The sequence below is a fragment of the Lissotriton vulgaris genome, chromosome 6 (assembly GCF_964263255.1).
Source record: "Lissotriton vulgaris chromosome 6, aLisVul1.2, whole genome shotgun sequence".
In the NCBI taxonomy this organism is placed as follows: Eukaryota; Metazoa; Chordata; class Amphibia; order Caudata; family Salamandridae; genus Lissotriton; species Lissotriton vulgaris.
The window spans coordinates 234,959,044-235,031,132 of NC_141694.1; positions in this window are offsets into that span (position 1 = coordinate 234,959,044).

Below are 72,089 nucleotides of genomic sequence, written 5' to 3' on the forward strand. Positions count from 1 at the left end.
TGAATTAAGGAGAAAATAATGAAGAAAGCAGTGTTTTTAAACTGTGGCTTTGTCTGTAGTGATATAGAAATAGATTTTGTTACTTAGAGAAATTGTAATTGCATATTCGGTGTAGCATTCTGGAATGCAGTTATACAAGTTATTGTTGTATATGAAGCCCAGTCCATGGTCTCTTATTTTTTTTTTTTTTTTAATATATTTTTATTGCAGGAATCAGTAAAACAATACAGTAGCGACCAGCATTGTATTATGAACAACATATACAAAATAAAGCCCACCGACCCCCCTCCATAACGTTTGTATACAGCCAATTAGCCCATATCCCTGGGGTTGGGCGGCAAATGCAGCCGGGGTCAGTAGGATGCTGGAGCTGGTCCGGATAACACACTGTCCGTCATCTGCTTTTCTAAACAAACCCAAAACCCCCAAAATAAACCCCCCCCTCGAAATTCCAATTAACTGTGAAACCCCCCCCTCCCCCCCCCCCCACCATCAGCGCCAGGGAGCTCATCAACATAGGATCCACTGCTTGACCCACGGGGAAGGTAATCGTGCTGTCAATGCTAACGTTTAACGGGACTCGGGGCGAGTTGCTTCTTCACTTTCGGAGTCTCTGGGGGTACAATAATCCCTGAGGGCCTGCACCAGCGTTTCCCACTCCAACGCGGCCTCCTGCGCCTTCTCATTACCCTGCCTCCAAGCCAGTTGGTATCTTAGCGCGCTCTCACCCGCCGCCCATTTCAAAAGCTCACTGTGCCATCTGCTGCCTGCAGGACCAGTTCGTGCCTTCCAGTTCCTGGTCACCTCTCGCTTAGCAATTAGGAGCCCCAGGTCGATAAATTTACTGGAGATTTTATTCCGGGGGGTATGGGGGAACCAGTGCAAGAGCCCTACCGCCACATCGAATGACAAGTGCCTCCCCGTCACCTCCTCCAAAGTCGTCGCTACCTCCTGCCAGTAGGACGTCAGTCCTGGACAGGCCCATAGCATGTGCAGGAGGTCCGCCTCCTGAGCCGGGCACCTAGGGCATTCCGCTGAAGCCGTGGCAAAATAACGCCTGATCTTTACCGGGGTCAGGTACGCTCTATGGAGAACATAATAGTGGACCAGTTGGAAACGGGCGCTACGCGTACCCTTCCAGGCACGCCTCACCAACTGGGACCAGGTCGTCTCCGGGATCTCCCTACCAATGTCCTCTTCCCAGCGGGACTTCAATGTGGTGAGAGGAACCAACCCCTCGGTAATCAACCTGCCGTAGAGGCAAGTGACCGCCTTCACCGTACCCGCCGACATCATTACGTACTGGCACACCTGAGACAATTGGGGTTCCTCTAGCCCGTTCTGCCAGTGCGCCTGGATCGCTCGCACAATGGCCGAGTGCAGCAAAAAGTCGCCCCGGGGGATCCCAAAGCGGTCAATGAGATCCTGAAAGGACAGGAGCGCTCCGTCCTCGTACAGGTCCCCGACGAGCTGTAAACCGGAATCCTCCCAGTCCGCCAATCGTGACCAATCCCCTCCGTGGGGGAGGGCCGTCAGCATCCCCAACGGTATTTCAGGCGCATATGGCGTCCGTAGGTGGCCTCTGGTGTGAGCCCGATTCCAACATAGTCGGATAGTCCGCTCCTCCATCGACAAGTCCCGTAGGACCAAGCGTTGTCGCAGCGCGATAAAGGAGAGGACGTGCCTGGCCATACCCGTCCCTCTGCCGTCTTCCGGGCCTCTGAATTCCCTGGCTATCTCCTGGGTGTAGGTCTGGAGCTGCGCCGCCAGATAGTACTTCTCAAAGTCCGGCACAGCGAGCCCCCCCTCGTCCCTCGGCCTCATCAGGGTATTGAGGGCCACCCGCCGCCGGCCCGTTCCCCAAAGGAACCCGACCACCATAGAACGCAGGCGACGAAACGTGGCCGGTGGGACCCATATCGGCAAAGTTCGGAAGTAATACAATAGCCGGGGGAGCGCCACCATTTTGAGCAGGGCGATGCGTCCCGCCACTGAGAGCGGCAGCGTGGCCCAAAAATCCATGCAACCTCGGAGTGCTCGTATGCAACGGGCAATGTTCCCATCCAGGAGGTCGGGTTGGTCGTGGTACACAAATACCCCAAGGTATTTAAAGCAGTCGGGCTCCCATCTGACCTCCTTACTTAGCGCAGGAGTGGGGGTACCCCTACGCATCGGGAAGAGGCAGGTCTTAGACCAATTCACTTGGAGGCCTGAGACCGCTCTGAACTCCGTTAGCGCTAATTCCGCTCCCCGCAAAGCATCGACCGGATCCTCCAGGAAGAGCAACAGGTCGTCCGCATAGAGCGAGACATAATGCGGGCCCGCCGCCGTCCATAAGCCCGTATAGTGGGCTCCCGAGCGAAGATGCATCGCCAGTGGCTCCACCGCTAGTGCAAAAAGAAGCGGGGATAAGGAGCACCCCTGCCGCGTGCCACGTTCCACCGGATATCGCGATGAAATCAAGGGGCCCGATCTAACCCTGGCCGAAGCGGAAGCGTAGAGGACTGCAGTCCATTTGACAAATCCCTCCCCGAGGCCGAATCTCCGTAATACCGTGCATAGGTAGTCCCACTCTAGGCTATCAAAAGCCTTCTCCAGATCCACCGACAAGACCACCGGGGACGGGGCATCCACGAATGGTTCCCCAAGCAAGCGGAACAACCTTCGGATGTTCATGGTCGTATTCCGCCGTGGGATGAAACCGGCTTGGTCCTCATGCACTAGGGAACTCATATGTCCCAACAGCCTCGAGGCCAAGATGCTGCTCAATATTTTGTAGTCCACCGTCAACATTGAAAGGGGACGGTAGGACCCCGGGTCAGATGAGTCTCGGCCTGGTTTGAGGAGTGGAACCACCAACGCCTCACACATCGAGCCAGGGAGACGACCCAACCTCTTCGCCTCCCTGTAGACCACCAGTAACCGAGGGGCCAAAAGGTCGGCGTAAGCTGCATAGAACTCCACCGGAAGGCCATCTAGGCCCGGGGTCTTGTTCCTCGCCATCCGTTTGATGGCCCCGCGGATCTCCCCCAAGCCGATATCAGAACCCAGGGCTTCCGCCACTTCCTGTCCTACTGTGCGGAGTTCCAGTGGGCTAAGATAGTTGTCAAGCCGGTCTGGGTCACGTGCGGAGCGACTGCGGTATAAACTTTCGTAGTAATGCCGGAAGCAACTAAGAATCTCCGGTTGGGTGCACACCTCGGTCCCATCTGCCCTACGCATATTTGTCGTCGTTTGGGACTGGCGCGTAGGGTTGGCCAACCACGCCAGCAACGCACTCGACCTGTCTCCCTCCGCAATAGACCGGACCGTATAGGCCTTATAATCGAAACAGCGGAGCCGTTCGACCTCCACCGCTACTTTCTCCCTCGCCTCTACCGTTTGTGTTTGCAATTCCGGGTGTCCGGGGCGGCTAACTTCAAGCTCGCGGAGTGCCCGGTCCGCTGCGTCTAAATCAGCCAGGATAACACGCCGCATGCCCACCTTCTTAGAGATACAGTAGCCCCTCACCACCACCTTAAAAGCGTCCCATTCGAACGCTCTAGTACTCGCGGAGCCGCCGTTGGACGCAAAATAATCCGTGATTCTCTCCCCTAGGTCCGCCTTGAAGACACTGTCCTCGAGGATCTCGGGGCGCATCTTCCAGGTGGGTACTGCCGGCGTCCCGGGGAACCAGCGAATGTCCAGCAGGAGGGGGTTATGGTCCGAGATGGTCCGCGATAAGTACTCTGATCGGACCGCAGCCGAAACTAGCTCGGGCGAACCAAGAAAGCCATCTAGCCTGACATGCAGCTCATGAAGGCTCGAGAAGTATGAATAATCTCTAGACGCGGGGTGGTGCGCCCTCCAAATGTCCGTCAAACCCCAGCGGGTCTGCCAATCTTGACGACCCTTAGCCGTCCGCCGGACTGGAGAATCGGGGAGCGGGGGATGCGAGCGGTCTATGTCCACATCCACTACGGAGTTAAAGTCTCCCCCCAGCAGGAGGGGCCCGGCGAAAAAGTGGGCCAGCGAGCCCGATAACCTGGAAAGGAAGGCAGTCTGGTCTACATTAGGAGCATACACACAGCAAACGTTCAGGTCCCTCCCTCCTAGAGTGCCTGAGATGGCCACGAAACGCCCCTCTGGGTCCAACACTGTCCTCGTGACCTGGAAGGGGACTCCTGCCCTAATCCATATTAGCGCCCCCCTGGCATAAGCAGAGTACGCCGTGGAGAAGACCTGCCCTCGCCACCTACGCTGAAGCGCCGCCCCTTCCGCCTTGTTCAGATGCGTTTCCTGCAGCAGCGCCATTTGCACTCCTCTACGCACTAAATAAGCGTGGACCTTGTGACGCCTGGACATAGTGTGAAGCCCCCTCACGTTCCAAGTAACACATTTCAAGTTAGCAACATCAGCCATTGTCCCAGAGTGTTCTTGCACAGTCTCCCCGTTCGGGTCCCCACAAAGAAAAAGCATCAATCCTCCCAGCGCTGATGGCGGCCATTTTCCCCAACCAGAACCAAACCACCCAAGAACCAACAAGGCCCCCCCCCAACCACCCCAGAACAGGACCCAAACTGCACCATCTAGATCCCATCCAAACCTCGACGTATAGCAACCCCAAAACCCCCACTAGTCCTACGGTCGCCACCGTAGGAAGGCCTTATGGGCCAGGTGCGGGCTGGGCGGAGGCAGTGGGCCCTCGTCGCCCAGGCTACCAGGACTATAGCAAGCCCCCCCCGGTGTCAAAACCTTCCGGGGCAAGAGCAGAAGCCCCCCAACCCTCTCTCCTTCGTTGTCAGCAATAAAGAACGGCAACCGCCTCCCCCCTGCCGGGCCCCCACCCAAAACAAGGCAGCATACCCCGTTACCCTTGTCCGTCTAGAAGGTCCTCCACCGATTTCGGTGTGATCACCGGTGTATGGGTACTGTCTGCCACTGAATCCTCCGAGTCCGATGGTGCCCCCTGAGCACCCGGGTTTTCTTCCTCCTCCTCGATGGCTTCGCCTCTTGCTCCCGACAGTTCCGACAGAACTTCCAACACTCCCCTCCGCTCCGATGATGTCTCCGCAGTCGAGGGCCCTCCCGTGCGGCCGCGGCGATTCCTGACCCTCTTGGATCGCCTCCTTTGTTCCGGCTCATCCGCCTGATGGGTCGAGGCGCCAAAACCATCTTTCCCTGTCCGATACAATTCGAGCCAGTCACAGACCTCCTCCGGGGTGTCGAAGAACTGGGTTTTGTCGTCGACAATGACGCGGAGCCTTGTGGGAAATAGGAGTGAATATTGGATGCCCTCACTCCTGAGTTCACGCTTAACCGCCAGGAAGGAGAACCGCTTGCGCTGCGTCTCGTAGGTGTAGTCAGGGAAGATGTTCACCTGACTGTTCGCAACCTGGAACGGGCCATTGTGCCTGGCGGCATTTAGGATCAGGTCTCTGTCCCGAAAATGTAGCAACCGCGCCACCACCGGCCTTGGGGTACGTCCCTGCTGTGGGGGCCGTGCTGGAACTCTGTGGGCCCGTTCTAGAGTGTAAAAGGAGGACAGACCCTCCGGGACCACCGGGTCTCGGAGCCAGGTCTCCAAATATCGCACCATATCGCCATCCTCGATGTTTTCCGGCAGGCCCACCACTCGAATGTTATTCCTCCTGTTGCGGCCTTCCGCATCCTCCGCCCTCCGTTCGAGGGTCTCAATTCGGGATAAGGCATCCCTTATCGTCGCAGCCAGGGTTCTCTGCGCCGGTTCTAAAGTTTTCACCGTGCCCTCCACCTCCTTGACCCGGTCTGAGAGTTTACCATGGTCTGCCCTAAGGAGGCCCAGGCCCGTCGCCACCTGAGCAATGTCCTGTTGGAGGGCCGACCGAGTTGCCTCTATCGCCTCCAGTACACGGTCGAACTGTTGCTGCAGTGGTGCGCCACCAGGTCTTTTTGGGTCTCCATGCTCTTCCTTGTCCTGGGCTTCAGAGTCCGAGGTGGTCTGGTTGGATCCCTTGGCTCCTCTAGGTTTCCCCATGCTGCCAGGGGCTCTCCGTGAGGGTCCCGGAGTAGGCGTCTCCGTGTACAGGTGTCGAGCACGACCTTCCCGGGAGTTCGTTCTCACGTCGGGTATGGGCGATCTCCTTCTCCAGAGCCTGTGGAGACTCCGCCGCTTCGGCTCACGCCACCGCCACGGCGTCCGAGGGCATCGATGAGGGGGCGGAGACAACCGTCGCCGGGTCGGGCAGGCCCATTCACCCACTATAGCTCCGGGGTGAGGGCCACCAACTCCCTCGGTTGATCTGTGGCGCCAGAGTGTCGCGCCTCCCATGTAGTTGGACTGGCCAGGAAATCGTAGCTAGTTGCGGAGTCGCGATGCGGACCACCGCCTGGACCATAGGGCACCCGCACCCGGTGTCCTCTAGTGCGTGGGCACCCGCCCGGTCGTCTAATCGAGTATGAACCCGTTGCAGAAGGTCCGAGCCTGCCAATGTCCAATGTCTAAAACAACCGAGGATGGTGAAGCCGGGTGCCAGTCGACACCCGCGAGACCTCTTCAACTCAGTAGTTTCGATCAAGGGGACAAAGGAGTCCGGGCGCCATGTTGGGTCGCACTCCGCAACTCCGCAAACTTCGGCGGTTCTTCGGAGCCACCCCCGTCCAAACTCCACCAGGGCCCCCGGTAGGGTGTCGTCGCCTCGCTCAACCGAATGCGGGGTCTGGGGTGCCCCTCAGCCTCCGATATTCAGGATAATCTCGGGCTTAGTCCCGGAGCCAAGCTCTCAGGCGACCATCGCCATCGGCGCCCAAGCCACGCCCCCAGTCCATGGTCTCTTATGTAAGCTGAAACAGATATGTTGTTTATAAAAATAATTTTTGAAATCAATTACATTTCTGCATATGTACTTCTAGAGCTTCATAGGTTGTTTTGGGTCATATTTATAAGGCATTTGAGTGTCTTTGATGTTATTTTTCCTTTTTAAATGGAAAGCGTTCCTCATGGGGCCCTGAGCAGTTCTTAGCCATGTTATTTAATGGGAAGTGGATAACATGGCTCAGAGCATTTGCTGGACAATGCATGAATATCGCTGACTTTTCAACGATATTCATGCATTGCGGCCGTTTTTTTTCGCATTTGCGAGCAGTTCTTCGCCATGTTATCCAATGGGAGGTGGATAACATGGCTAAGAGCATCTGTTGGATAATGCCTGAATATCGTTCACTTTTCAGCGATATTTATGCATTGCGGCCGTTTTTTTCGCATTTGCGATAAACCTTGCTAAGGAGAAAATGATGAAGAAAGATATGTTTTTAAACTGTGGCTTTGTCTGTAGTGATATAGAAATAGATTTTGTTACTTTGAGAAATTGTAATTGCATATTCGGTGTAGCATTCTGGCATGCAGTAACACAAGTTATTGTTGTATATGAAGCCCATTCCATGGTCTCTTATGTAAGCTGAAACAGATATGTTGTTTTTAAAAACCATTTTTGAAATCAATTACATTTCTGGATATGTACTGCTAGAGCTTTGGGTCATATTTATAAGGCATTTGAGTGTAATTGATGTTATTTTTTTCCTTTTTAAATGGAAAGCGTTCCTCATGGGACCATGAGCAGTTCTTAGCCATGTTATCCAATGGGAGGTGGATAACATGGCTAAAAGCATATGCTGGATAATGCATGAATATCGCTGACTTTTCAGCAATATTGATGCATTGCGGCCGCTTCTTATCGCATTTGCAAGCAGTTCTTAGCCATGTTATCCAATGAGAGGTGGATAACATGGCTAAGAGCATTTGCTGGATAATGCATGAATATTGCTGACTTTTCAGCGATATTCATGCATTGCGGCCGTTTTTTATCGCATTTGCGATAAACCTTGCTAATAGCAAGGTTTATCTGCGATAAAAATCGCCGATGTGCGGCGATAATTTTTGTCTCTAAAGAAGTTATCGCTAGTGGTTGGTAATATACCCCCGCGTTTTTGGTTGCAGGAATCGGGAGGCGGGAGAGTAGCACTGAAATCAGTAGTCTGACGCCTGAATCGGGAGGGTTGGTATGTGTGGATTCTCTACAGCTGGGGCTAGGTGATAGCCTGGGACCGGCCTGGCATCTAAAATGGCTACCGTGCACGACAAAATTGTGGCATTGTAAAAAAGACAAGATGGCGCAGACAATGTTTATCAATAAGGATTCATTTATAACGAAATATTTTATCGCACTGACAAATTGGTTGTCAACACTTCCCGATTTCCTTCGAATCGAACGTTAACAGACGTGACGCAGCAAAGAAAAAAAAAAGCTCACGCAGAGCCGCTGGAACACATGTATCAACATATATGAGCCTTCTCAGCCACCCTCAGAAAATATAAGGGATTAGGATACGTCTCCCGCACCCCCTTATACTTAGTAATTTAATTAAAACGAAGCACAAAATGGTCTCCCGCACCCCCTTATACCTATTCCCGTTTCGCCAGCAGTTTGCGGCCCAGTTCGGTGTTCGGAAAGCGCTTCTACCGTGAAAAATATATTTTTTTTATTTTCCCCACAGGACCCTTTAAAAACCCCAACAACATTCCTAGGGGGTCAAGAGGGGTATACCTTGCCCCCTTTCATTAAATTCCCCCTTCGTTTTTCACCTCTTCTTCTCTCTCGATCCTACCGAGAGATAAGATGGCGGCCGCTCCGGTCTGTTTAGAATGTTGACAGACACCGGAGAGCCAATCAGCTTTCTGCGCGCAAAGTTCCGTTTCGCAGGTGGGAGCGTATTTATAAGAAACTTGCACCATGAAGAACGCTTTCCATTTAAAAAGGAAAAATAACATTATAGACACTCATATGCTTTATAAATATGACCCAAAGCAACCTATAAAGCTCTAGCAGTACATATCCAGAAATGTAATTGATTTCAAAAAATCGTTTATAAACACGGCACATAAATCAATTGTATACCTGCATTCAAGAGGAAATGACTGAAAATGTCCTTGTGATGCAGTGCTGGTGCAAAAGATTTTCTATGTTAAATAATAAGTAGGGCGTTAAGTTTTTGATGACTGTTATTCATTTACTGTTTGGTAATAGTGGTTAATAACATGTTTTATTATATTTTTCCACAGATTCAACTGCAGATCTTTTTTAAATTTGAAAAATGCCTACGAAAAATAGAATTAGAAAGGCTAGAAAACGTCAAAGACAGCAGGATGATGTTTTATTGCAGCAGTCCTCTTCCCCAAATACTTATCAAAACACCAAGAAAGCTCCGGGTAAGAGCACAAAATCATTCTTAAAAAATATTTTTAGTAAAAAAAGTATTTTTCGCCAAAATGTTTCAGTTCAGAAAAAGAAGAGTAATTTAAATGGAAAGGAAAGACCCATCAAAAATGTTATTGGTAGAGGAAGAGATAACTCTGTGCATGATAGTAGAAGGAAACAACAGTTTAGGGACATTCGACATCGAATGTTCCGTAACAGGATAATAGTTAATTTATTAAGAAATATTAAAAAAGGCCAACAGAAAGCGGCATTTTATAAGAAGAAGAAAAATGTAGAGAAAATTATTGATCATGCTTTTGAAATTAAGCGAAAGTTGTTTATTTTGGTCATCAATAGAATTAGGAAACTAAGCAAGGTAATTTCTGATTTCAAAACAAACAGTAGATGGAAGAGAGTAGTAAATCGTAGTAACTTTTGTGAAGTTTTTTCCGGAGAATGGATGCATAGTTCAAGTTCTGAGGCATTTTTTAATGAGGAGAGTTATTTTCAGGATAATGATTTGATGTTTGCAGTTGACACCAGTGGTCGAGCTTATGAAGTGAAGGATGGTTGTCCAGTTGAAAAGGAAAAACTTGTGACAACAGAGACAGAAGAGGTGCTAAGTGATGAGGTTTTAGGAAGACGTCCTAAGGGTCCTGTGTACATTTGGAAGTGTAGTTCTATTTGCAGTGTGCGACAGGTTTCCATCAATTTGCTTTGTGATTTTATACGGACATTTAATAAGAAAAGTTTGAAGCAGAAAATGAAGTTGTTGCAAAATTTAGATCCTTGCAGAGTGAGACAAATGACAGGTTTGCGTGGTCATTCACTGACTTGTCTTTCCAGGAGAGTATGCCAGAGTGTTTTTCATCATTTCAGGATGGTAGCAGTGCATCATAATAAAGTGAGAAAATTAGTGAGAATGTTGTATTATGCTAAGAGTCCAGCAATTATGCTTAAACAATTATGTGCTGCTCTTTTGCATGGTTCAGAAATAGATGTGAAGAATATTTGTGAAGAAATTGAGTTTTGTTACTTTAGTAGTAAAGATGAGAATGTTCAAATTGACCCTGAAGTAGAGGGTAATGTTGAAGATAATGTACAGGTTTCCAGTACAGATAATTTTCAGAAGGAAATTGCCACTTTTCAGATGAAATCAAGTGAGAGGCCTAATTTCACTTGTGTATGTTGTTGACGCACTTATTATAAGAATCAGACTAAAGTAGTGGATTTATATGCAAAAAGTGAAAGGGAAAATAATAGTGAATGGAAGGATTTTGCCACATACTTGATGGTAGAAAATTATTTTGATTTAGGATCGGATCAACGTGTGTGTACTTATTGTTGTAATAAATTAAACCAAAACCAGATGCCTGCTAGGGCAGTTCATAATAATCTGGAATTGGTTGAGATTCCTTCTGAATTGAAGTATTTAAATACTTATGAATGTATTTTGATTCAAAGTATCCATCCCTTTCAGGCTATTGTAAGAATGGAGCCAAAGACAGGGAAGTTGCCTCCAGCAGATTTACAGTGAGGATTAAAGGGAAGAGTTGTTTATTTGCCTCTAGATTTGAACAAAAACATTAACACAATTGGAATAGAAAAAGTGGAAGAGGAACCTCTGGTTATCTTAGTTAATGGGGTTCCGACAAAGAATAAGAAAATATGGCAAGATTTAGTGGATGTTAGGAAAGTCAAAAAAGCAACAGTGTATTTGAAGACAAATAATAAGTACTATAAGAATGTATATGTTGCAGAAGAGGAAGTAAGTGATGAAGAGGATAGCGATTTGTGTGCTGGCCAAATTGAGAAAGTAGAAGCCTCTAAAAGTGAAGAAATATATGAACATTATAGTGTTCATCCTTTGCATTCCAAGGAAGTCATGGGGAATGCTATTGAGTTGTTTCAAATGAAACAAGCTAAAGGGAGTCCCATTAGTGTTTGGGAGGAAAGTTTGGAAGCTCGGTGTTTCCCACAGCTATTTCCCACAGGTCGAGGAGGAAGATATGATGAGCGACCTCATCAAATTCCTGCGTCTGAATACCGGACTTTACGATTGTATGCAGACGATCCTAGGTTTCGTCAATGCATTCCCTATTTGTTTCATCTCCTGTTTGAAAGCGATCTGTCTGGACTGTCATATGCAGTGAACCACATCTTAAAAAGTGGTATACAGATGCGAAATATCTCGGCAAGGGACTTTATGCATAAAGTCAATGTCCAAGACAGTATTTTGGATTCTCACTTAATTAATCTCATGGCGTGTCAGCGTGGTACTAATGAGTACTGGTACCGTCGTCATGGTGATTTAAAATGTATGCTGAGGAACTTAGGAACTCCGACATGGTTCCTCACTCTGAGATGTGCCGAGTATGGCTGGGAAGACTTACTTGAATTTCTACGAGAGGCAAATGGAAATATTGAAAACATTGAATTCAAGACACCTGGAGAACGGTGTTCTTTGGATCCTGTGAATGTATGTAGGTACTTCAATCATAGATTTGAAGCTATGATGTCTTTCATCACAAATAAGAAGAATCCACCTCTTGGAGAGGTGTTGGATTTCTTCTGGAGAAAGGAGTACCAAGCAAGAGGTGCTCCTCATATACATATGTTGTTGTGGATCAAGGATGCACCTAAATTTGGAACAGATCCGGATGACTTAGTGATGAATTTCATAGAACAGTATTCTACGTGTGCTGTTCCAAACGCAACGGAGAAGAAAAGCCTAAGAGAACAAGTTTTACGTTTCCAAAGCCATCGTTGTGGAAAGTACTGTCGTCGTAAATTCAGAAACAAGGACAAGTTCTACACCAAATGTCGTTTCAACTTTCCACGACCGGTGATTTCTAAAGGAAAAGTGAACAGTTTGATGTCTTCACTGCGACATAATGTGACGAGGAAATCACCCAAAAATACATACAATTTGAAAAGGAACGAAGAGTCCAAGTACATCAACGACTACAACCCAGTGATTTTGTCCATGTGGAATGCTAACATGGATATACAGTTTGTGGGTGACAACTGTATGGCTGTGGCTCGGTATGTGACATCTTACATCACCAAAAAAGAAAAGACAGAACTGAAGGATATGTGGGAGGACATTTCCCATGAAAAGAGCCTCAGCAAGAAGTTGTACAGTTTCAGTCTGAAGATGTTGTCGCATCGAGAAATCGGAGCTTACGAATGTTCAGATCGATTGTCTTCAGCAAGTCTCTATGCCAAATCCAGGAGTATTGTTTGGGCGAGTCTTGGTCTTGCTGCAACGCGAAATCGGGTTCTAAAACCTGTCCGGGAAATTGAATATTTGGCAGAAAAGGAACCAAACAGTACCGACATTTTGAAGACCAACATGTTGGATACATATTATCCAAATCGAAGCAGTCACCTTGAGAATGTTTGTCTATATGAGGTTCTATAAAATTATATATTCAAGAGGAACATCAAAGAAGATATTGAGAAAGGAGTGTATGCTGGTCAAGCAAAGAAAATGCCAATTAGTAAACCATCGAAAATTGAGTGGCGAATCTTCAGAAACAAAGGAGTTTTTCTATTTAGCACTTTTGCAACTTTTCAAGCCTTGGCGTGCAGAAGAGGAACTGCTTGGAGATTTCCTCTGTTACGAAGACTCTTTCACTGCTGCTAAGGATAGCATAGAATGTCCTGCCTTTCCCAAATATCAAGAAATGCTAACTTTGGAAATTGAGCAGGAAGCAACGATTGCAGCCGAGATTGCCAGAGACAGTTCTCAGGACAGTCAGAGTTCTGTTTCATTGAGTCAAGATCCACTTGGAGGACCTATTATCGAAAATGAAGCTGCCACTGCTATGAATGAAGTGGAAAGAGCCATGGCACATGCTCAGGAGGATTCAGGTAACTTAGAAGACTTGGAAAAACAACTCAATGTTGAGCAGAGGAAAATATATGATGAAGTTACCAAGCAAATTGAGCATGGATTAAGTCATGAGAAGAAAGAGTGCTCATGTACATCGTTGAAGCCTGTCCGACTGTATGTGAGTGGAGAAGCGGGAACTGGAAAAAGTTTCCTTATTAAAGCAATTTCATGCTATCTGCAGGAAAGGACTGAGTCATCGCTGTCTTGTGTTGTCACCGCTCCTACTGGACTTGCAGCACATAACATTAAAGGTATTACTTTGCATCGTCTACTGATGCTGCCGGTGGAGCATGACAACAAATTACAATATCACAAGTTATCTGGGGATGCTTGCTGTGAAGTTTCAAGAGTCTTGAGGAAAATGAAACTACTTATCATTGACGAAGTAAGCATGGTTTCCAATGTCATGCTTGCCTTTGTGCATTTGAGAATGCAAGAAGTACTTAAAACTGAATATGATGTGTTATTTGGTGGCAAACACATCATTGTTTTCGGAGATCTTCTGCAGCTGACACCAGTAAAAGGAGAACCTGTGTTCAAAATACTCACGCATGAAGATACCAGGAAGTGCCTAGGGAGCATTGGCAACGTCAATATATGGTTAAACTTCAATTATGCTGAACTGCATGAAAATATGCGTCAGGCAAAAGATGAAGATTACAAGAATATTCTACAAGATATTAGAATTGGAAAAGTGACCGAGCATGGAAAAGAAGCTTTGAATGCACGATTACTTTTAAATTTATATCCCGAACAAGAGATTGTGGCTGAGAATATTTTTCAGAAAATTACTGAGAAGAAATCCGGAATATGTTTGATGCCAACTCTTGCAGAATGTGCCATCTTCAACAACAAAATGTTGAATTTAGAAAAGCAAGAGATTGTGAAACTTGAAGCTATTGACAAAATAGAGCACATGGGATCAACAATTATTTTGTCAGAAAATTTGAAATCAAAATTGGATTCATTAGAGAAGACTATATCTAAAACAGCGGGTTTTGAAAAGACTTTGAATGTGTGTTTAAATTGCCGAATCATTGTGAGAAGAAATTTACATGTTGAAAGAGGTCTGGTAAATGGATCAATGGGTAATGTTGTTGATTTTGAGAAGTACAGAAATAGAGATGGAATAGAATTTTTAAAAATTAAATTTGATGGCATTGAGGAAGTACAGCTAATTGGTCGTTGTTCTGCTAGGTTTTTGCTTGTTAAAGACTTATATGTTCGCCGTAAACAGTTTCCTGTTTGCTTGGCATATGCGGTAACAATTCATAAATTGGAAGGTTTAAGTGTAGACAGTGCATTGGTGAATATTGGCAGTTCTGTGTTCAAGGAGGGTATGGCATATGTGGCATTGTCACGAGTAAGAACTTTATCAGGATTGTACTTGATTGACTGTGATGTCACAAACATTTGTGCGGATCTAGATTGTGTTAAGGAATACAATAGGTTAAGAAGAGAGTATGCGCCACATTTGCCTCAATATCCTTTGTTTGAGAAACGTGTGGTAGGCCGCAAACGTAGAAATATCAGTAATAGTAGGGAGGTTGTTGCAAAAAGACTAAAAGTCAATGAACCGAAAATTGTTAGCAGAAAGAAAGTGGATTCTGTTGAAGATGTTGTCGGTTTTCAATTTGAAAACAGTTCTGGTGTCAACTGCTATGCAAATGTAGTGGTTAATGTTCTCTTTTCACTAGAGAGTTTAAAAGAACAGATTCTGTTGAATTCAGAACAAATTTTATGCTGTTTATTGAATTCTGTTTTCGAGAAATGTAGCAGTGATCGAACAAAAGTAGAAAGTGTGTCTGAAGTTCGTTATCTGTTAGATGAATGTTCAGGGCAAACAGACTTCTCTGAAAATAATCAGCAAGATTGTCAGGAGTTTTTAATGTATATGCTTGATGTATTGCAGGATGAGGGTGTAGATGTAGATCACCTGTTTGGGCTTTCTTATCAATGGCAGCATGACTGCGAGAATTGTAGGGTATCAAGTACTACTAGTGTAGACTCAGAAAGATTTATATATTTAACTTTGCCAGACAGTAAATCAGTCTCCTTTAATAAGCTAGTAAATGCAGCGGATCACAACATGGAGTGTAGCCAATGTAAATCTGAAATGATGTCAACATTATTTATACGTAGATATGGACAGTATGTCATTTTAATGATTCAACGATGTAGGCCTGATGGATCAAAATTGTCAACTTTAATAAAAAATTTTGTGGCTTCTCAGCTTTCAATATCAGGAAGGACTTTTGTAACTGTAGCAATTATCTATCACGATGGTCCTTCAACAACATCAGGACATTATACAGCTTATTTAAAGTCTCGAAACGGCTGGTCATTCTGCAATGATTCCGTTGTAACTTTAAAAAAAAAATTGCCGTTTGACCTTAAAAATTCTTACCTGGTGTTTTTAAAACCAAAATTTTAATGAAAGAATCTCGGGATTTCCTGTGAAGAATTGCAAAAGGTTCATGAAGTAGAGGGAATGTAAGTCTGCAATGCTGTCTAGATTATTGGTCCAAAACTTTTAATTATAATGTCAATTTAAAAATCCAACTATGTAAACCTGATGCAAGTAAGTCTGCTTCATAGTAAGCAGTATCAGTGTCATAGGAAAAGGAGAACATGAGTGACAAAGAAGGGTAAGATATTAGTAGTCCAGGATTGTGAAAATAATCTCAAATGTTTTTTTTTTTAGAAAGTTGCGAAAATAGAAAATGTCGGGATTTGATTGGAAGAATTACAAGAGTAGCGAATCGCGGCAACATGATTTGGCCTAGTGGAAACATGTGATAGAATGAGAGAAGTCTTTTCTTCTATGTAACATATTTTTCGTATCGATGGAGGTTTTCTTTCAGAAAGTGGCGGGCTGAAAATATTTATAGCACAACAGAGTGAATGCTGTTCATAGGAGATCCTTCGACGTCATTGAAAGTAAGTTAATTTTAAGGAGTTTTGAAATCAGATTTCTTAGGTTGTATGGGTTTTTTAAACACAGTCATTTTGATTGTGTTTTTTTCCCCGCTGTTACATGATGTATACGTTCAAGTCACTGATTTAAGTGAAATTTGATACATTCTGAGAACAGCAAAAATAAACCATATAACATGTATAATTAATGTTCTTCTGTTTGTACTTATGATATACATTTAGAAATGTGAGGTAGATATGGAAAAACTGAGTCTTCTGTAAGTGTCAATTTTAATGCTTATAGTGCTGTATTTCCGGGTACTGTTTTTTTTAAAAAAAGGAATAGGCCTCACCTCAAAGAAAGCTCTTCAAAGCACACATCTTATTTGCATCCTGAAACTATCATTTAAAATATTAGAGACAATTTTATGATGGCTTTACATCTTTTTTGCGCTGCTATTCCATCACTATTGTGAGACATCAGCAGTGCAAAAGAAGTACCATGTTCAAAAATAGGTCTCAGTTCATCAGCATGAAGATACTGTTTATTTAAAATATATATCTTTAGGATTGTGTAGGGGACGTAGAGAAGCAGAGGCTTCTGTAAATGTCAAAATTGTTGAAAAAGTGTTTCTTCTTGAACCTTTTCCCTTTTCTTTTGTAATTTTTAAATACATGTAGTAATATTTTTGGAAATGTATGTTTTCTCTTTTACAGATTGAAAGTATGAAAAAATATTTAAAAAAGGTAACAAGAATTATAAGGTAAATGTTTTCTACTCTTTTTACCCGCAATGCACTGCTGATGATGTCACTGACACTATCTCTGATTTACTCTGTATAGCTGTCTTTCTTTTTACATTACTCTCTGTTTACTTCCCTTATACTAACTTCTTTTTTTTTTAAAAATATTTTTTTGGTTCGCTTCAAGTTCGCGAACCGGTCAGCGAACTTGAAGCGAACCAAAAGAAATAGAGCTTGCTAGAGTGTTAAACATTCTAGCAATTTTATTTGAAAGGGGAGGTAGTTCTGAAAAGAACATTTTTTTAATGTTTTTGTTGTTTTTTTTATTTTTTTTTATTTTCTGAACATTTTTTGTTTTTTTTGTATTTTTAGAACAGTTTTATGTTTTTTTGTGTTTTTCATGGAGGGGAAACAACAAAAAAACAGGCATCGAAAAGGGCTCAACAGGAGCAAAGAAAAAATTACTGCTTGGGTGGGTTAGGGCAGTTATGGTTATCATACACCAAGTTTATTAAGTTTACGCTCATGTTGCCACATGAGAGCATAGCACCACACTGTATGCACGTTAACTTCATGTGCTTGAAGTTTGGCTGTATGTTTGGCACAGTTTCCTGTGCCTCTCTTACAGTCAAATTTATATTAGAAGTTGATTTGGCCACAGGAGTTGTCGGGGATTATCTTGCAGATCCCTTAACTCTGCCCGGCTGTAATTTAATGGATGCCACCTGACCATATGGCGATGCATAGTATAGTTGCCCATACTATACTTTTTCTCTGTGCCTCGAGATAATCTTTTTTTGCAAATTAGGCAGGTGGCATATTTGGCATTAACTTTCTTCTCCCCTCGAGGAATTGAGAAAAATTGCCAAATGAAACTTGTTTTCCTTCCGGAAACACGGGGCAACTCCGGAATAAATTCAGGTTCATCAGTGTCCTCTTCTTCTAAGTCGTCTTCTTCTTCCTCTCTGTTTGAGATGAATTGAGATGGTGGTCCTCTCTTGTCATGAGGAGGTTGAGGTGTTGGTGGGGGTCCACCAGCTGAAGCAAAGATAGAAGCCATTGTAATCAAAATGGAAAATGGTCTTTCTCTCACCAAGATGAAAGTCAGAGTGAGGAAAGAAGAAGGGGTTTACGTGATTTTGGAAAAGCAAAAGTTCGGAACCAATGAAAAGTGTTATTTTTAGGTCACATGACCTAGTCATACATCATTTGGAAACCAAAAGTGAAATGAACCAATGAAAACTTTGATAAACAAGTCACATGACTTGTTCCGCTCACGTTACGCGGTGCGCGCCGCGTCCCGCATCGTTTCCGGTTCGCGGTCCCGAGCACTTTCGGGAGCGCTAAAGCGGCGCGTCATAAGACGCATTCGCGACAATGATACGTCGCGCTTCCGCGACGCGTCACAGTTCCGCTAACGTAACGTTTACCGGTTCGCGTACTAGATCGCGGCATCAAGATGAGCTAACGGAAAGCTTCCCGGTTCGCTTACCGGAAGCGAAGAAAAAAAATATTTAAATTAAAATTATCAATAAACATCTAAAATATATTTTGGGTTTTAAAGTAGAATGCATTTTACAGCTACAGATGTTAGCTTTTAAAAAACCAATGAAATTCACAGAAAAAACCATAGGTTATAGTCCATATATAGTTAGGAATTTGCATTTACAAAACCTTGAAAATTCAATGAAAAAACCATTGGTTATAAAACATATATAGTTAGGAATTTGCATTTACAAAACCTTATTTTACTCGCATAAAACCATTGAAATTCCATATATAGTTAGATGCGCTAACTATATATCGCGCACCCGCAATCCACTGCTGATGATGTCACATATTACATCATTCATGACATGGTCAGTGACATCACTGATGACATCACTGATGACATCTCAAATGACATCACTGATGACATCACTGATGACAACATCCAGTGACTGTATGTTTCTGTAAAGTTAAAATATGTCTTACATATTGAAGAATGAGTGGATGTATAAGTGTCTGGATGAAGGATTTAGTAGGTGCATGACTGACTGTATGAGAGAATGATTAAATGTATCTCACTGAGTGCATGGGTTAGTGATTAAAGTGTCTTAATTTGGCAATCATTATTTATGTTCTTCTGTAAACTGCTGCATGTTTAAATCAGTAGCTATATCAGTTACTATATGGGTTATTGAATGGTTGCCCAAGTATTTGTATGGGACACTGAGTATGTGTGTGGGTGGCTGGGAGGTGTATAACTCTGTGCATAGATGTGTGAGCAGTTGATTCCCTAGGTGTATGGGTTCAAAAGTGCATGTAGAAACAGCTGTATGGACAGTTGACTGTGTGCATGAGTATATTGGTGAGTGAATGGATATCTCAGTTCTACATGTCAAAGTAAGTACATATGTAAAACACACTCCATGTGAGAGTTGACATATATAAATAACTGAACATAAGAGCCAGTGAATGTGAGAGTGGCTGTATGAATCATTGTGAACTTGTATCAATGATTGTATAAGAGAGTAAATATGTGTTAGTATATGTTTGAATAAGTACGGTGTGTATAACTGTATAGTTGAGGAAATGGAGGTGTGATTGATTCTTTGCATGACTGACTAGGTGTGTGGGTAACTCCATGGATGTGTGACAGTCTGTGAGTGCCTGTTTACACTGAGTGTATCTAAGGTTATATTAGAGTCTGAAGATGTATTATCACATAAATGATATCATCAGTGATGTAATCAGTAATGTAAAATGAGATGTCAGTGATGTCATCAGTGATGTCATTTGAGATGTCATCAGTGATGTCATCAGTGATGTCACTGACCATGTCATGAATGATGTAATATGTGACATCATCAGCAGTGGATTGCGGGTGCGCGATATATAGTTAGCGCATCTAACTATATATGGAATTTCAATGGTTTTATGCGAGTAAAATAAGGTTTTGTAAATGCAAATTCCTAACTATATATGTTTTATAACCAATGGTTTTTTCATTGAATTTTCAAGGTTTTGTAAATAAAAATTCCTAACTATATATGGACTATAACCTATGGTTTTTTCTGTGAATATATATATATATATATATATATATATATATATATATATATATATATATATACACATATATATATATATGTTTTGAAAAATAAAATTGTATTTTTTTATAATTTAAATTTGATTGTTTATTAATTTTAATGCTATATTTTGGTGTTCGATATTTAGTTAGTGATCCTTGGGAAAATAACACCTAAATCTAACAAGGCTTTTTTTCTTGAGAAAACAAAAATGCATTTGGTCAAAACATTTTGTTATCTTGGAATAACATTTGCAGGAAATGGGAAATGGGCAGGTGAATATGATACCATTCGACATAAAATAAGTAGGAATACAAATAGTATATTTAGATTGTCATCAGAAGTGGGAGCCCAAAGAATTAAAGATATGGTGGCCATTTATAACACCAGTTGCCTATCATCTGCAATTGATGATGCAGGAATCTGGGGCAACCACTCTGAAAAGACATTACAGATAGATGAAAACAGCTTTCTTAAACGTTTATTGAGTGTTCCACCATCGGCCTCTATAGAACTGATCCACCAGAAAGTGGGTCTTAATTACATTTCAGATTAAGCTGCCTTAAGACCTTTGTTATTATGGCGCTCCATTTGGTCGAAAGAGGAAACTCTAATCACTCAACATATTATTAAAGACAGTTTGAAGCTCGATCATTGTATGTGTATCCCCTGGTTACATTTTATTCATTACTGGTACAATCTTTTGTTTAAATGTAACATCCATACAGATCCGGTTCACGCAGCTCTAATTCCAGAAAAAGGGCTCAAAGCCACTTTTTTGGCCCACAAAAGTGAGGCATGGGGGAGATGTATTTGTGAACAACCGACCCTTGTATAATACCAACAACTAAACCTTAAAGTTGGTTTTCAGGCATACTTGACCAACTTGACAAAAACTTCCCATCTGTTTGTCCTGACATGCCTGAGGTTAGGGATTGTTCACCATCTCGTGGCCTTCCCGATCATAAAAAAAGTGCTAATTCTACTTGCCCATGTGACAATACGTCTAAACAAAGTTGCTGCCATTTCTTACTGTTTTGTAAATTTTATCTTTTTATTAGGATATTTTATTTGAAACCTTTGTTTTTAAAATACAATGTTCGATCTACAAAAAATGCTATGAGGATGGTGTCTGCCCTGGAAAGCCCGGATGTTTGCTATTATGTGGCATCTTATATTCTAAAATGCATCGCTATCAGAAAATCCATCATATTTTAAATTGTGTATAGTACTGTTGGAAACTAGGGCACTTTGTACTTTTGCATAAATTGCACAAGAAGGAATACTGTTGGCTCGCGACACTTTATAGCATAATTTGCACATATTTTACAATGCTTGCACTTGTCACTTTTGCGAAGTTTGTACATTAGGAAGATAAGTACAGTAGTTACCTTAATGTGGAATCTCTGCACTAGGAAAAACCTAGGGTATATTAAGCACTTATCACTTTATTGCGTAACCTGCACATACTGTATATTATCTGTTGGACTTTTATGAAATGTATGCATTTGCACAGTATCGGACATATATTTGCGTATTTGCACAAATGTATAATGTTTACCTTGCCCATATAGCCGTTCTCGTTAAGTATTGATTATCCTGAGAATGATATTGTGGCTGTTACTATTTTGTTTTTATATGTGCTTATATGGTTGCTGTTGCAAACCGAACAAAGCTTATTGAATGAATGAATGAATGAATGAATGAATGAATGAATGACTTGCCCACCTCCATATTACACACCTTGTAAGACAGGCTGCTGCATTCAAAACCATTTACAGAGGAAGCTTTTTTTACGTTTTTTATTGCTTCCCGCGGCTCACGGTGCAATACTATTCCTGCCTATTCAGCCCCCTTGAAAAAAATGCAGTTTAAATAGTAATCAATACAATAAGATTAATAGGAATTTGTATTTGTTGACTTTGAAGAGAGCAGCAGTTTAGATGTCTTTCTGAATTTCTAAATTATCTGTAAAAGATCTAGAAACAGTAAAAAATGATGAATGAATTTCCCGATTTTGGAGAGGCAGTTAGATCAATGAAAACTGGAAAGTTACTTGCTCTAATAGTGATTGCATGCAAATGTTATGAACTGGGCGTGAAAGATATAGGACTTGTATAATATGGTTGCTGCAGGGAATAACTATCCCACGGGTACTTCTCTCCAACAATGAAAGTGGCTTTGAGAACACTTATCCACAGAGAAGGCATAAACGAACTTGAAAGAACATTATTTTATCCCTCTTTGATTGAGGTTGACACGGATGATGTTTGGAATACCAGTAATATCACCTAATCAATCAGGTTTTATTCTAAAGCAGCTGGGTCATTATAATTCAATACAACATTTTAATGTTGTGCGCTATTTAAGAAATTCCCATAACTTCTGGTACCATATACGAATAAAAGCCATTCCATTGAATGATCGAATGGTGCTGGTAAACTTCTTCGTACTGAAGAGTAAATTATAGCCTCATGGATTACATCATCGATTTCAATCTGAGGTTTAGGATACGAGCCTCACTGTCTACATGGCTATTTGTTAAGAATGACATTTGATTGGTGCATCTGCAACAGATTTTATATTCTTATAGGATAATTAGGAAAATGTGTATTTTCTTAATTATCCACAGCCGTCCCGGGTAGGTTAGATAAAGGTAAAAGACCCAGGGGGCTATGAGTCGTGAGGTTGAAGATCTGAATGTAGAGCACTAGATGCACAGTGGATGCCTGCACAAGGGGGGGGGGGGGGGGGGGGCAAAAGCAGCAGCAACGCTGGGATCTCCACAAATTCCTGCAATTTCCAGGCAGAAAAGTTACCAGGTGCTAATATTCACATTGGATTGGCACTCTTTTATTCAAACTCTGGAGGAATAGAGGATGGATTAGGAATAAAACCTGAGACTTGCCAGTCAAATATCCCCAAATCAAGAACTTTAACCCACTAAGCTCACTATTCTGAGACCTGCACGTGTGTTGCCTCAAATAACTATATGGTGCATTGCCTCAGGAGCAGACAGAACATGTATGTTTTGGCAGCAGTCAAACAGGTCTTGCTGATTATGGAACTAAAAATATTTCAAGAGCTCATTGACATTTCACAGAATAAAGTTTTGGAGACTTGGCAAAAGGTCGATTGTCTAATAACTTGGTGACAACTTGTTCTAAAGTGCTTTGTATTGAAATCTATAGAAGCTGCTTTTAGTTGTCAAATCACTCATTGACCTTTTTAAAGATCTTTGCCAGAAGACTAGAAACATTGTCAAATCCACTAAAACATGTTATTGTTATATCAGGTTTCCCAAATAAGTTTACAATCTGCAATGTATCTCTCTATTGTCGTGCATTGGCATCCACTCCATTGTTTGAAATTTGAGCCATGCGTACAATGGTAAAATCCTCCACCGAAAGTTAGTTCTAGTCGCTTCCATGAAAGCAGCAACCCAAAATCTTCATGTGCACTAACGGAAGGGATCACTTTGAAAGATGAATAGCAAAATCTCACGATTTTTTCAGTTATAAAAAAATCACGCAAAAGCACCGTGGATAGACTGGAAGCCTACAACATAATGGAATACTCAAAGATGGATCATATCTACTAATGATTTAAAGTAGCCAATGTCTCCCGAGAAGGACTGTGCTGGCCCAGCACAGAGCCAAGCGTCTGTTTTTTAAGTTCCAGCAGAGTTTGAAGTAAAATAATTGAACCCGAAATGCTGCGCTCTCCAAGATAAGGCAGACACATATTCAGTTAAAGGAATTCACTTTACACACTTGAGGCAAATGCAGAGAAACAAGCGTTTAGATTTGTACTGAGCAGGCCTGGCTTTAGAGCTGGTGGTGCCTGGTGCCATAATCGTTTTTGGCACCCCCTTATCACCTCCTTCTCCAGGGATTCCCTCACTAGCACTCTCTAACCGTGCCCCTCGCCTTTCCATAGCCCTTGTCTGACATACATTTCTTTTTTTTTAAGTTCTATTCATAGTTCGCTCACACTCAGTTCAGTGATTTGCACAGGTAGACGTTCTGTGCAGCAAGCACATTAACCTTCTGCGCTACTGTATGATGAGTAAAAACTGCCACGAGACAAAACCCTATGTGTTTCTCACCGGTTAGAGGCGGCCGACCCAAAAGCAGAGGTCGGCCCGGGACAGGGTTCAATTCCCGACGCGGCAGAGTACGGAACCAATGTCTTCGGGCTCGATAAATCTCGCCTCAGTGCCTCTCTAACCATAGGCCCCACACTGCAACTCTGGGCAATAGCTTGCTTAATCTCCACAATGGCCCCCTCGCTGCCGGGGATGCCTGGCTTCACCTTGGGGATGCCCAATAGGGACCATCTCACAGGGAAAGCTGGGACGGGTTCCCCAGCGGAACACAGTGCCAAGAAACCCTGGGATGAACGTGCGCTCTACAAATTCATACTAACAGAACATAACATATTCTCTCATCAGTAGCAACAATAATCACTAGAGTTAACTTGCCATTTTTATTGTTGCCTGAAAACCGATGGAGGCACAAGGAAGTTCCCGTGCTTTAAAATCCATAAGCTATTTTTAAACACGGCGCCCCCACCAAAGTCAGAGCCAGGTGCGGCTGCACGGGTCGCACCACCCTAAAGCTGGAACAGGTGCTGATCCAGCAGCGTCCATAATGACAGTCTAATGTAGAACAAATGACTAAAAGTAAGACAAACAGAGCAAACAACAAAAATAAAGATGTGGGGCCTCATTTATGAGAAGTGACTCATCGCTGCGTGAAACCAGCGATGCGTCACTTCTCAGTGCGCCCTCCTTGCGACATGATTGATGTGTCATATTTACTGTATGACGCATCATGTCGTAGGGAGTTACAGATACCTCAGTATTTCTTACATATCTGTATGGCGGAAAAGTGATGCATTGCTGAAGTGAGTCACAAAAGTGACGCAACTCAAGCAATGTGTCCTTTCACATGGGGCAAACCCCATGTGAAGGGGCCTGCGTCAGTCTTACGTCTGCTGTGAGGCAGGCGTAAGATATTGACGCATTTGGGTCCTAGAAGTGGCGCAGTGAAATCTTATAGATTTCACTGCGTCACTTCTATGACCGTTTCTTGCGTCAGAACGCCCCCCCCCCTGCATACATTATACCTGGCACAGTTGTAATGTAACGCAGGGGTTTACAAAGTGACGCATCTACCTAGATGTGTTACTTTGTAAATATGGTGCAACAAGGCACATTTTTTACGCTGCCCGTGCGTCACAAAAAGTGACGCACCGGCGGCATGAAAGGGACGCACGGCCACATAAATAAGGCTCATGAGCCGCACATAGTAGAAACTGTATGCAGTTCAAAACAAATATGCCGACCAAAAACTGAAACCATGAAGCAATAAGTTTATCAGTATATTCCAAATGACTTCAAAAGCAACATCTTTGTTAATTAGTTGAAAATTCCTTTTTTACATTTTGGCTTTTAAAGTTTAGTTCATTATTTTGCCAGACCTTTTCTCTTTAAATAGGACAGGATTTTGATCAATGTGTAGGTATTTTCTTTTGTAACAACAAAATGTGGGGTAGGCGCGTTGATTCAGCTTTTTAGCTAACCTCTTGGTACGTTCTCCAAACGCTCCTGTCGTGATGTTATTAAGCTGTTTTCCTTGTTCAGTTTGTTTGCAAAGGAAGTATCTGTTAACTATGAAAAGGAGCGTGGAGCCCACACAACACATTTGAAGAGAATCACCTGATAATTACAACAGCTTTTATATTCATTCACTGAAATTGTCATAAAAATCTAATTTGGCAAGACCAAATGCGCATTTAAAATGTAAGCAAGACATTACGAATCTGTTGGCTGATGTCTGCAAGAAACTAATCAAATTTCTTTCTCGTCTGTCTTCGACTGCACATCTATGTTTGTCAAAATAGACCACCTAATTTGCAGCCGTAGAAATGCAATTGCATTATGTGGTAATTGCTTTGCTAGGCAGACGGCTATTTTAATCGTGGGCTGAATTCAACCCATCAATGTGCTAGCGCTGGAAGTGCATGTGTGATATGGAAGGCACTCGACGCCCTTAGCCAAGAGGCAAATTTGAAAACTGCGATTTTAAGTTATTCAAGGCTATGAATAACTTCGTAAGTGAGTCTCATGAGAAAACTGTCTTGATTTTCATGCAGTGCTAAGGGTTCATTGCTTTCACTGCGTAATAATAATTCCTCTATCAGACCTGATCCACAACCGATTATGTGCAATTTTTATACCGGCTGGTTTGCAAATGTATCCGCATGTAGGATGCGACCAATGTATGTGATGCGACCTAAGTACTAATAACTCGCACTTGGAATTTCACATTTGCAGGGGTCATAAAACTACAGTCTAATGAATAGGTAACAAACTGCTACACCTGCACAAATGCAGGGATATTGGTCTGCAAGGTTTCCCACCACAACAGACCTGCATCCTTTCACTTGTTTTACCAATAAACATTGGGAAGGGCAACAGGTCCCGCCTACCAGAGCTATTGGCCTTGTCACCATTTTGCAGCAATTTTGCACAGCAGTGCATTTGCTGTGCAACATGGCGAAAACTAGTATTTAAAAAAATAATGACGCAACACGAAGGGAGGGAGGACAGGAAATAGGGACACTTCTGAGGAGGAATAAAAAGCCCTATGACACAGCCTGCACTGGCTGAGCGATAGTATTTTTTTGAGTATGAGAGGCAACACGTAGGGAGGGACGGAGGGAGAAGAAAAAGCAACAGGGAGGGAGGGGGAAGTAAGGGGGGGATGGAGGCAATATGGAGGGAGGGAGGGCAGCAGGAGGCAAACAGGAAGGCGGGGGGCAAATAAGGATGGAGGACAGAACACAACATGGTGGGAGGAAGGGCGAATGAGAGGCAACACAATCATTCAATCAATTAGGGATCTGTGAAGCGTGCTACTCACCTGTGAGTGTCTCAAGGAGCTGGGGGGGGGGTGAGGAAGGTTGTGCAACTCTGAATCTGCTAAAAGTCTTGAGGCCTTTCCTGAAAGTGTGCAGAGTGGGGGAATGTCTGATTTTGAGCTGGAGTTTGTTCCAGGTCTTTGCCACGATGTAGGAGTAGGCTCTTCCACCAGTTCTGCTCTGCAGGTGCGTGGGGTTTCGGCGAGGTCGGCAGATTGGAGGCTTCGCTTGGGTGCATGGAAGGAGACTCTTTCGTTGAGGTTTTGGGGTCCGGAGGGAGGGAGGTAACATGGAGGGAGGTAGGGAACAAGGAAGGAGGGATAAATGGATGAAACACTGAGGGAGGAAGGGAGTAGGAGGTACACTGGAGAAGGGTGGAAACATGGAAGAAGGGAGGAAGAAAACACAGAGGGAGAGAGAGGCAACACAGAGTTCAGAAAGCAGGCACATGGGTGGGTAGCACACAGACAATGGAGCATGTGTGGGAAGGGCTGGGTATAAGCAGCAGTCATAAGGGGCTGTGGGCAAGCAGACGGACAAGGGAACGTGGTTGGGAGGGGCTGGAGCAAGCACAAGAACAATGCAGGGTGGCTGGGAGTGACTGGAGACAAGAGGATAGAAAATGGAGGTTGGTCAGGAAGAGCTGGGACTAGAAGACAGACAATGGATGGTGGAAGGAACGGACTGGGGTCACAGTTCATGGATAATGTAGGGTCATCAGGTGAGAGGGACAGGAGAGGAACATGCACTGGAGAGAAGTACACAAAAAAAACAATTGAAAAACACACACTCTTGTAGAATAAAAAAGTAGCACTTGAAAAATTGTGCAGTAGAAGGACAAAATGAATTTGTCCATGCTTTGCGGGGATCACTGACAAAATATAGAATACAAAAATATAAAAGAAAAAATATTGAAGTAAAAATATAAAAAACAAAAAGATCGAAGTCCTATCTACAAACAGGTAAGTACAGAAATATTGAATCAAATATATATTGGGAAAAAATATAGTCAAAATATCGAATTGTTTTAAATGTCTTAAAAGTAATTTAAAATGAAATAATAACTATAATTAACTAAAACATACTTAAAAATACTTAAATAACCTTAAAAGTATTAAATAATTAATTTAAGTTAAAAAAATAAACATTCAATTTAATTTTTTAACACATATATATATATTAACATAATATTAATTAATAATCTACAATATTTTTACTGTAGGATAGCGGGAGAGTAAAATTTACTATTACCACTCCAGCAACTGCAACAGTAGCGTAAATGTTGGATAGCGTAGGTATAAAAATTACTATTTTCACTCCAGTGAGTGCAACAGTAGGGAAAGCGTTGGATAGCGTAGGGGTAAAAATTATTATTCCCACTCCAGTGAGTGCAACAGTAGGGAATGCATTGGATAGTGTAGGGGTAAAAATTACTATTCCCAATCCAGAGAATGCAACAGAAGGGAAAGCGTTGGATAGCGTAGGGGTAAAAATTACTATTCCTAATCCAGACAGTGAACAGTAGGGAAAGCGTTGGATAGCGTAGGGGTAGAAAATGACTATTCCCACTCCAGAGAGTGCAACAGTAGGGAAAGCGTTGGAGAGCGTAGGGGCAAAAATTACTATTCCCACTCCAGTGTGTGAAACAGTAGGGAAAGTTAAGACTTCAAATATTAATAAAATAAATTAAATATTAATACCAATAAAAAATTAATTAAAAGTAATTAACAATTTAATATAATATAATAATTAATCAATTAAAAATACACATACAAATTGATTAGAATCAATTACCTAGTAATACAAATTAATTACCAATTACCAATTTATTAATTATCAATTAAAAAATAATTAACAATTAATTCAAAATAAATACCAATAAATAAATTAACATATTAAGTTAATTAAAATTTAATTACTTCCCACCCTATTCCCCTATAAACTCACAACCCACTACGGAAAATAATTTTATAAAATTAACATAATTATCAATTAAGTAAAATTAATTGCCAATTAAAATGTGATTAATTACCAATTAAAAATTAATTAGCAATTAATTCAAAATAAATACCAATGAATACATTGAAATATTTAATTAATTATAATTAAATTACTTCCCACCTTATTCCCCTCTAAACCCACAACCCGCTACAGAATTAAATTACACAAAAATTAAATAACATAAAATTCATTACTTAAAATAAATTATAAAATAAATACACACTTTTCACACATATACTAACATACAAAACACCTTAAAAAAATTCGATAATATTAAAAATTCGATATATTTAATACCTATATTATATACTTTGATATTTTGACTTTCTATATTTATGAAAATCGATATTAAATTACTTACCTTAAATTCGATATTTTTGTTGACTATATTCTGTCCATTCGATATTTTGTCCATTCTATATTTTCACTTCGATATTAGTGCTATTCTATATTTTTGATTCAATATTTTGTCTGTATACCGCTCTAAGGAGGACCTTTAATTAAAGGGAAGGAAGCATGCAGACGTTGACCAATAAGAAGCAAGCAAGTGAGAGAGACAATATTGCCAACCAATGGTAAGCAATAATTGGCCTTTAAGTCCTTTGTAAGATACCAAAAGGTTATGCAAGAGACAATGCAAGCTGCTACATTAAAGTGACAAGTGCTGCTTTGAATACCATGTTTCTCATTGGGGAACGTATCCAAAGGAGAAAGCAGTGGCCCTAGTACCACTGTCTGCTCACTAAGAGGTTTCCTGACATGATTCTGAAAGGAGAAGTTGCCCTTGATCCAGCGCTGCAACTAAAATACTTTATAAATGATGTCACAATCCACTATCACATTTACCAATCAATACCAGGCCCATAAGAAACAATTAGAGCAGCTGAATCATGAGGTGAATGGATCAATATATTGTTATAACATTAACTAAAATAAACAAGACCAGCTTGTCATTTTAAAAAGTTTATTTTAAAATTCATAATTGAATAATCTTTATTAACTCTCTTTATTAAAATCAAACATTTAGTTTTATTAATTCAGTTAAATGCATTAAACATTGGCACAAAGATAACTGTCAATTCAGCATTGATCAAAATAATGAATAAAATAAAACATAAATCTTATTCTCTAAGTTAGTTTTCTGACCTGAAAGGGAAACAAATAATAAACAGTTGAATGCTTACAATCCAAAGGAAATCGGACAGCACTTCACCCTCAGGAAAAGACAGCCCCAACCCCTTCAAGAGAGCCAATTTTATATAATTTTTGCTCTCAAATTTGACTAAATTTAATAATTTTACAAAAGTTCAGCACTGTGATTGGTTGATGTGCTGTCAGACCACCACAACTACCACGTCCAGGGAATAAGCGTCACCATGCCATTGTTCATTGACATAGAGTGACATCAGCTTCCGAGCGTCTTTGGAAACAGTTTAAACAGTTACATCTCTAACTTCCACCAAGCTCGGCAAAAGTCAGCCTTGTCATTTCCTCGGCCTTGAGAAAGAACATCCAGAGCAGTCCGTGAAAACAAGCTCCATTGTCAGAGCCACAGTTTTTTTTCAAATGTCAGAGCCACAGTCTTTTCAAGAAAACAAAACTCTCCATGGAAGATTTCCAAAACGTATACACTTGGCTCCAACTCTGCTCAGTTCAGGCCGACCAACTTTTCTTCAGAAACAGAGACTAGGCCTCAAGCCACTCTCGGGCTAGTATTTAAACAAACACAAAGAGAGTGATTAATTCAGGTAAAGCAAACCCTTCTGTACCACCCAATCCCTTGCTAATTATTAATTAACCCACTAATAAAAGACATTTAGCAAAAGCAAACAAGTAAAGCAACACATAAAATATCTACCATTCTTCATGTAATCCAGCTTTATGTTTCTGAAAGAGTAAAAAGATAATTAAATGATACACAGACAGACAAACACAACATAGGACAAACATGTAAGCACATATAAAAAGCACATGCTATGATTGATCAGCCGCATATTAATAGTGACAAAGACAATAGGACAGACATGACAAACAAAACAATATTAATCACATGTTACAAAACAGACTTGCAAATGCAACAAGAGCACATATTATTAGTTTCCCGCGTGTATATGTGTGGTGCAAACTTAATCTAGGTTGTGTTAATTAAACAAATCATGCAACAGCTCATTAATTGATTAATTCATGTTATGGGAAATTAAATCCACGCGTCAGAATAAAATATTTTCTGACGCCCGCTTCATCAACTCCCTCATCTGGTGATTTTAAAATCACCAAACAACACCCAAAAGTTTTAGAAATTTTTACCTATTTTGGAGACAACACACATTGAATTCTCTCGATATTAGTTTCCCTAAACCCCTGTTTCAGCTGTCTGATTATCTCTATCAAACTGAACCCTTCGCATTTCTTCTAACTCATATTCCTTTTCTTGTTCCTTTCTGAGTTTATAAATCCTTCTCTTTTCTTTCTGATGCTTCCTCCTCTTGTGGATCAAACAACTAATTTTTAGCAGCATTATCACTATAATAATGACAATTACTGGATAGAGCACTTTGCCTATGATTGAATTGCCAAGTTCATAAAACTAGTCTTTAATAACCTCCATTCTCTTCCCAATTTTTTCTGTAAATGTCTCCTCCTCCATAGGTTCTATTTCTTCATGAAAATGTGTTATATTTTTAACAAGTAACTCTATATCCCGACTTTTGTCAGCTATATAAGTACAGCAATGTTGGACATGCAAGACCCCACAGACTCCACCCTCTTTTGCAAGCAGAATGTCTAAGGCAAGACGATTCTGCATAACCATACTTCTGGTAGCAACAAGTTCTGTGCTAACCAATTGAAAACCACTTGCAGTATCAGTTGACAACCTATCTACAATTGTGGAAACTTTTCTGATTTTAATTGAATTCATAGTAATCCCCACCATAGGAATAACAGCACCAAAGATGTCCCCCAGGATTTCTGTAAAACTTTCTCTTTTGTACCTATTCAGATTCAAGTGTTCACCAAATTCAAAGGTACCCTTTTCATTTCTGTCAACATGAAATATTTTTGGAAAGACCAGGCCAAGATAACATGTCCCGTACCAGTGGTCTGGAAGGCTAAAATATGCTTTATTACCACAGATAAAATAAATCCCAGGAAAAATTGGATCCTTACCACCTTTAAATCCCCATCCCCCTACGATACGATAAGTATCTTCACATTGACTAGCACCCACAAAAGGATTATCATAAAGAGTATTATCTCTTCTAATGGAAAATTTACCACTAACTGGTTCATCTATATGTATCGCTGCATTAGTATTAACACCATTTAATTTTGCATCCTCTAACTGCCAGTATTTAGATTTAGCATGTTTTAACATCTCATTTCTTTTGTAAACAGCCCTTCTCTCCTCAACCATGTTAAGGAAAGTCTTTTCTTCAGCTCTCATTTTGCATGTTAAATTATTTCTATATGCCAGAAACCGGTCCCCGGGAGCTTGTTTCCTTCCCAGTGTAAGAATTGGCTTTTGTAGTTTGGTTTGCCCTGTTCCCATCATGCACTGGGACAGGAACAGACTAATTTGCATACAGCCAGGTTCTGAAACTGGGATGGTGCAGTGAGCTAAAAAACGGTGTTGGATCTAGCCCTGATCTCTTGACTGGGTGAGAGCTTTCTGTTTAATTCAGAGACTCTGTCCCTCACCACCCCTTGTTTTAAATAAATTATTTCTATAGGCATATTCGTAATTGAGTTCATTAGTAACTAAAAAGAATTCCCTCATCTGCTTCGCAGGCCTAACTTTATTTAAGCTATTTACAACTGTGAGATTTGCAAAAACCTCCTCAAAGTCTGAGTAATAATACTCCAGACGACCAGTTTGATAAAACAGGCTAGCAATCACACTACAGGTAATGCCATAAGTGAGAGGTAACATATTATAAGTCACCCCCTCTGAAACAGAAGCAGGTAATTTTACACACACATAGCAATCCTTAACATTCATTACTTTGACATATTCAGACAAAAGCCTTGAAAATGAATTGCTTGAAAAATCTCCAATAGATCTATCTTGATGAGACTCTGGATCATGATTAATAACTCTGCTGGTCTTGCCAGCATGTTTCTCATGTTTAGACTCTACTTTACTAGTTATATTAGTCTTGGGTTTTTGCTTATTAACATCAAAAGGATAGACCACAGCTAAAATTAACCAAAGTAAAATTAATAATATCACACAAATTGAAGTCATTTTACAGCATCTCTTAAAAATTGAACACCTAGAAGTATCTGATCTAGGCATTTCTAAATTCAAAAACAAAAATGTTAAATTCAAATGAATATAAGTAACTAACTAACAAAAATTATACCCCCCTTTTAATTTTTTTTTTTTTTTAGAATACAACTCTAAACAGCTTTTCTTCGACCTTGTGTCACATAATATGTGTTCTTCAACTAAACAGAATTTCTTCGACCTAAAGTCACCAAACAAGTTTTCTTCAGCCTTATGCCAGGAAACAAAAAGTTACCTAACAGATTTTCTTCAGCCTTATGCCAGGAAATAAATCCTCAACTAATTTCTAACAATTTCAATCTTTGTCATTTTCTAAAAATTCTTGATTGCTACTTTCCACCTCAACAATTGGTGGAATAATAATATAGGTCCACTCTGGGGACTTATATTTCTGATTTGGCCTAATTATTCTTTTTGTCTTACGAGAGATAACCTCTATTTTCTTGTTTTTGTTCTTTGTTCTTCTTTTCAAGTTCACTTCCCTGACTAGAAATCTCGTTTATTTGTTCTTTTGATTTCTTCACTAGTTTGAATTTCAAATTGTCTTCAGGCCAAATGTCTCCTTTTCTCAAGACTTTTTTCTTTGGCACACATTCGTTACAATCAGATTTCCAAGCTCTTTTTCTGTATTTTCTTATTTCAGATTCTTCATCACTTTCGTCAGTGTCTGTATCAGAGACTTCAAATCTGTACCTAGGAACTTCTTTACTCTGCAGCTTCACTCCATTTGAAACAATACCTTTACTGGTACTTGGTAATTCTTCTTCTTCTTCTTCAGGAATCACCTTCAGCTTCCCAGCTTCAAGCTTTTTGTTCACAGAGTTACTCTTTTGCCTTTCAATACTATGGCTCAGATTTTTGTCTCGCTCAAAATTTTCTGCTTCTTCTTCTGAATCTCTCTTTTCTTTTAGAGACTCTTCTTCAAGCAAATCATCATCATCAACACCTCGATTTCCAGTTTTGATATTCAGATCTTCTTTATTCAAGTTCTGACTCTCATCTAGATTCTCTTGATGTTGATTTTCTTGTTGATCATCAGAATCAGAATCAGGATCTTCTGGGTCTCTTTCTGAATCTGAATCAGCTGTTGTATCACTTTCTTCATCAGAATTTTCAGGAGGTGGCACACGAATTGTGTGACTTGGATGAATCCACCTTTTTACTCCTCTGCATTTAATTGCATTTGTTGTTACTAAGATAACTTGTCGTGGTTTTTGCCATCTTGGGGTTAAACAGTTCCTTCTTCGATGAACCTTTGTCCTCACCCAGTCACCAGGTAGTAAATCATGAGCTTGTATATTTCTTTTGATATAATATCAGTTCCCACCTGGTGAAACACAGAATGTACTACATCAGACAGGTTTTGGCAATATTCAATGATTGCACTATCATTAATACTCATTAGTTTGCCAACTGGAACAAATGCTTGTCTCATTACTCTACCCATCACTATGTCATGAGGGCTAAGACCTGTCTTTTTATCTGGGATGCTTCTCATTGACATTAGAACAAGTGGAAGTGCATCCGTCCACTTTACTCCTGTAGCATCACACATTTTTGAAATCCTATTCTTTATGGTTCCGTTAATCTGTTCAATAACACCTGATGCCTGTGGTCTGTAGGCACAATGCAATTTCTGTTCAATATTCAAGGCTTCACAAACCAATTTCATCAATCTGTTTTCAAAATGAGTTCCACGATCACTTTCAATAGTGACTGGAAATCCATACCTAGGTATGATCTCCCTAAGAAGTAATTTTGCCACAGTAACTGAGTCAGAGTGACGAGTTGGGAAAGCTTCCACCCATCTTGAAAACAGACAAACAAATACCAAAACATAACTTAGACCATTATGCCTCGGCATCTCAATGAAATCCATTTGTAATCTAGTAAAAGGACCACCCTCCCGTCCTATGATTCCCATGCTTACAACAATTTTTCTGTTGGGATTCATCTGTTGGCAGGTCAAGCATCTCTGACAAAGTGACTCTGCAATTGTCCTAAACTTGGTATTGAACCATGTTTCTCTAAATAATTTGACCATGGAATCTCTACCTACATGTCCTGGACCATGACACAACCGTGCCATATCAGCAATCATGCTGTCCGGCATTACAGGCCTTCCATCTTTGTGTACCCAAATTCCATCTTCCTCTCTTGGTCTACAATCACTTGTTAACCATGTGTTTTTCTCTTCCTCACTTGCCTCATCTTGTAAGTCTTTTACTTCCTGCCATGTTTCAACTACAGAAATTAGCATGAGAGAATTCATTGTGTGACTTTCGTCTTTTTCCCGATTGATTGCATAATTGTTTCTAGCACAATATTTTGCCATCTCATCCACGAAAGCGTTTCCTTTGGTGATGTAATCATCACCCTTTTTATGAGCTGAACATTTTACTACAGCAATTTGTTCTGGTAACTGAATGCCATCAATCAATCTCTTAATCAATTTCGCATTTCTTATCGGTGTTCCTGCAGAAGTTAAATAACCTCTATTGGACCACAGTTGTCCATAATCATGAACAACACCATAACCATATTGACTGTCAGTCACTATGGTTACTCTTTTGCCAACTGCATTTTCACAAGCTCGAATCAAACCAATTAATTCTGCAATTTGAGCGGAACGAATTCCATCCAAAGGTGAACCTTCAACAACGTCTGAGACTGTGCACACCGAGTATGCTGCTCTCAGAATCCCTTCATCATTTCTCAAACAAGATCCATCTACAAAATATATTATGTCTGATTCAGGTAATGGAACATCTTTTATGTCCTGTCTTGGTTTTGTGCAGTAATGTACAACATCCAGGCATTCATGATCAATGTCATCTTCGTTACTTACCTCAGTAATAACTCCATCAGGTAATAATGTGGAAGGGTTTAAGTTCACACACCTTACAATTGATACGTTGTCTGAACCCAAAATAGTTTTTTCATATTTTGTCAGTCTGCTACTTGTTAAATGTTGAGTTCTACTTCTGGTAAGGAGAATCTCAACTGAATGAGGTACATGTACCTTTACAGGAAATCCCATAATGATACCCTCACTTTGCTCAAGACTTACACTTGTTGCGGCCACTGCTTTTAACCAACCTGGCAAAGCTTTTGCAACAGAATCCAGAACAGCTGAGAAATATGCAATTGGTTTTCCCAACTTTCCATGCCTCTGAATTAGCACTGACAATGCACAACCTTCTCTTTCACTGCAGTAGAGTTCAAATTCCTTTTCATAGTCTGGCATTCCCAGAGCAGGAGCTTCACATAAGCTCTTTTTTAACTGCTCAAAAGCTTCCAGTTCAATTTTTGGCAGATTAATTGGATCTTTTATATCTGCCTTTGTTAGTCTCTGAAGTGGTTTTGCAATTACTGAAAACCCACTAATCCATTGTCGACAGTAACCAACCATTCCCAGAAACATTCTCACCTGTCTTTGTGTTGTCGGTGGTTGTATTGCTTGAATCCTTTTGATTCTCTCAACTGTCACTTTTTTGGTTCCCTTTGCAATTCTGTGACCAAGATATTTCACTTCTTGTTTACAAAACTGCAATTTTGCTGGTGACACTTTATGTCCCTCATCTGTCAAACGATTTAACAGGGTAATGGTATCAGTAACACAATTTTCTCGTGTTTTGGCTGCCACAAGCAAATCGTCAATGTACTGCACCAATGTGGAATTACCAGGCAACACTAGATCTTCCAGGGATTTCTTTAACAATTGCTTAAAACTTTGGATGGACTCTCAGTATACCCTTGAGGGATACGACACCATGCTAAAATCCTATTTTGGAACCTAAAAGCAAAAATTTGCTGGCTCTCTGGATGTAATGGAACTGTAAAGAAGGCGTTACACAGGTCAATGACCGTGTACCATTCTGCATCATGTGGAATCTGGTAAAGAATTACTGCAGGGTTTGGAACAATGGGACAACATGGAACAACTATCTGATTATTTTTTCTTAAATCTTGAACAATTCTGTATGTTCCATTTGGCTTTTTAATACCCATAATTGGTGAATTACATGGGCTGCTTTCAATTTCTTTTAACGCACCTTGACTTATGAATTTTTCAATCACAGGAATGACACCCTCAATCGTCTCTGCTTTCATTTTGTATTGAGGAACGTTTGGAAAATCAATTCCCTGTTCAACAGTGATTTTTACTGGATCAATATTTCTCAAAAGACCCATATAATTTCCTGTTAGGTCCCAAATTGCTGGATTAACTGGCTTTTTAAGCTCTTCTGGCAAATCATTTTTATCAAACACAGGAAATAGTGGTGTTTTCTCCTCTTCAACCATTAGCATAGTCCATTTATAAAGCCCATCTTCTTCTGCTGTTTGCATTTCAATGCCATCTGGTGAGCAATATATTCTGCAATTCATTTTGCATAATATATCACGACCCAACAGATTCACAGGACTGCTGTCACAAACTAGAAATCTGTGTTTATCTTTGTAGTTGCCAATTTCTACCTTTACTGGATCTGTCAAACTTGTTTTAATTTGCTGATTAGCCACACCTACAACTTGAATGGACTCACCCGAGAGAGGAAGGTTTTCTATTTCTGCTGATCTAACAGTAGAACGGGTAGCACCTGTGTCCACAAGAAAAGTGATATCTTTGTCATTCACTTTACCATTAACAAATGGACCAGACTGATCTACCTCAAGAGTGGGTCCAAGCACACACTCTTCTTCCTCTCTCAGGCACCGTCATGAGTAATCCTCTGATGAATCACTCCCCTCTTTGTCTTTTAACTAAAATTGAGAAGCACTTGACATGTTAACTTTTGACACATTTTTAACCGAATTACTTCCACAGAAACCTGTTTCAGGAGCAAATCTCTGTGTGTTAGCACTACCAGGGAATGGTGCTTGAGGTAACTGACTCTGCTGAATTTGATTCTGCTGTACCTGATTCTGCTGAGTCTGGTTCTGCTGATTCACTATTTGTCGCTGTAGCTGTCGCTGCTGACTTAACTCATTCAGCTGCTGTTGTAGCTGTTGCTGCGGATTTAACTCACACTGCACCTGTGGATTCAATGAATTATTTTTTAAATTTCTGGACGGGTTTTTACACTCTCGTTTCCAGTGTCCAATTTTGCCACAATTAAAACATGGGAACTTTTGTTTCAGCTCTTCAACATTTACATTACATTTTGGCTTATTATTATTAAAATTACCCTTGAATTTTCCTTGTTGCATAAAGCCTAACTGTTGTTGTTGTTGCTTCTCAGCTACCTTCACTTGTGCCCACATCGCCTTCTCCTTGAGATTCTTTTGCCTTGCATCTATCTCATTACTGCAATATTTTGCTTTTCTCAGGATGTCATCAACTGAAAGTGCTTGCCAACAAACAATTCCATTTCTAATCATGTCACCAATTTCAGGTCTCAGGCCATATACAAATCTGTAGATAAAATGGCTCATATCCTTTTCACTTAATTTTTCATAGCCACTGTACTGTTTAAAGACTAACAGTAACCTTTCATAAAATGAATGAACTGATTCTTTTGGTTCCTGATTTGTTCTGTCTATTTTAACCCAATCCACTTCTTTTGGGGGAATTTTTCCTTTCAGCCAATAAATTACTTTATTATAAAGATCCATGACATCTTTTGATGGGGCACCTGTAATTTTGTCTCGGGCAGGTTCTTCTTTTGGCCAATCCACAGAAATCTTGCATTCTGTCCAAAGATCTGATGGGACTACAATGTCAAAGAATCCATCCAGATCAATCCACAGAACCTTTGACACCTTTATAAATCTGTCTACCTGTCGGTACCACTCAACTGGTTTTTCCCTCAAACGTGGAAAATCATTGGTAAACAGGAGAATATCCTGTCTGGACCAAGGAACATGCACATACCCTCCTCCAGCTATTTCTCTCATTGGAAATTCAGAAATTTCATCATTTCTTAGTCTTTTATCTTGTTCTTTCTTTGACCATTTTATTCTCCATTTACCTAATTCACCTAATTTTCTGAGAAAACGTATTAATTCTCTTATGTGAGTTATTCTTCCAGCAGCATTTAAATTGTCAATGTCCCTCTCAGAGAAATCCACCCTGTAATGTTTCTGTAAATGTTTCTGTTTGCTCAAATCAATTTCTAACTCAGCAGCCATTTCTTCCAGTTGTTCATACCTGTTTTTAGTTTTCCACTGAATGCTTTTACAAATAAACACTAGTTCATCATCCTGATACAATTTCAAATTATCAGCACCAATTGTGCCAATGATTAATTCCTCCAGGTCAGCTTTTAATTTAGCTACATCAAGCTTTTTATAATCAGGAGCTTCAGGGGACATTCCATTTTGAGATAATTATGTTCTGTTTAAGCTTTTCTCTGACAAACCTGAATCTGAATCTGCCACAGTTGGTGTTTGCGAACTTGACAAACTTCCATGTAATGTTAAATTTGGCATCATAGATTTTTCTCTATGAATCTCTGAAAGTTCTGAATAAAATTTTTCAGCAACCTTTTGAATTTCTGCATTTAATGGAACTGTTAAAGCTGTTTGTCTATTATCTCCTTGATCAAAAACAGGTACAACAGGACCAATTGGTACTGGTACTGTAACTGCTTCCATGCCTTTTGTCAATTGTTGAATTAAATCTTGCTTTGCTTTATTGTAACTAGAAATTTCTTGATCAGCAGGTAATCTTTCTTGATTTCTCACAAAATTATTTTCTTGTTGAGGAACTCTGCTTTCTCTAGGTGTACTACAATTATTTACTGAGCCTACCCTTTCAGGTAATTTTAAAAATCTGGGAGAACCTTCCTCAACTTCTCTAGGAGGTGCACTTGGAGAAGTTTCTGTAGAAACTCTCGGGGTAGATTGAGAACCTGCTTGATAAGGTGGCGGTTTGGGTTTAGTGGCATAAATATCTTCTAAAACCGCATCATCTAATTCCTCATCAATTCTTCTTCCAGCTGTCTTTTGTTCTAAATCTTCAGTAATCATTATTCTTACTGGATACAGACCATCATACATGTCTGCCTTTCTCCAGCGTCTCACTTTATCCTCATGTGTTTCCTTATTTACAACATATTTTGAATATTTAGGTGCTAAACACTTATTGTTGCGTTCAAGTTCCATCATCTCAACCTCCCATTCAACTAAAGCTTCAAATTGTGTAGGCCTTGGCTTTGGCACAAGATCCATCATTTTTCCTCTCAGATTTTGTAAAACTTTTAAATTAAATGACCCATCTTCTGGCCAGGCTAGTACACCATCATTTCTGGTATAATGCATCCAGTTATCAAACCAAATTACAGTATGATAACTATATTCGCCTTCCATATACGCTGCAGGTGTTTTGTACTTATGAAGTAATTTACCACCACGCGTTTCAATTTTCTTGTCAGGTTTAAAATAATTTTTCACCTTTTGAAGCCATGAAGGCTTTTTCTTATAATCATCCCAATAGCTCATGTTTGTAACACAATGCTGTTTTATCAAGGACTTTAATGGCTTTCTTAATGTACAGTGCTGTTAATGCTATAATTTTATTTGCAACAACCCTAGTGACAATCGTTTTTACCTAATTTTTTTTACAACAATTAATATTACTCCAGTCACCTTGCTGCTGCTGTTGTTGTAATCAGGGTACTTGCTATGTTATCCACTAATTTATAACAAATTCCGCTTCCCAATGTTGTGGCAACTATTAAAAACAACCAATTATTAAAATCGAAGCTCTGGGCATTACCAGCATAAAAAATGAAACACTCGGCAGTAGTAAACAATGTGCATCAGCACAACGAGTGTTTTAGCCAATCAGCGTGTGGCTGCACAGCGCTTAGCCAACCACAGTGCCCGCCAGAGCCTCAACCAATCCGGTCGCGGCCCTTCTATGACAGTGCGCTATTTCAACAAATTAGAGCACAGCAGGTCAGCGCGTCACCAGCCAATGGGTGCGCGACCCTGTTCTGACACGTCGGAACGAAGGGCGTCTCCCTCTATGACCACCGCAGTCAGTCTATCTCCACACGCGCTCCTCCCAATGCGCGCAACACCCAAGGCCAATACACACGCCGAGACAGAAGCAACAATTCAATACGGGGACATACAAATACAATTCCACCAAACAACGTGTCCATGACGACACGCTCCAGACCTTGCCCAATCACACACAGACAACACACAGAGCTTCGCCCAATCAGAGCACGGCCCTGTGTATGATGCGTCGGCGTTTTAGCCAATGACAGCGCGGTGACTGATGTAGACAGCCGCTACAGCTGACAGCTCTCTCACTCGATCCTACAGCCCCCCTCCTTCACAAAATACTTGTGCGACACAGTTTAGCTTAGCTTTAAATATTAACGCGCATCCAACAACTAAATCAAAAACGGGGATGTTTACAAGTGCAACTGAACGAGCCCACAACGCTACCTACACTTCACTTCTAGATTAGTGCAACGCTCGCCAGCACACATCAGCTGTGATGTGACATGTAATTAAGCCAGTATTTTTCTAAAAATAGCGCGATCTGCGAAAGAAAGACAAAAATCAAAACAGGGAACACTTGTAAAATAAAAAGTATTTCGAATATTAATCGCGCCTCAACCAATGAGAGCGCTGCTTTGCTCAGACACTCCAGGCATATTAACCAATCAGAGCGCGGCAGGCTCTGACGTATACAGCAGCTGCGGCTGTAGGCTCTCCCCACACGCTCTCACTCCTAAATCAGCCCCTCCCTTACAATTTTCGATCGGGGCACTTTTCAATGGATTTAAATAGCGCGCAATGCCTTTAGGATGATTAAAATAACGCGCAACACTTTGCAATACTCTAAAATAGCATATTCTTTACCATGAAGGCTCAAAAACGCTTTCCAATTATCTTATAAAAACGCAATTAATAACTACATGAAAACAAACCATTTGCCTGTTTCTCTAACAAAGAGATAGTTTTACACATTCATTCAAGTATTCTCAGCGTGGAATAGACGACGCTATTCTCACAGAATAGTTTCATTTGCCAATAGAGTAATTCTTACCCTACCCTTCAGGTTGCAAACCATTCACACACTTTCAAACAAGAAAACCCTGATCATACACACACGAATTCTTGGCAGGACTAGAACCAACCACAGAAAACGTCAGGTGTTGATAAGAATAGACGACACTATCTCACCCTTATCTCAAGCTTGAATAAATCCTACTACTCTTTTCACAGAAAGCTTTAAAACAGGCTCACCAGGTCCCTCTGCTTAATGCTACAATTTTATAGGCAATCCTCACTATACATTCAACCAGTCAATCTAAGGACCCTAAACTTGTGTTGTACGTCCACAACACGTGATATATTCTATACCACAATTTTGAAACAGACAAATGCACTGTGTAACTCTTCTAGTCACACTACCTTGCCGGCAATTAACCAGGAATTTTTCATACTGCTGGAAAAAATCTTTAAAACTACATATAACAATCTGACAAAATCAAAAAACTTAACATTTGTTAAACATCAATCCTATGACTATACCAACATATATGTAACATGCATGTCAAAAACAACATATAACCATCCTCTGCTACCAAAATTGATCCAGCGCTGCAACTAAAATACTTTATAAAGGATGTCACAATCCACTATCACATTTACCAATCAATACCAGGCCCATAAGAAACAATTAGAGCAGCTGAATCATGAGGTGAATGGATCAATATGTTGTTATAACATTAACTAAAATAATCAAGACCAGCTTGTCATTTTAAAAAGTTTATTTTAAAATTCATAATTGAATAATCTTTATTACCTCTCTTTATTAAATTCAGTTAAATGCATTAAACATTGGCACAAAGATATCTGTCAATTCAGCATTGATCAAAATAATGAATACAATAAAACATAAATCTTATTCTCTAAGTTAGTTTTCTGACCTGAAAGGGAAACAAATAATAAACAGTTGAATGCTTACAATCCAAAGGAAATCGGACAGCACTTCGCCCTCAGGAAAAGACAGCCCCAAACCCTTCAAGAGAGCCAATTTTATATCATTTTTGCTCTCAAATTTGACTAAATGTAATAATTTTACAAAAGTTCAGCACTGTGATTGGTTGATGGCTGTCAGACCACCACAACTACCACGTCCAGGGAATAAGCGTCACCATGCCATTGTTCATTGACATAGAGTGACATCAGCTTCCGAGCGTCTTTGGAAACAGTTTAAAAAGTTACATCTCTAACTTCCACCCAAGCTCGGCAAAAGTCAGCCTTGTCATTTCCTCGGCCTTGAGAAAGAACATCCAGAGCAGTCTGTGAAAACAAGCTCCATTGTCAGAGCCACAGTTTTTTTTCAAATGTCAGAGCCACAGTCTTTTCAAGAAAACAAAACTCTCCATGGAAGATTTCCAAAACGTATACACTTGGCTCCAACTCTGCTCAGTTCAGGCCGACCAACTTTTCTTCAGAAACAGAGACTAGGCCTCAAGCCACTCTCGGGCTAGTATTTAAACAAACACAAAGAGAGTGATTAATTCAGGTAAAGCAAACCCTTCTGTACCACCCAATCCCTTGCTAATTATTAATTAACCCACTAATAAAAGACATTTAGCAAAAGCAAACAAGTGAAGCAACACATAAAATATCAACCATTCTTCATGTAATCCAGCTTTATGTTTCTGAAAGAGTAAAAAGATAATTAAATGATACACAGACAGACAAACACAACATAGGACAAACATGTAAGCACATATAAAAAGCACATGCTATGAATGATCAGCCACATATTAATAGTGACAAAGACAATAGGACAGACATGACAAACAAAACAATATTAATCACATGTTACAAAACAGACTTGCAAATGCAACAAGAGCACATATTATTAGTTTCCCGCGTGTATATGTGTGGTGCAAACTTAATCTAGGTTGTGTTAATTAAACAAATCATGCAACAGCTCATTAATTGATGAATTCATGTTATTGGGAATTAAATCCACGAGTCAGAATAAAATATTTTCTGAAGCCCGCTTCATCACCCTTCATAGGCCAGTTTTCCTTTCATGAATCAGTTAACACATACCTTGAGGTGGCTGTATCAGTTTATTAGTTTACATCTGTAATTGCCATGCAAACATTCCATACATGCCTTTGCAACTCACAATTAGGAGGGGATGCCCATCTGATGCGAACTCCTAAATATGATTTAAAATGAATCATAAATAGCATTTTGCGAGTCATAATTTATTTTCCGCATTATAAAATTGCTTTTATCCAATACATTCTTCCATTTTGTGATTGCACATCATCACAGGACAATAGGCCCAAAAATGCAATGACACATAAGGTCCTTAGCTTTCTAAATAGCGCTCTACTCTTTAGATTTTATTGCTAGAAAAAATGTAGTAGAAGGTGGATTATTATATTGGGAAGATGTACACCTTCTAATTTAACAAAACACTTTCGTTCCTTCACAAAACTAAGTGAATATATACTGAACCCCTGGTAACAATGGCACCATTAGCAGGCACTTTTTCAAATCAAACAGTGCTAAGTTCAAGATATATCATATAACATTAAAGCTAATATCACAGCAGAACAGAATAGAAGATATGCATGTTTAATCATTTAAAGCACAAAGCACCAAGAAAGAAATAATGCCACTAGAAAGTTAATGTTTGCAGTAGACTGAGACATGGATTCTGACTGAATGTGCTGGGACAAGGTTTGGGAAAAATTAGTGGGTCACAGTGCTAAACATTTTTAGCGGTGTTTGTTTCTGAAGTACATAGTGATACCCACATCAGGGAAAATAAAGACACCAGACAATCTGGTCCAAAAAGAATGGCCGGTCAGATGCTCTAACTAAAATGGCCATTACTCAGTCATAATAATTCAGTACGTTTTCCGATGATATAGACAGTGGGCGTACCACTTTAAAAAAACTGCTGATCCACCTAACTCCTAATTGAACAGCTGGACCAAGGCTTTTGGGGACAGAGTACTCTGACACATTTGTGATTGAATACTCTATCCACAAGACTCTAAATCAGCCCCTAATCCATACCTATTAATAAACTAGTCTTTGTTGAAATTGAAATTACAAAAACAGTCATTGGAACTTTTGATTTTTCTGCACGGTCGCCCCAGATATTTTTTCCTTTTGCTGAACCCTAGACCTCCTCTTAAAATATTTATGAGTCAGCCATAAGTGAGCCTTATTTCCCATAAATCAAAGTGCATGGCATTTAAAAGTAGAACATGTGAAGGTTTATCACCTAAAAGCTTTCACTGTAGCAAGGCTGCCTGTTTGGTAGGAAAACACTGGAATGCAACATTAAATACTAATACTGTATCTCAGGAGTGGAACTAGCAAGAAAATAAATGATAAACTAATATTTATTAAAAATCAAATTCAATGTGGAAGTTAGATTTGTTTCTATATATGAAGGAAAAGTGTCTGGTATTTAGGAAGTTACCATTGTTCTGCCTGAAGTCCTTGAAAGTTAAATCTTGATTTTGCTCTTCCACTTCAGCCAGCCAGTAATCAGAATTTCAATAGGCCTGAATGGGGAGTAAACTTGCTCCAAGGAGCAAAAATAGGTGTCAAGTCCTGTTTAAATATAACACATCCTGCGTGGCAGGCCTGCTGGGGCTTCTCATATGACACTTGGGGCACACTTCAAATAGGCTCAGACAAATGGTATCTGACACTTGAGCAGGGTCCTTTTTTTCTTCCTCCAGTCAGCCATGCCCCAATCCCAGTGGACCTCTTTTTGACATTACATTGGTGTTGGTGCCGAGTACTACAAAATTCTAGACACCCCAAAATTCACCTTAGCCAAAATGCCCACTCTTACTGCTTCAGAGAGCAATTTCATGAGGCAATGTGTCCCCCCCTGCATTAACATTCCATCAACATTTCAGGACAATGGTCAATTAAGTAAATGAGCGTGCTCAATAACAGAGTTCTAGATCAATGGAAAAGTACAAGTTTTTTTTTTATTTCAAAATTTATAACTAAGGTAATGCACCGTCAATGCATGAAACCTCCCAATGGAAAATGCTATACCAAGGAACACAAAATCTGAAAATATTCTTAGTCAAAATGGACAGCAAAATTGAGGGAGCAATAAACAGCATCCCTAGTAAAACAGCAACATTTTATGGCTCACACCCAAGATCGAGGGGTTTTACATATTAATTTTACATATGAAATTAACAGAACTGCAGAATCACTGAGAGCAAATTGATCAGCAAATCAGAACATAGGAAATGTAAAGTCATAGTGCCTTAACGCCTAAACACTATACCACTACATGAATGATAATTCTTCCCCCTTTATGTTAATGTCATCCGAAGATGCTAAAACAAACTAGATACATTAACAATAGTGTATTATATGAATGAATAGATGATCTAGCAGAAACCCCTTTAAAAAATGGTTGGAGTGTTATGACTGAGCTAATGAAGTTAATTTAAGTCAGCAAGAACAACGACAATAGAAATAATATTATCGTGCTTGACTACATGCTGCAGAAACAACGAGAGGGGTAAGACATGAGGTGTATGAGTGACTTCAATCTTGGACAAGATACCTTTTATGCCTAAATTGAGTCTAGTTAAGAGGGATCAGAAAAAATACATTTCTACACATCTGTGGCGTGGGATCAAAGAGAGACTTAAGACCAGGTCTTGGAAGATAGGGTTTTATTTTTGTAAACAACTTTTTATGGCGGGTAGACAGTCTGTCCTTTTGAAAGTCCCTGGGTTCCGTGATGGCTTGGGGGGGTTAACTGTAGGGGACCGTTGCTTGATATATTCTGCTGTTTGGCGGGGGGTCCCGGGTTTTATCTTCGGGGTCTCTCTGGGGCCATGACAAACACCGCCGTGAAAGAAAATGAAATAAATGGTCAGGATTTATATTCTACCTGGAGAAAACCCACAGGGGACCCGGGGGAGTGCAAGGATCACCAGTGCTCAATTTCTAGACTGTTGACAAAAGTGAGTAGTAAAGGTGAGACATCCGTGAGGATTGGGGGGAATTTACTAGCGTAATGTCAACTACGCGAGAAGGTTAGGGACACACCCAATCAGCTGGAGCCTTAACCCACAGCTCCTATTTAGCTCCCCGTTTTCCGACCCAGCCCGCCAAATGCTGCCGTACCTGCTGAAGCCACACTCCTCCCTCAGGAGTGTGGCACGGCGAAACGCTATGTCGGTGACCTCCTGCCTTACTCGTCTCAACTTCTGGTTCTCCGGGTCCTTCTTCGATCGGCTCCCCTCCGCTTGCTCTTCCAGTGGAGACGTCACACGCCAGCACGTCTTCTCCCGGACTTTTACCCTGTAGGAATCCCGCGTCGTCATCAGGGGCGGAGTCACGTCCTCTGGTATCTTCCCATTAAAGGAGCGGTCCTCTTCTCCTAGGTTCCACGGCTCATAATGGTCAGTGTTCCAGTCATGCTAGAAAGGGGGTAGAGAGGGTGGTGAAGACAGGTCACTATGCCACCACTCAGTATCTTTTCCTCCTGGCCCCTGCCCATTGTTACATTATCATAAAGAATTTATTTCAAAAGCAACAGTACTATTTCAGTGTGTACATGTGTAATGAAGTGTAAAAACACTTTCTGCATTTTGTTAATGATGCATAAAAATGTAAATGCACAAAAATCATCAACAGTGTCACAGCCTGTTTGACAGGTCTGCTGGGTTTACCTATAATGTTTGGGGTGCACTTCAAAAGGTGAAGCCAGGATATCAAGACAATCCATGTGTGTCGCATGTCGGATGGCTGAAAACTCATCTTTCTTCTCCCAGACTTTTAGCTCTGAGATTGCTATGGATACAGGGACTGTCGCAAATTTGATTTTGGTGTTCGATGTGGGAGGACACTAGGATTACCATAGTACAATCCCCAGGTACATCCTCTACCCTGTGAGCCCATGTTGCATGTAACTGAATGCTTCGGTTAATCTTGAAAATGCCTTAAGTGCGTAGTGTTAGCCCTGAAAAACGCTTCCTTTAGGTTAGGGCATCCTCAGCGGTCCTCTCCACCAACTAGCGGCACGTAAAAATGTGTCACCTCCAGGCACCCTCTACAGAATAATCCTGGTCATTTGGAAGATCAGAAGAGGACTAAACTTGCTGCCCGAGACCTGAGAAGAGCATGGATGACTGGACCTGCTCTCCCTCTTATACCCATGACTAAAATGAAGGCTCCAACTGTTATAAGGCTGACCTTGTGGTAAAGCTCGAGGGACACAACATGCTACAAGAGACCTTGATGGCCTAGATGGCCATGGCAACTGGACCTGGACTGGAGCCTTCTGTTTGCCTCTGCCTGCCATACTGTGATGCTCTAGGTGCCTTCCTTGGGCTCCTTGAGGACTTTAGAAGTGTAATCCTTTGGTGGATTAGGACTTAATGGACTAAAGTCAGAAGGTAAAATCATTGACCAGAGCAAAGCTAGTTATTGTATCCGAACTACATTCCATCGCAGTCAGCATCAAATTGTGCCTAGGTCCTGTTCTACCCTGACTATTGGCTGTCATTTGCACTTTGTGCTTCTTGGCACTATTTCTACTTAATACTCCAAAAATTCATATACCTGGCTCCCCTTATTGGTTTTGTTTCATGTTATCGTAATTTTGTTTATTCAATTTAATCTATTTTTCAAATGGGAAATGGGATTTTTACCATTTTGCATTTCGACTTAATTACTGTTTTGGCACTGCATAAATATGGAACACATTACTTCTAAGTTAAGCATGCCTGCTCTGTGCCATTGCTACCAATGGGTTGAACTCTGCTTCATTAGGTGACTTTGGTGTTTCAACCTGGGACACCATTGAAACCTTGTTATTGCCTGCAGAGGAGGAGCTGCCCGCTGGAATCCAGACTGTTGTTACCTCCCTTGGGACTGCTGACTGCTCGCAGGACCCGCTCCGCGGGTCCCGCTTCGCAGCGTGAGGAGGGTGATTGTCTGAACTTGGAGCGGAGCGTGAGGGGCAAGGATAGAACTGCAGCAGGGCTGCGAGCTGTGCAGCAGGGACTCCGTATCCCAGGAGTCCCTGCATTGACCATTTCACACACCTGGTCCGCTCTCCCTGCTTGCCACGCCCACCGACCTCTCCCTACCCTTCATAACAGGAACAGCACACCGCTGCACGGGAGCGTCCCGGGAGAAGCCCGGGACAAGGGCCGGGCTGTCTGCGGCTGTCAGAGGCCGGAAGAGACTGGACTAAGCCAAGGCCCTTGGCTGCTCTCCCGAGACTGTGGTTCTTTATCTTGTTGTGTAAGTCTATCTTGCCAGCCTTTGTTTTTATGCCAGTTTAGGGCATCTTGAGCTGATCAGCTGTCACTCTACTGCAATCTCCACGAGAGCCTAGTGTCCGCGGTTCTCGCTGTTTCCTCTCTTTTGCTTTGGTGAGGAATATGGAGTGCCGCGAAACTAGAAGTATGGCGGCGGCGGGTGATAAAAAGCTGACCGGCACATTAGATGATTTTATTGTGCGTACCAATTCCCTGATCAATCAAGGTATCGTACTCATGGAAAGAAGGGTTTCCCAGGAACTGGCATTAGCCAAAAGATCGTCTTTGGGTCTCATTGGTTCTGTACGCACACCTGATACTTCATTACACATACCCAATCCTGTGCAGACCCTTGTTGATATTCACAATGTGAATTGCAGTCAGCCAGGCTCATGAGACCCATCACCCCTTAACCCCCAGGTTCAGGCTCATAACCTCACAGGGATTAGTTTGGAGTCTAACCCGGTAGATCTCCAGGTAGACTCCCAGGTAGCGACTACAAGACTCAGAAGAGGGGGAAGCGGGAGGGGGGCAATTCCTAAACGTAAGCATCCAAACACTAACACCCTTGGAGCTAAGAAAGTTTGTGCTATTACAGCCGGGAACACTAGTATTGACTCAAATGAGAGGGGTAGAATGGTAGAGTCGAGAGATCCCGGTAGTGAATCTATTGGGCAGAAAACCGGGGCGGAAGTAGCTCAATCTGAGACCGCCAGTTTACCCCTGAATATCATTGATGATACCATCCTGGATAACTCCCTGACGGATATCCTTGAGGACAGTATTATAGCCGACAGGTTGAGGGTTGACAGAACAGGGGTGGCTGATGGGGAGGAGGAGCCCATAGGCTGTACCATAACTAAAATCATTAAAACTCTACTCGCACCGTTAGAAGCTAGGCTTCATGGTATTGAAAAATTGCTTCATGACATAAACAAGGATATAAGGTTTCATGATAGCAATTAAGCCAACAGGGCCACCAATGCCACCGCTCTAGCCAGTAAATCCCGGCCTGCGGGCAAGAGCTTAGCACCGGTAAAAAAAAAGACGCCCAAGAACCCGGTACTGAATCCCCCTAACCATGTGATTAATAAAGAGAGCACCCAAACTCCCACATTAAATAAGCCCATTGACCAAGGTAACCCAAAAGGCCCTGTTACCCCTACCCCAAAACCCGACTCAGCCCCCCTCCAAAAAAACCTGATACGGCGAAATATTCACCTACCGCCAGATGCCTGTCCCTACGTGATTATTTTGACGGGGGTAACGGAATTGGTCCCTCCAAATACAGAAACCTTTCAGGCGCTCAAAAATAAGGTATGCCACTGGTTAGCTAATAATCATCCCTTACCCTCAAATCTTTGTGGCAACATCTTAATGGTTGAGAGAACGCCTTGGGTAGGACATAACAGGAAAAGAATACAGGGGGACTGCATAGTAGTGACCTTTGAAGATTCCCGCATTGTGGAATACATCTGTCGGGGGAATCCTCGTAATAATGGTACTTTGGTCACGGCTAGGCCCCTGTCTTATTTTTATATGCCTAATGAGCAACGGGATAATATATGGAGTTGGCTTAAAGACCCAAATCATCATACAGGAGTGATGAGGCAAGAGGTGCCCAGGGACATGAATCCCTATAGTTGGGGAAGGGGTGGTGAGGAGGGGTGGACTCTAGTCCAGAGAAGAGGAGGTAGGTATAACTATGACAATAGACATCACGCAGACAGTTTTAGGGTGAATAGCATGATTGCTGGTTACACACATAACTATGCCCAAGCCCCCTATGCACTAGATAACCTCTGCAACATCCCAATGACAAACCAGTATGACTGCTTGTCCGACCTAGGTTGGGTGGATTGACAACAGGCATGCACAGTGCCAGGAAATGATAAAGGAAACAGCACCATACCCATCTCTCCCACAAATATGGCCCCAGATATCGGGTCCCAAGTGTGGATACCAGGGTATTAGTTCCTGTTGCCCATGAGCTCGGCAAAGGTAGGGATTTAGGAATTAGCGCAAATAGTCAACTAGCGGGTAGGGAAGCCCCCAGAGATAATAGAGACATAAAGGTGATAACATGGAATATTGCTGGGCTAAGGAACAAAGTTGATGATCTTATCTGGAGGGAATTTATAGGCGTCGTAGACATCATTGGCTTACAGGAGACTTGGGATACAAAGAATATACTTACCTTGGATGGCTACATTACCTACTCTCTCCCAGCAGTCACTACCACTAGAGGAAGAGCTAGGGGGGGGGATTGGTAACCCTAGTGGCAGCTAATATTTCTGGAACACACACGGTGATTGCCTCAGGTTCTCCCTACTGTTTGGTAGTCAAAATTGCCTGTAAAGGGGCATATAATGTTTTCAACTCTTTTGATAGAGCCACCTCAAATAGAAACCTGACAGTGTTAAATTCCTTCTTAGCAGATTATAAGGAGCTGTCGGAGTCTGAATGCTATATAATATTATTGGGGGACTTCAACATCCATGGATGCCCAGATAAATGTTTTCCCAATGATCCTTTTGCCCTCATTGAACAGGGTGAAACTCATTTTGAGCATATGGAGCAGGGGATCCTATTAGAATACATTTTGGCTGAAAATGGCTTAATGTTACCCACGGGGGATGAGGTGGACATACCAACTTTTAAGGGACATGGTAGTGGGTCAACTATTGATTTTATCTTCACAAGTTTAACACTGGGGGGTAACATATTAGACTATTTTCCTGTCTGGTCTCATTTCAGTGATCACAACCCTGTTTTTTTATGTGTTAGAGGCGTCTTTAGTAGATGTGGGAGACAATTGAACAGGGTTGACAAACAAGATATTCGGGCAACAGACCAGGCTCGTAGAATTAAATGGTGCAAAATTGTCCTTGAGGATTTCCTAGGTAACCTCTCCAATATTAGAGGGGAGGAGTTGTGTATATGCATGGATGAGGAAGCTGGGGACAGTGAGGTAGTGGAGGCATACCAAAAGGTCTGTCACCAGATCATGTCTGACTTAACATGTTCTGGTAAAGTTAAAGATTCGGGGTCAGTTGGCTGGTTTAACCACAACTGTTCAGTAGCCAACTGTAAATTGAAGGAGGCCCTGAAAAGTAAGCCAGTTGACAGACAACGTGTGGCCCTCCTAAGGAAAGCATAGAAAGCATCAGTAGAGCAGAGGAGATGGGAGATCAGGGAAGATGCCTGGGCAGAATTGACCTCCATCGATGTGATAAAAAACAGCGCCAAATTCTGGGCAGAGATCAACCAATCCTACTTTGTTGACTCAAGTAATAATGTTTTAGACTGTGGTATCCAGGAAGATAAGTGGCTCACCCATTTTAAGTCAGTTTACGAACAGGTGTCTACAGGGGTTGACGGTCCAACTTTGGGGGCTAGTCACCCATATACTTTAGTGGTGAACGAGGGTGAGGTGGCTGAAGCCATCAGTAAAATGACAAGCAACAAGGCCCCCGGCCCTGATGGCGTACCAGCCGACCTCTTTAAATCCAACATAGCAATATGGTCTAAAGTTTTATTTAATGTATTTAACAGAATTTCTAAAGTCGGCATCCCAGCGACCTGGTCGTAGCCGGTAATTGTACCAATTTTTAAAAAAGGTAATAGAGGAGAGCCGGGCAATTACCGCCCAATTTCCCTTATAGATTCTGCAGTGAAGGTCCTAGGCAGAGTGGTTCTGTGTAAATTAACTGACTGGCTTGAGGAAACGAATTCTCTGTCAGCATTACAGTATGGGTTCAGAAAGGGGCGTAGTACGATAGATCAGAGCCTCAACCTCCAATTGCTGATCGGAAAGTATACCATAGCGTAGCAAGGTTGTCTGTACATAGCATTTATGGACCTGTCCTTGACCTTTGACCGAGTGAACAGGTCCAAGCTATGGGGCTTGCTCCTTAAGATGGGCATCAACTAAAATATAGTATACTTTCTAGCTGACCTTCACATGGACCTCACAGCCACAGTGAGATATGATCGTAAGGGGAATTGCACGGGCAAGATAGGTATAACTTACGGGGTCAGGCAAGGCTGCATTTTAGCCCCTTTATTATTTACCTTATACATTAATGAGCTAGCCAGTGTGCTGGGAGCAGTTTGTAAGGACATCCCGAAGACAGCCAAGTTTTCCCTCCCCGCATTACTATATGCGGATGATGCCGCTCTTATAGCGTGCATGTGTGAAACAGGAGCCCAGATTACTACCGATGCCCAGGCCGCTGGCGCAAACCGCCTCTTAGTTCCCATGTTGAATAGTTACCAAATAAAGAGACGGGTGCTGGAAGCAGGAACCAAGAACAGAGTTTAATTCTCATGAGGAGAGCCAGTCATTTCGGACACGAAACACGGTGTCTTTCAGGAGGTGCTCTGACAAGTGAGCTGAGACTCTTTCTTTTATACCTTACAAAACATTTGATAGTACAATCAGGACAGTGTGACGCAAAGGAAAAGACATCCCTATAATCCTCGTGTCAATCCTACCCCACATATGTTCACAATAGGGACCCTTGACCTGCTGATAAGAGGGGAGGGCAATCACGCAGCTGAGTGTTCCGTCAACTGTTTAGGATGTGTGCGCCTGATCATAGCCCAGGGGGTGGGGTGGCTAGGCTCAATAGTGGGTCCTTTGAAGAGGAGTGACTTCATACAATAAGGGCAGTAAATGGTATCTCCTGGCTTAGGCGATGGCCTCGGACATGTGTGGTCAGCCGGACTCGGGGGAAGGGGTCATCAAAGGAGTGGCATTCATGCTGCGTGGACAATCGAGCGCGGAGGGAAGGCTTGTCAACAGAGGGGCATTCATGGAAGGAAAGGAGGTGTTGGTCAGGCGCGGCCGTGGCTCTCAAGGACAGGGTCTTGCAGAAGAAGAAGGTTTACGGCTTGCCCATGTGAGGAGAAGGGAGGGGGAGCCAGGGTGGACACGGGGACAGAGTCACATAGAGAGAGAGAGAGAGAGATCTTATGACCCGTACATGAGAGAGCGGGGGCAGTCAGGTGCAGCTGGGGAGGGCTATGTCAGCTAAGGCGAAGGATGCCTCTTCAAGAGGGAATGGGGGGGGGGTTTGTGCGGGTCAAGCAGGAGAGTTGCCTTTCACAGCAGGGTCGCGCAGAGGGAGAGGGTTTCATGGTCTATGCATGAGAGAGGGGGTTTAAGATACGCGCAGGAGGGAAGCCGGGGATTCCAATGGGTAAAAGGCCATGGTGCCTAGAATGGCTGTACATATGCATAGGGGTATGGGCTCTTACTGGCAGAGTTATACGGTCAATAATTTACGGTATTCATGGTGCTCACAGGGAGAGGAGTGGGAGAAGAAGGGAAATGAATGCTGTTTATGTACATCAATTTCTTCAATTTCCACAGTCGCCCCTTTTTACATTACAGCAGTCATTTTTGTAATTGATGGGTTTACAGGTAGACAGGCATCGTTGATGAATTAGCATTTTGTCGATACTAACATTTGGCGTACAATCATAGACAGTTGAGGTGATGGGCAGAATGCAGCACATAGGAAATTGCATTTCGTTGTGTTCCTGACAATTAAGCGCACTACACAGCATAAATGTTTCTGACTTAAAAATGTGACCAATGAACAGTTTTGACCAGGTAGTTGAGAGCGGAATTCAGTTCAATACACAAGATTTCTTCGTCACAGTGTCTTTTTATCAGTGAGCCATCACTGGTAGGCTCTAGTCCGAGTACTTTCGTTGGCGCTGTTGAGCACCGGCGGTGGAGCTATAGGTCCAGCTCGGTTCTATCCTTACGCGTTGCAGGGTGCGGTCAGTCCTCTGCTGTTAGACCACAGTCCTGTTCCCTAAACAATCCGTTTGGCGGCGCCTTATGCTCGGCACCTATATTTCCGTGGCAACACCCTATTCCCATATGAATGCAGTTCTTCCTTTTGGCAAAAAGTCACGTGGAAAAGAGGGTGAGTGTTGTTCAAACAGTCGATAGGAGAGAGGGCGGAGTTGGGTCAGAGTTCCTGGGACGCACAAAAGGGACCAAGGGAGTAAAGGATAACAAGCAGGCAGGCCCATCAATCGGGCCCAAAGAAGGGGGACGGAGACTCCAGGCACACGTGGGTTAGCAGACGGAGGGCTTCAAGGCGGCCCGTCATTTTTCATTTTCCACGTTGAAATTGCGGTCTCGTCCCGTATCTTGTTGCTCTGCAGCTCCACCTTTGGTCGAGGTCACACGTGTCCCAAGATCTGCAGTCAGGCTGTACGTCACATCTGACCCATCTCCTTCGGTGATCGTGAATCTTTGAATAGGTACAAAACAAGCTTTAGAGAACTGGTCAGGGGAAGACATTTATGCATGTGAATTCCTCCCTCAATCTAACGCACCTGGGAGATACGCTACGCTCATTGGTCACAGTCAGAGGTTCATTTACCAAGCAGTGCATATGTCGGCATTCCTACTGAATTCAAGCCAAGCTTTATTCATTGTCTACACAGGTCACATAGGGAGGAAAGTCAGACTCTTATCAACTGCGTATGTCATCAAACTCAACATTTCGGAGCCTCCAGGGAGACTCGTCTTTCTAACCTGAGTCTTAACAGTCTAACATTTCCCTTCAAGGCTGGCTAACCTTTTCAAACAGGGTGGGGGCGCTATCATCGAGAGTCAGGGTAAAACAGGTTTTTCTCGAGGGACGACAGTTACTCATGGTCATCATGTTTATATCCGGGACAGCAACTGGGGTCTATCAAAATGGGGCGGGGATGCTTCGGGCGCTCGCGCTTGGGTGCAAAAAAGGGGGGGGGCAATCTGGACGTTGAGGGTCAATCTAGGCGCTGGCGTTCGTCTCTGATGAACAGAAATAAGGTGCCATTGACATACAGTTCCCCTATAAATGGCCAGATTTGGGGGACTTTAGTCGTCTTACCTGTCCTTTCCTTCTCAGCCAATTCAAGTTCATTCATTTTGCAGAAAGGAGAGGCAGTAATATGGCGAGATACAATCATTTTAGTTTCGGTCAATTTCGCTGAACACCTTCGCGTTCAATATGTATCAAATCAGACTGGTGCCGGTGGGGCACAATTTTACCACAAAGAGGGAGAGAAGATAGGGAGACTCTCATAGAGAGTGAGAGTCGTCCGCAATCTAAACGAGCCATCCGGTACACGTATGACATGTAGAGAGAGAGATAGAGAGACGTGTACGAAAATAGGTCATTTAGTGCGCTCACAACACAGAACAGCAAAGGTCAGGTAACACGTAAATACAGGCAGAGGGAAGACATAAACCAGTACATTACATACACACACACTCAGACAGGGAAGACAGCACATGTACTACACATATATAAGACATTCACGACAAAACAGAAAACAACAGGTGGCCAACAAAATCCATATTATATCCTACGTATCTTTACTATCCTATTTATCTATGTGCTTCGCTCTTTCTACCCTTCCCTCCTTTTCCTTCTCGCTTGTTATGTCTGCGAGCGTTCTCAATTGCCAATACTTACACCTCGGTTGGTCGGTCAGAAATTAACCTGGTCGTGCTATTTACCCATGGTTGGATCTTAAACCATTTTTCAGTTCCTTCCTTTGGTGGGAAGTTCTCCAGGCTGAGGCAACGGCAAGTATTAATCGGGAGAACAGTCGGACAGCTTGGCTATATCTATAAGAGTGTGAGAAAGGGGGCAGTGCATTTTGAACATCAGCAACATTTCTAACTTCCCAGACGGGTGGTGCCGTGGTAACCCTTACCCGTATATTTTTCTTTGTCCTTTCCCTACCTAGGCAAACGTCCAGTTACATTATTTAACGCGTCATTTCTAGTCAATTTTTCGTCATTCAGTACCTGTCCAGTTTCTATGTCAGTCCATCCTCCCAGTCGCTATGTTCTAAGGAGGGACAGTCATGTTTAAGTCTACGTCTTTTAAAAACTTATCGTTATGAGGACTATGCACATATTCCCTCCTTCCCTTTTCGTCGGTGGTTCGACCATCGCTCTCCCATATTTCAGTCGACGTTCTGACGTGACCTGCAGAAGGGAGGAAAAAGAAGGGGTGGGGGGGCAGCATTCAAAGTACATCAGCATGCAGTAGTCCGAAAATGTTTTTACCTACCACATACTCGACCTATCTCCACGTACTGCATTTTTTTACCATCTCGGCGTTTAAGCCCAGAGGGACCAGTGGTCAGATAGATAATCATTGACGATCTGCGTATCTACATGAGTTACTTGGTCGTAACCCTCTTTGTCGGGTGCAAGGGTGACGGTCAGGTGGCATTTCTGTGGTGTCGTTTTAAGGGTGTCTAAAACACTTCTCTGGCTGCCTGTGACACATAATGTAGCTGCTAAATATCTGATCCTGTTTGATCTACATCTTTCATCATACTTATTCTTCGCTCACAGTAGTAAGACATCCAAAACTCATTAATGCAACTGCTACAACCATGCTTTCTTTTTCAAAATACTTTTAATAAAAAGTGTTGAGGTACAAATACAGGCCTACAACTCAGTGGGCCGGCTACGAAGCAGATTGAAACTGTACATAAGAAGAACGAAGTTGGTGGCAGTTCATTGCATAAAGTGCAGCAGTGCAATAAAATCGTATTAAACTTCCCTACAGAGCAAGCATGATGCATGTCAGTAATTCATCTTTAATAAATTCATAAATTCATTATCCAATGTTCATTCATTACCTAAATTACACCAATTCATTTTCCAAATCATAATCAGTACCCACCCTAAGTCAGTTCATTGTCCAAGCACATACTCAATATCCTTCGTATCTACTTGCATTATCCAAGAAAACTACATTCATATCTCGGGGCAAAAAGCTGCGTGGTCAGGGTGCAACAAAGTTTATTCAAAAAGTCTCATTTTGTGTCTGCGCCATTTTGGGTGGGGTCAGGCGAGTTCCAGCACAGTCAGAATATCTCCAATGACTCGTGGTTGGACCAGAACCTTCCGTTGGAAGTTCAAAAAGTTTTGAATCATGTGGTTAACAGTTCTAACAATATGGACCATTAGTCAAAGAGTGGGGAGGGCGGCAACAATTTTCCTACCGGGTCATTCTGGTGTTCCACCGGAACTGAACAAGTCTGTGCCGTGGCTGCATTTTAGCCATTTCCCATCCGAGGCTGGCGCCGGCAGGAGTTGCACGATGTCGTGGTTCCCAGTGAGGGGGGCGGGGGCGCCCATGCGGAGGGATCGGGGTGCCCCCCGGCTCCCATAGAATCTTCAAGGTTGAGGAGAGAAGGCATGGGGTGCGTGCCCGTCCTGGGCAAAAGACCGCTTTTTGATGTTGACCCTCTTTACCTCTTTACCCTCTTCACCTGTCTGGTGGCCACCATCTTTCGGTCCCCCGCCGAGTCCAGCTAGCAAAGTGAGAAATCTAGGCGTCATCTTCGATGCTGGCCTCAATTTTATGGCACATGCGAATAAAACTGCGGCTTCAGCTCATATGAAATTGAGAATGATTAGGAAAATACTACCTTTCCTACCGAACACGGCCGGGAAAACACTGGTCAGCTCACTAGTCCTGTCCTCCTTGGACTATTGTAATGCTCTATTCTTAAATGCCCAAGTCCGAGTGACAAATAAGATGCAGTCAATCCAAAATGCAGCCGCACGAATGCTGGCTGGGATCCCCAAGTTTGCACCAGTTACAAACATCATTAGGGATCTCCATTGGCTCCCGATACGCAGCCGTATCAAATTCAAATCGCTGTGTATTGTTTACAAGTCACTCAATAATCAAGCTCCCCACTTTCTCAAACAGAATCTTCTCCATCATGTCCCAACCCGATCTCTTCGTTCCTCTATTCAGAACTTCTTGGCTGTGCCTTGCACTAGAACAGTCACCTGGGGCGACAGGCGTTTCCTGGTTGCCGCCCCTAGACTCTGGAACACCCTTCCTGCACATATCCGAGCAAGTCCCTCCCTGTTCACATTCCGCAAACAGCTAAAGACGTGGTTATTTGACCAATAGCCTTGTATATCTTCTTTACCCAGTTGCTGATCCATCCCTTAACTAGCGCCGAGACGCCCACGGGTATTCGCCGCGCTCTACAAATGTCAATAAATAAATAAATAAATAAAATTTAAGTAAGAGCATTGGGGTGTCGCTGGACGCCTCCACCTGGAGGGAGGTGGGGGAGGCTCGTTCGCGTCACCTCCCCCTTCCAGCGACCCCGCGCCGTTCCTCGGCTCCGTCGCTTCGATGTTGGCCGTGCTGGCTATTGAAGATGGGGGGGGTGGTCGGCGGCTGAGGCAAGACAGCCCCCCCCCCCTTCCTTTTTGACAGGTGGCGGGACTACCTCCAACTCTCCAGGGGTGGACATGTGGCGGGGCTACTTGCGCTTGTCCAGACGTCGGCATGTGGCGGCACTACCTGTAACTATCCGGGCGATGGCATGTGGCGGGACTACCTGCAACTGTCAGGCGTTGGGTGTAGTTGCGGCCATTATAGCACAAAGAAATGCCGCCATCCTCGCTTTGGCTTCGGCCTTCGACGAAAGCCGGATCGGGTGAGAGAGAGGGGTGGTCGGTGGCCGAGGCAAGACAGCCCCCTCTCTCCCCGTGGCCTGCAGGGCGGCAGAAGAGGAGGGATGGAGAGGTTCCTGTCATTCTTTGGACCGCCTGCCCAACATCATCTCCTACTGACCGCGGCCAGGCGAGCCACTCGTGCCTCGAGGCCTCGCCTTCCGGATGGGCGTAACCGCGGACCTGTTGCACTTCGGGAGCTTCCGGAATGGGGGTAGGTACCTATTGAATTGTTTCTATTTCATGTGACCGTTATTTGGGCGTGGCGGGCAATGAGGCAGACATGTTGGGAGCAGGAATAGGCAGTAGAGCCTAGCTACCTCGTGGCTATTTTATGCTGTCAAACTTTTTCGCCATTTTATATTTCTTATTACGAACTATCTCTAATGTTTCTTATTTTTAGTGAAGTCAAAAGCTCATCAGGGGGTTACTGACTTAGCCTGATTTCTTTTTATTTTTCTTTCTCTTCCTTAGCGTGTTTCGAGCTAAAGTTTTCTGTTAGTAGGGAACGGTGATCACTTCATATTTTTATGTGTCCTTTTCACTAGGGGGTACTTCTGGACGGACCAGACGAGTTCCCTCCAATAAATGGTCCGGGGTGGAACTAGATTATCGATCAAAAGGGGAACATATATTCCTTCATTAGGGTATCATCCTGGACAGACCGAGCGATGTACTTCCACTTACTAGGGTAGCCTCCTGGACGGACCAGATGGTCTACTTCCACTAAATGGCCCATGAGCGGGGAGCATATGTCCTCCATAAGGGTAGTCTCCTGGGCGGACCATGCGAGCTACCCCCCAAATAACCAAACAGTGGGGAGTGGGTAGGACTGACGAATTCACAAAGGGGCATAACCTACCCTTTACTACTTGCAAAGACTAGACAGAATATTTCTATTCCACGTTGTTTGCAAGTAGAAAATACCTCAAACGAAACAATTCCTGGAACAACAATGTCCAGGCAACCAACCAATCAGTGGGGAGAAAAACAGGCATGACGGATTACAACGGGGACAAACGTCTGCATTACCTGCCCTTCACTATCCAGAAAGGAAGACAGAATATTTCTACTCGTCTCAGTTTGTAGACAGGGAAGATCTCAAAGAGCAACAATCGATTATTAATCGATTTCAAACAATCAGTGGGGAGAAAAGTAGGCATGACGGATTACAACGGGGACAAAAGTCTGCATTACCTACCCTTCTCGATCTGCAAAGAGGGACGACGTTCCTATTCGCCGCTGTTTGCAAACAGAGAATGTCTCGTTCTCCAGAAGAGAACCAATATGTCAAGTAGCCTTCAAAGCTAAATGAACCAATACCAACAATATCAGTATACAAATACCGATTCCAATACAATCAATCAATCAATCAGGTGGATAGAACCACCCTACCAATCAGGCGTAAAAACACCCTACTTAATCTTACCCGGACCGGACCATACGGACAGTTCTTCGACTTCCTCTTCCAGCGCCCGATCGTTCTCTTACTCCATGTAGCATTCCTGTGGGATTCCAGTCAGGACAATAGGTCACTCAAGAGAGGTCCGTTCAGAATTGGTGAAGTTCTTTTGATCGGCAGCCGGGCTAAGGCCCTCTCAAGGCAGGTATACTCCGATCATTTTAGATGTTCACTTCTTCGTCTGGATCTCTCTTACCGAACCTTATGTCACTGATGGACCCCGCGTTGGGACGCCAATTGTGAAACAGGAGCCCAGATTACTACCGATGCCCAGGCCGCTGGCGCAAACCGCCTCTTAGTTCCCATGTTGAATAGTTACCAAATAAAGAGACGGGTGCTGGAAGCAGGAATCAAGAACAGAGTTTAATTCTCATGAGGAGAGCCAGTCATTTCGGACACGAAACACGGTGTCTTTCAGGAGGTGCTCTGACAAGTGAGCTGAGACTCTTTCTTTTATACCTTACAAAACATTTGATAGTACAATCAGGACAGTGTGACGCAAAGGAAAAGACATCCCTATAATCCTCGTGTCAATCCTACCCCACATATGTTCACAATAGGGAACCTTGACCTGCTGATAAGAGGGGAGGGCAATCACGCAGCTGAGTGTTCCGTCAACTGTTTAGGATGTGTGCGCCTGATCATAGCCCAGGGGGTGGGGTGGCTAGGATCAATAGTGGGTCCTTTGAAGAGGAGTGACTTCATACAATAAGGGCAGTAAATGGTATCTCCTGGCTTAGGCGATGGCCTCGGACATGTGTGGTCAGCCGGACTCGGGGGAAGGGGTCATCAAAGGAGTGGCATTCATGCTGCGTGGACAATCGAGCGCGGAGGGAAGGCTTGTCAACAGAGGGGCATTCATGGAAGGAAAGGAGGTGTTGGTCAGGCGCGGCCGTGGCTCTCAAGGACAGGGTCTTGCAGAAGAAGAAGGTTTACGGCTTGCCCATGTGAGGAGAAGGGAGGGGGAGCCAGGGTGGACACGGGGACAGAGTCACATAGAGAGAGAGAGAGAGATCTTATGACCCGTACATGAGAGAGCGGGGGCAGTCAGGTGCAGCTGGGGAGGGCTATGTCAGCTAAGGCGAAGGATGCCTCTTCAAGAGGGAATGGGGGGGGGTTTTGTGCGGGTCAAGCAGGAGAGTTGCCTTTCACAGCAGGGTCGCGCAGAGGGAGAGGGTTTCATGGTCTATGCATGGGAGAGGGGGTTTAAGATACGCGCAGGAGGGAAGCCGGGGATTCCAATGGGTAAAAGGCCATGGTGCCTAGAATGGCTGTACATATGCATAGGGGTATGGGCTCTTACTGGCAGAGTTATACGGTCAATAATTTACGGTATTCATGGTGCTCACAGGGAGAGGAGTGGGAGAAGAAGGGAAATGAATGCTGTTTATGTACATCAATTTCTTCAATTTCCACACATGTCAGTAGGGTTACAAAGTCTTTTAAATTCCTTTTATGAGTTTATGTCCTCTCTGGATCTAAGCATCAGTTATACCAAATCTCACGTCATGGTTGTGGGTACAAAGGGCAGGCACAGGAAGTTAATGACACTCCACTGTAATGGGAATAGGTTATCTAGGGTAACCAGATTTCCATACCTTGGGGTGGTTTTTGATGAAAGTTCCACCTGGCTTCCTCAACTGTCTGAGAAAAGAAATGCGTTTGTTTGGTCCATCTCTGCTGTTCTGGGTTTTTCCCGTAAATTGGGGGTAAAACCGTTACAGGCAGTGTTAAAGGTTTATGACGCCAAATGTGTTTCCATAGCAATGTATGGCGCAGATCTATGGGGTTTTAAGAACGTTAAGTTGTTACAGGTGGAAGAAGACAAATTTTTGAAGTCCATTTTATCAGTAGCACAATGGACCCCAGGTTTTATAGTTCACCAAGAATGTGGGGTGGAATACCTAGAAGACCGGATTGCCATCGCACCCATTCTAAAGTGGATTGCGGTTTGGTTGAATCCATAAGTGGATGGGAACCACAAGATCCTGAGGGACTGTCTTAGTTTAGAACATTGGGAATCCATTCCATGGCTAAATTATGTCAAAAAGGTTGCAGTCTCACTAGGGCGCCCAGAAATATTTGATGAGCCGTCCAAACTGGTTAAGGGAGACATAAAATGGGTTAAGACTGCTTTTAAGCTACATAGAGGGATGGATAGAGAGGGCCATGAGTTGACTAAGCCAACCCTGAGAGCCCATCAGTTAGTCGTAACAACAGACAATGATCTAGAATTATATCTGAAGGTTGTTAATAATGCTAATCACAGATATTTACTAACCCAGTTTAGGTTAAACAAACTTCATCTACTCCTCTCTGGGCGCCCATGTTGGGCTAAGGTATCAGGCTTAAAATTGTGCATTTGTGATGGATTTTCAATAATGGACACTGCTCACTTCATGTTCTTTTGTGGTTATTTTACTGATATTCGGAAAAATGTATTGTACCCCTCCTAAAGGATAAAGGGTTCAAACAAGTGAAACCTGCCCTACTATATCTTCAACTGCTGTCCAACACGTGGGAAATCATTAATGCCACCACTTGTTTAAATATAGCCATGAGACTGAGGAAAAAACTAGTTAGTCTGAGATAATAGTCTTCCATGGTCTATTTTTAGAGCTTGTTAAATAATGAATTTTTATTTTAACCTGGATGAATTGCGTATGTTTTTAAATTTACATATGAATTTGATATCTAATCCTTACTGTTTTTTATCTTTATCATATATTCTTTTTTTGGTTGTTGTGTTGTTGTTGTTTGTTAGCCATATTGCAATTTAGTATCTCTACCCTTCTTTGGACCTCTGTATACTTTTGTGGTTTTTGTCATGAACTGAATAAAGTATTTTTTGACTGACTGACAAAGATTGTGATAATCACTTGAGGTTAGGCACTTACCCTCTCAATTAATAAGCAAAACAGTTGTTAAATACTCATATGAGTAGCTGTTACAAGTTGAATAAATTACAACATTAGGCAATACATTTGTTAATCCAGTCCATGGTGTTTGAAACAAGACTGCTTTGATCTAGTAGCCAATAATTTTGTCTAACCTCCATCGCAGTTTGTGAGGCATTACAGCTAGAGTGCAACCATTGAATGGCAAATAATGTCACAATGATGCATTGCTAATTTACCTATGTGGCAGTCTCTGTTCCAGCTACATCCTCCTAAAAAGAAAAAATACTCTAACTTTAATGGCATAAATCAATTTTGCAAAGCTAAGTGCACATAGAGAGGAAAGATTATAATAGATAAAGGGAAAAAAGTGTCATCTTCAGACAGTTCCATCCATTTAATGCTCAGTGCAAAAAAAGATTTTTCTACCATAATGGTACACCGCTGATACCAAAAAATGATAAAATAAAAGGTGTCTGCTTTAACTACACTTTTCTACTTCTCCATCATACACTGAAATATGATTTTCAGACTGCCAGCAGCATTCATACACGTGGTGACCTGTGGAGATAAAAGAGTATTCATCTGATCACAGATTTACAGCTACATTACTGACAGTTTACTTCGGTATGTTTTCAAAAGCATGGCAATTTACATAAATACATAACGTAATTTTACTTTTTAAAACATCAAAACAATTCAAAGGAGACACATATCATAAGTAACCCTAACTCTATAACATCTCTAAAGTAATGAAAAACTGACCAATAAGATGGTTACAAAATGTCCAAAACTGCATAAGTCATAACTACCTATATGCACTAAATGACAGTCGCCCGGCTCCCAGAGATGAGCTGTGTCAGGCAGAAGATTTCACAGCACTGGGAGTGTGACCTCCTCAGTCTGGCAAAGTGTTGGGAGGTACTTCCCATCATGATGAGGGGGTGTGTCACTAATAGAGTCATACCTGGGCACTTCAGTTTTAAGTCTTGAAGTGCCCGGGCCGACAGTCCTTAAGTGATGCATCATCACAGAGCAGGGTAGGGTCAGAAAATCTCACTGGCTCCATCCAACTCTGTGACGAGTAAGGGAAGGTCCTTCCCCACTGGCTGACCAATGACAAGGCTAATCAATGGGACGAGTCTACGGGATCTTCCGGCAGTCCTTTCCCTGAAACCCTTAGGAACCACCCAGGCGTCACTCCAACCATAGGATGTCACCGCTACAGCCCTAAAAGTTTTTGCTTTTTTAATATTGGATATGTGTGTACATATGAATGTATGTGTATTTGTGCATGAGGGTGTGTGTGTGTATATTTGCCTGTGAATAGTGGATGTATGTATGCATACTTGTGAATGGATGAGTGTGTGAATGTTGATGTAGGTGAGAGATAGATTAGTCGCTTAACCTTGGTGTTTTAATTGGTCAAGACTTGTTACCCTGCCCATGTAGTCATAAATCTGCAGAGAGCACTTTACATGTGTTAGAAATGGAGTTCTCTGGTTGGCAAGGGTAGGTACCTTTGTTAAGATAGGGACCCTTGCTTCTAGTCAGGGTAAGGGAGATACACTCTTTAGATAACTCCTGCTCATTCCCTCAATAGCTTGGCATGAGCAGACAGGCTTATCCCATAGGTAATGTGTAAAGTAGTTGTACCAACACTCACAGTAAAACAGTGAAAACACCACAAATGGACACCACACACGTTTAGAAAAATGAAGTATCTTTATCTAAACTAAACAAGACCAAAAAGACAAAAAAATCCAACACACACAGTTAAAAATATGACTTTCAAAAGGTTTCAAGAACTTGTACCTTAGAAAACTATTGATGCGTGACTTCTCACCAAAGTACCTGCAGATGTGTCAAAGCTCCAAAGCCAAACAGCTGCAGTGTCGGAAAACAAAGAGATACAACACTCCTGAGACCTTGGGGAGGCAATGCGACAGTTCTGCAACACACAAGGGACAAGTTGCGCCGAATCCGGTCTGTTTGGGAAGTGGTGCGTTGATTCTTCCTGACAGTTCCGATTCGCAGGTGATGCATCGGGAAAGCGTGCTGCCCAGGTACATTCGTGGAAATCCGGGCTGCCTCGGCAAGCAATGCAGTGGTGTCAGGTGGCACTGTGTCAGTTTCTTCAGTCATGACCCTGCAACGCGTCGATTCTTGCAGCTCTGAAACGGTTTGCGCAGTGGCACAGCGATGCATTGAAATTTTTCTCACGCAGTGGAGATGCGTAGAGAAAACAGCTGCAAGAAGAGCGATGCACCGGTTTCTGTGGTTCTTCAAGCTTCTTCTTTCTTCCTGTTCTCAAACAGCAGCAACAACATCCAGAGGCCCCAAACTGGCACAGACACCTCCAGGCAGGTCAGAGTTCATGACAGCAGATTTCAGGGGAGCTGAGGGTGAAGTCTTTGTGTCCCTGAGACTTCTGAACAGGAGGCCAGCTCAATTCAGGCCCTTGGAGATTTCCTTCAAGCAGGAGACACAGCACCCAGCAACGTCTCCTTTCCTTGGCAGAAACAGCAACTGCAGGCCAACCCCAGTCACACAACAAAGACAATACTTCTCAGTCTTTCCAGCTCTTCTTCTTGGAAAAGGTTCCTCTTGAATTCCAAGAATGATCTAAAAGTCTGAGGTTTTGGGTCTGATACTTATACCCCAATATGTGTTTGTTCTCTTTGTGCAAGGGGCTCTGAGCCCAGTTCAAACCAGTTCTGGGGGGCACTCTGTAAGTGCACAACAACATCTATTGTCAGTGTGAGCCTTGGACCCAGGCACACAATAGGGGGGTGGAGCCAGCATTGTGGAAGGCAAGCACATTCCTATTCAGGTATAGGTGCTTCCCCTCCCACCACTCCCAATGCAGATCAGGTCTATTCAGCCTAGTGCTGACTCATCCAGACGCCTGGAGCCACTGCATCTCCCCAGCCCCTGTCACTCCAAAGCCAGACTGTCAATCCACAACCAGGCAGGGACACACAAGATGGTTGAACATGAAAATACCACTTTCTAAAAGTGGTATTTTTAAACAGACAATTTGAAAACCATCTTAATTAAAAGATGTATTATTAACTTCTGAGTTCAGGGAAACCAAACTCCATTTTTCAATCTTATCCCTATGAGAAGATATGCTTGTAAAATGTTACATAGCATTCCCCATTCTGTCCTATGGGGCAAGATAGCCTTTCAATAGTGAAAAACGAAATTGGCAGTATTTCACTATCAGGATATGTTGCACACACCAGTACATGTCCTACCTTTCATATACACTGCACCCTGCTCAGGGGATACTTTTGGCCTACAATAGGGGTGTCCTATATATAGGAAAAGGCAAGGTTAAGTCCTGGCAAGTGGGTGAACTTGCCAAGTCGACATGGCAGTTAACAAACTGTGCGCAGGCATGAGACATCTTTACAGGGCTACTTATGTGGGTGGCACAATCAGTGCTGCAGGCCCACTAGTAGCATTTGATTTGCCAGCCCTGGCACACTCAGTGCACTTTCCTAGGGACATACTGGTAAAACAAATATGCCAATCATGGGTAACCAATCACAATAACAAATTACACAGAGAACATATGCACTTTACCACGGATCAGCAGTGGTAAAGTGCTTAGAGTCCTACACCAACAAACACAGGTCAGGAAAAAATAGGAGTAAGAAGCAAAAAGTTTGGGGATAACCCTGCAAAAAAGGGCCATTTACAACAACATGTAATGCTTTTCTGTACTTTTTTTCCCACCACAGGTCTGCTGTTTAAAATCCACTATTGAATAGAACCCCTTGTGCCATTGCACAGAAGCACTGCACATTTTGAAATCTGCTGGCTCTGAGGAGATTGTGTTCACTGTTTACACCTTTTTTTAAGTTGGTGTTAAGGGTGAGGAAACTGCTTGGATAGTTTTTAATGTAGCTCTGCCCTTTTTGTATTCTTTAATTGAATATGTTATGACTGATGAACAGATACCTTGATATTATTGTGCAGCACTGTGCTAATAGTAAACTTGATACAAAGACTAAACATGCCTTTGGCCTTGACTATACTTATACTGTGAAATTAAACAATGTAATCTTGATTATTCTCCTCTGGCTCCTCTATCTGTTAAAGAAGTCCATTGTCAGACTCTAAAACTGATGTTGTCTTAAGCACAGTATTTGGCGATGGTGTTTTATATGTACTTTCATTGTATATTTTTATTCAAGGGTTTGAGATTAATTTGTTTAGTTTTATCATGCCCTGCTGTATGTCAATGCACAGTACTTTTGTAGTCGCTTTTAATGTGACTGAATAAAGTTAACTGAATTAAATTGAATTGTGGATGCATGGCGGCCCACTGTTCTGTTTATGCCTGGACAGTCCCGGCAAGTTGGAGACTGTCCTGGGGTATTCACAATCCCGAGACTGTCCGGGCAATTACACTTTAAACCTGTCACAAAATGATGTCTTTTGGAGAACTACAAGACTCCAACTTCTTCCCATAACAACGGAAAGGTGTATACTTTCCGTAGAAAATCAAACCTTTTTCAGATGGCCACCAGCGTTGCCTCTTCATTACAGTGTATTTTGTTTAAACCTTGGAAGCCCCTCTTTCCAGACCTCTGAAATGCGCTCACTCCCTTTTGGCACCAAAGGGGGAGGCGACATGTGATTGTAACTGTCACTACACCATGTGGAGGGACAGCTGAGAGGGCTCCCTTGGAAGAGCAGCTTTAAGGAGGTTTTCTGCGCAGTAAGAAAAGCGGTCTACAGAGTGCGATGAATCATGGAGGTGCTGGGGCAGGGTCGTCTTCTGTTATTTTTGTTATTGTTAAGTGCAACTTATATAGCGGGCTAACACCAAAGGCTTCCTGGCGCTTTCAGACAGAGTGAGTGAGGGTGAAGCGTGAGTGACAGAGTTTTAACCAGGGGGGGGAAGAGGTGAGTTTTAAGCGATTTTCTGAAGTTGAGGAGGGAAAGGCTGGATTTGATGGAAAGAGGGAGGAGATTCCAAAACCCCGGAGCTAGGTGGGAGAAGCGACGACCACCGAATTTCTTGGTTTTAGCTTTGGGGGTGACTAGTAGATGAAGGTGGGCTGATCCGAGGTTGCACGTTGGTCGATGAGGGATGATTAGAGATTTGAGAAACGCGGGACCGGTGCAGTGGAGGGCTTTGAATGTGAGGTAGGCCACCTTGAAAGCTGCCCTTTGGCCTATTGGTAGCCAGTGCAGTCTGTGAAGTAGAGGTTTTGCCGATTGCCATCTGGGGGTTTTATGAATGAGGCGGGCCGCTTGGTTGTGGACAACCTGAAGGCGGTGCAGCAGAGATTGTGGGAGACCGTGATAGAGGGAGTTGGAAAAGTGAGATGACAACTTGGGTAAGTGCAGCGGGTGGAAGTAAGTGGTGAACTTTGCAGATCTCCCGGAGCTGGTGCATACAAGATGAGATGACCGCACCCACTTGAGCTTTGAGGGACAGTTTGGTGTCGATAATTACACCCAGGCTCTTCACTGATTTGACCGGGACTGGGGGGGGAACCTAGCTCAGAGGGCCAGAACTGCGGACCCCAATGAGCATGGCTCAGTCCAGGGAGGAGGAGCTCAGTTTTCCCGGGGTTTAGCTTCAGTTGATTCAGGTTCATCCAATGTTGGATGTGGATCATGACAGTGTGAAACGTATTGATGGCATGAGGTGAATTGAGAGGGAGGATGATCTGCAAATCATCGGCATAGTTGTAAACAATAATGTCCCATTTCTGAAGTGAGTGGATCAAGGGCCGGAGGTATAGGTTGAACAGAAGCGGTGAAAGGGAGGAGCCCTGAGGGACTCCACAGGTCGTTGGGGTTTTTGTTGCGGTATAGGGGCCCAGGCGGACAGCCTGTGTTCTTCCGGTCAGGAAGGACTCAACCCACTTGAGAGCGGTACCCTGGATGCCTGCCTGTCCGACACGGTGGAGAAGGCTGTTATGGTCCACCGTGTCGGATGCGGCCGACAGGTCCAGGAGTACAAGGGCTTGGGGGATCCCCGAATCCGCGTTACTCCTGAGCATGTCCAGGACTGCCAGGATGACGGCCCCAGTAGAGTGGGCAGGTCTGAAGCCGGCTTGGATGGGCTCAAGGTGGCAAGAGGATTCAATAAAATTTGACAGGCATCAAGTGACATGGGCCTCCATTAATTTGGAAAAGTAAGGAAGGAGGGAGATGGGACGATAATTGGATGGTTCCACAGGGTCGGCGCCAGGTTTCTTGAGGAGGGGCACTAGGATGGCCTCCTTGAGAGAGCTAGGAACGATGCCGCTGCTGAGTGAACCATTCAGCAGGGGTAGAATACAATCAGGTAGATTGAGGCAGATATTCCGTAAGACAGATGGCGGACAGCAGTCATTAGGGGAGCCAGATTTGACACGAGTAGCGAGTTCCGCTAGTGAGATAGGGTTCAGAGCAGGGAAGGTAGTAAGAGTCAGGGGGTTATTAGAGGAGGTGTCCGATGGGTGTGGCTGGGGTAGGGGAGGGATAGAGTTTTTGATTTTTATGATCTTTTCCACAAAGAAGAGGTTGAGGGTGTCGCATGTCTCTTGAGTGGGGGTCTGGGCTGGGAGGGTTCTGTCGTCTGTGGTAAGTTCATTCATGACTTTGAACACCTCCCTTGATTTATTGACCGCAGACGAGATCCTATTGGAAAAATGTTCTGATTTTGCTAGGGTAATGGCAGTTTTGTATTCTCTGCGCGCAGCCGTGTAAGACAGCCTGGCTGAGTTGGAATAATCGCGTCTCCAGATTCGTTCCAACTGGCACATTTTTAATTTGTGTTGCTTGAGGTCATCAGAGAACCACCTGTGGGAGTTGTGATGCCTAGTGCGGGGAAATTTGGTAAGGGGGGCGAACTGGTCGTTAGCCGACCTCAGCCAGGAACCGATGTCATTTTCTATAACGTTGATGTTATCAGTGAGATTAAAGACTGGTGGGGTGTCGGCCAGGGTTGTGAGAAAGCCCTGGGAGTCATATGTGCTCTATTTTCGAGAGGCCACCAGCCATCAGAGGAGCAAGAATCCGGCTGACGACAGTGATGGAAGTGTCAACTAAATAATGGTCTGACCAGACGCAAGGGGATATAGCTGGCTGGGACAAAGCCAGATTACAGGTCCAGATCTGGTCCAGGATATGGCCCTTGATATGATTGGGTCGGGTGACCTATTGGGTAAGGTTTAAGCTGTTGAGAGTCTCAAAGAGCTCAATAGCATGGGGACCGGCGTTGGTATCATTGAACCAATAGTTCAGGTCGCCGAAAAGGGCGAAACTAGAGTGCTGCGTTAATAGATTGGACAGCTGTTCGCTCATGATGGTAGAAAAGGATGGCATAGTATGTGGAGGCCGGTATAAGAGGAGGAACGTGAGGGCACCGGCGTCAGTTTCCAAGCTAACAAGCAAGTTATCCACCTCAGGAAGGGGGAGGGAATAAGAAGAAGTAGAGTTCAGGCGCTTAGATATGATGGCTGCCACCCCAGCCCCGGGCCGGTCACCGGGGCGATCGGTATGGAGAATGTAATAGTCAGGGGGAGGGCCGCCAAAATACCTGGGAATAACTGTGACATTAACCATGTTTCCATTAGCAGGAGTATGTCAGGGTTGTTACTAGACAACAGGATGAAAATGTCCTCACAGTGTTTGACTAGAGAGCGGGTGTTCAGATATGACACCCTGATGGAAGTGGCGTTCCTGGTCGGTTTAACTGAAGGTGTGTGTCCGCATGGAGAGTGTAGAGCAGGGCGCATAAGGCCGGCTGTGTGTATACGGCTGTAGGAATTAGGAGACAGCAGGGGGGGTAAGATGCTGTAGCTCTCTGAGAGATTGTGAAGAGTATGAGATGGGATGGCCAGCATGGCTTGCCCTAGGGCCCGGCCTGGC